Source organism: Nicotiana tabacum, chromosome 4 (genome assembly GCF_000715075.1).
Source record: "Nicotiana tabacum cultivar K326 chromosome 4, ASM71507v2, whole genome shotgun sequence".
Classification (NCBI taxonomy): domain Eukaryota; kingdom Viridiplantae; phylum Streptophyta; class Magnoliopsida; order Solanales; family Solanaceae; genus Nicotiana; species Nicotiana tabacum.
The window spans coordinates 25,328,070-25,390,137 of record NC_134083.1 but is presented as its reverse complement, the minus strand read 5'-3'; the positions used below and the strand labels follow the sequence as shown (position 1 = coordinate 25,390,137).

Sequence of the window (62,068 nt, the reverse complement as noted above, 5' to 3'; positions counted from 1 at the left end):
AAAAAAATTTCGGAGCCAACTTCAAAGGATGGCAGCAAAAGGTGTTCTTTTGGCTTACCATACTTGGTATGCAGAAATTCACTAGTGAAAAACCTCCAGTGCCTGCTGCGGACATGCCGGACAACGAGAAATTCATGATTGTTGAGGCGTGGAAGCAGACAGATTTTCTTTACAAAGGCTATATCTTAAGCGCTTTAGAGGATGACTTGTACAATGTCTACAGTGCGATGAATACTTCGAAAGAATTATGGGACGCACTTGAGAAGAAGTACAAGACTGAAGATGCATGCTTGAAGAAGTTCGTGGTTGCCAAGTTTCTAGACTATAAAATGATAGACAGCAAAACTGTTGGAACCCAAGTTCAAGAGCTTCAACTTATTTTTCATGACCTTATTGCTGAAGGTATGGTCGTGAATGAAGCATTTCAAGTGGCTGCAATGATTGAAAAATTGCCTCCTTCGTGGAGATATTTCAAGAACTATCTTAAGCACAAGCACAAAGAAATGAAGTTGGAAGATCTTGTGATTCGTCTCAAGATTGAGGAAGACAACAAAACAACCGAGAAGAAGTCTCGTGAAAATTCAACAATCATGAGAGTTAATATCGTTGAGGAGACTGCTCCAAAAAGTAAGAAAAGAAAGAGGTCTTCTGGACAGACTAAGGAGCAGAACAAAAAAGAAATTCAAGGGCAGCTGCTACAATTATGGAAAAATCGGTCACAAAGCCCCTGATTGTCGTCTCCCGAAAAAGTATAAGAAGAAGGGACAGGCCAACATAGTGGAGAAGAATGATGACATTGATGATCTGTGTGCAATTCTTTCGGAATGCAACCTAGTTGGAAATCCGAAGGAGTGGTGGATTGACTCTGGAGCCACTCGACATGTTTGTGCTGTCAAGGAAGCATTTGCGACTTACTCTACTGTTGATCCCGAAAAAGAGCTTTCCATGGGAAATACTGCAACAGCCAAGATTGAAGGTTATGGGAAGATATTCCCGAAGATGACTTCTGGCAAGCTGTTAACGCTCAACAACGTTCTTCATGTTCCTACTATTAGGAAGAATTTAGTTTCTACTTCTTTACTTGTTAAGAATGGATTTAAATGTGTATTTGTTTCTGATAAAGTTGTTTTAAGTAAGAATGAAATGTATGTTGGAAAGGGCTACCTCACATAGGGTCTCTTCAAACTAAATGTAATGGTTGTTGAAAGTATGAATAAAATTTCAGCTTCTTCTTATTTATTGGAGTCAAATAATTTATGGCATATTCGTTTAGCACATGTCAATTACAAAATCTTGCAGAAGTTAATTAATTTAGAAGTATTACCTAAATTCGAGTGTAATAAATCAAAATGTTAAATATGTGTTGAGTCTAAGTTTGTAAAATATCCTTATAAGTCTATTGAAAGGAATTCAAATCCTTTAGACTTAATTCATACTGACATTTGTGATATGAAGTCGACACCATCTCGAGGTGAGAAAAAGTATTTTATTACTTTTATTGATGATTGCACTCGATATTGTTATGTTTATTTGCTTAATAGTAAGGATGAAACAATTGAAGCATTTAAGCAATACAAGAATGAAGTGGAGAATCAATTGAATAAAAAGATCAAAATAATTAGAAGTGATAGGGGTGGAGAATATGAATCTCCGTTTGCAGAAATATATTCGGAATATGAAATTATCCATCAAACTATTGCACCTTACACACCTCAATCCAATGGAATTGCGGAAAGGAAAAATCGGACATTAAAGGAAATGATGAATTCTTTATTAATAAGTTCCGGATTACCGCAGAGTTTGTGGGGCGAAGCTATCCTTACAGCTAACTGAATACTCAAAAGAGTACCCCACAGCAAAACGCAATCTATTCCATATAAAAAATAAAAAGGAAGAAAATCCAACTTGAAATATTTCAAATTGTGGGGGTGTCTAGCAAAGGTACAAGTTCATATACCTAAAAGGGTTAAAATCGGACCAAAAAATATTGATTGCATTTTCATTGGATATGCTACAAACAGTTAAGCATGTCGGTTTTTGGTTCATAAATCCGATAATCCCGAAATTCACGTTAATACGGTAATGGAATCAGATAATGCTGAATTTTTTGAAAGCATATATCCGTATAAAACTGAATGTGAGTCGTTAAGTGAAAGACGTAAACGACCTCGGGAAGAACCAAAGGAAAATACTCCAAGTATAGAAGATCCAAGGCGTAGCAAACGTCAAAGAACATCTACTTCCTTTGGACCAGATTTTGTGATATTCTTGCTTGAAAATGAGTCTCAAACTTTTAAAGCAGCTATATCATCTTCTGATTCAACGTTTTGGAAAGAGGCAGTCAATAGTGAGATTCAATCAATTTTGGATAACCATACATGGGAATTGGTAGATCTTCCTCCGGAAAAATAAGCCTTTAGGTTCGAAATGGATCTTTAAACAGAAAGTGAAAGCTGATGGCACTATTGACAAATATAAGGCAAGACTTGTTGTCAAAGGTTATAGACAAAAGGAAGGCCTTGATTACTTTGACACTTACTCGCCAGTAATGAGGATAACATCTATTAGGGTGTTAGCGGCACTAGCGGCCATGTATGGTCTTGAAATCCATCAAAGATGTTAAAACAGCTTTCTTAAATGGAGAATTAGAGGAAGAGATTTACATGGAATAACCTGAGGGTTTTGTGGTTCCTGGTAAAGAAAAAAAAGTATGCAAACTTGTTAAGTCGCTTTATGGACTTAAACAAGCACCCAAACAATGGCATGCCAAATTTGACCAAACAATGTTGGCAAGTGGGTTTAAAATCAACGAATGCGACAAATGTGTTTACATTAAAAACACTCCAGGTCATGAAGTCATTGTTTGTTTATATGTTGATGACATGTTGATAATGAGCAAAAACATGGCAGATATCAATGCTACTAAGCGCATGTTGGCTAGCAAATTCGATATGAAAGACTTAGGAGTTGCTGATGTGATCTTAGGAATCAGAATTCACAAGACTCCACAAGGTCTAGCATTATCACAGTCTCACTACATTGAAAAGTTACTTGACAAGTTTAAGTATTTGGATATCAAAATTGCCAAGACTCCAATTGACGTGAGTTATGCACTTCAAAAGAATGAAGGTGAAAGTGACTCACAACTGGACTAAGCAAGAGTATTGGAAAGTTTAATGTATATCATGACTTGTACGCGACCAGATATAGCATGTGTTATTAGTAATCTGAGTCGGTTTACAACTAATCTCAATCACATACATTGGATGGCAATGAAACGAGTTTTGGGGTATCTCAAACATACCCAAAATTATGCTTTGCATTACAACAAATATCCCTCAGTGATCGAGGGATATACTGATGCAAATTAGATCACTGGATCATCTGAAGTTAAATCCACGAGTGGATATATTTTTACAATTGGGGGTGGAGCAGTGTCTTGAAAATCATTCAAACAAACATGCATCGCCCGTTCTACAATGGAATCTGAATTCATAGCTTTAGATAAGGCCGGTGAAGAAGCTGAATGGCTTCGAAATTTCTTGAAAGATATTCCATTTTGGCCCAAACCTTTCGCACCTATTTGTATACATTGTGATAGTCAAGCGGCAATAGGCAGGGCAGGGAGCGTTATGTATAACAGAAAGTCTCGTCATATACGAAAGAGACACAATACCGTTAGACAACTACTCTATAGTGGTGTTATCACAATTGACTACGTAAAGTCAAGAGATAACGTGTCGGATCCACTTACAAAAGGCCTATCTAGAGAGGCAGTTGAAAGATCATCAAAGGGAATGAGGTTAAGGTCTAGAACAAGTCATCATGGCGGTAACTCTACCTAGCAGACTGGAGATCCCACGAGCTAGGTTCAAAGAGATCAAACAAAGTTATGAATGACAGTTCAACATTGTCAAATAACTCAACCCATTCTCGTGATAAAGACAATGTTCAGAAATCGAGGTAAAGCATTAAGGCTTTTTGATGAGTCAACAAAGCTTAAAGGTTTTTTAATGATTTGCTAAGTCTGGCAGGATATGACCAGATAGTGTGCCTATAGGATTACACGTTTAGAAATCACCTATGTGAGTGTGAAGTGTAAGCCGCTTTAAGGGGAATGAAAGTAAAGGCCCATTCTCTATCCACTCATGAAACCAGGCGGTGTTCATGGCTGAAATGAACACAACCGTGAGAACCATATATGGTTAAGGATTGATTGTGTGATTTATGTTGTCTAGGTATACAACAAAGCTCGACGGTTCAAAGATATCAAATCTACCGATTCGCCGAGTATATCCGATATAAGTTCACTACGGAAAGTTCAAAGGAAAACCTACTTATTCAGATGCAATTAATTCTTGCATGTAAAACACACACGCGTCCGTGCATTCCTTTATTTTATAGCCATTCCCCATTCATGTGGGGGATTGTTGGAATTTTAAGCTTGTGTAGCTTAAAGAGGGTGAATGAGAAATGGAGGAAAAATAAAATATTTGATTTTCCCTCCTTGGCAAAAGGACATTGTCCTATATTGGAGGAAGAAAATGCTTTTGATGGGTATATATATAATTGCTCTTCTTCTAGCTCTTAAAGAGTTGAGAAGAAGGCAAGTTTCGCGCCGTCGTCGTCGTCGTCGCTCGCTCGGCTTCGGTCAAAGATCGATTGTTTGATTAATCTTTTTAGACGAAATTCCTTTCAATTAATTAATTAATTAAATAATTAACGAAAAATTCAATCCGGAATAACCCATGACCCGCGATCCGGTCCCGTTTTCTTTTTCGAATTATTTTAAATCCGTTTTTCCGCAATATTTTTCGGTGAGTTAAATCGTTCTATCCTGAGAGGATATATTTCAGCACCTCGGATACTTGAGGGGAATAATTTCCTTAAGGACACACTGCGTATTCAGTGGACTCGATTTATTCCTATACTGTTTTTCCAGAATTTATTTTGTTAAATAAATATTATTAACTTTCTATTTTATTTATATATTTTACAAAGTTTAATGATTTAATTGTTTATTACAACAATACAGATTTATAACTCTAAATGATACAAACGATGAGTTGTGTGACACCAAATGATACAGACACCCACACTCCAGGACAGAAAGAGAGAAACATATATTGTTGCATTTCCCCGAGAGAAAGAGAGTGGAGAAAGAGAGTAAAAGGGGAGGTGTTGAGCGAGTGAGTTATCTGTGTGTTTGTACTTATAGAGAGAGAGAGAAGCATAATGGAGAAAGCACTGACGAAAGTAGGGAGCTTGAAAAGTAGTACATTCTGGATTTCCAAAAAAGCCAAAGAAGAGATCTCCAACATCTCTCACGACCTCTCCGTATGCTCTCCTCCTTTTTCTGTTTCCATTTAAGGATTTTCTTTTCTTTGTTTCTTGTTATGTGCATTTATGGTTGTCTTCTTCCAGCTAATTATAATTTCTAGCATAACATATGTGAATGTGAAATTTGGTTTGCTCGAAGAATTCTGCGCCAGGAGGCTAGATTAATACCAACAATTGGTGCTAAACATTGTGTGTTGACTTGCCTCTGTTTTTACCAATTTATTTTAATTTTGGGGCTAACATGGAAATTATGTTCCTTATAAATTTAAGATAAACTTCATCAACTGCCCGAGTAAAATTCTGGCCACTCGGTAAAAGGACAAGGAGAAGAGATCAATGCACAGCTGTAGATTGTGGAACTCCCAGTTTTGATCTAGAGATGGGGTCTAGAAAAATAGCCCCCTCCCCACTCCCTTTACATTTTTGTATGAAATCTTACTTGAGATTCACTTGATATTTAAAGTTAATTACTACCTCAATTAAGAAGGGAAGTCGTAAAGTTACTATCATGTGATCAGGAGGTCACGGGTTCGAACCGTGGAAATATAGCCCCTTGCAGAAATGCAGGGTAAGGTTGCGTACAATAGACCCTTGTGGTCTGGCCCTTCCCCCGACTCCGCGCATAGCGGGAGCTTAGTGCACCGGACTGCCCTACTACCTCAATTAAGTTTAAACGTAGTACTAAACCTTAAGCTATTAGGTGCTGCCTTCTGAATTCTGTCATTAGATGTTAAGGTGCTGGAGATTTGTTTCTATTGTTGTCTGTTTGATGATTGTGATTCCCATTGATATTGGTCAGGTCACCATTACGACTGTCCTTTTGAGGATGATGATAGGACGGACAATGATATTTTGAAGTCAATGAGAGGAATAGAAGGAGTGAGCGAACAGTGAGAATAAAAAGAGTTGAAGCAATTAGAAATCGAGATCAATTATGATGACGTGAAAATTTTTAACAACCAATAGGATTTGATGTGTGGAGTTATCCTTTGATTAACAACATTTTATATATGTGGTTTTGCCACCCTTTTTGTCATGAGAAAAGCAGCTATTATGTTCAGCAGTTGGTATGAATTCTCTATTTTGGACTGTGATGCTGAACATATGAACATCTTGTATAAGCTAACACTCCACTTGAGATGTCGTTCCCTTATTCTCTGACCATATCTTCTGAATCGACAGCAGTAAATTCTAAAGAAATGCATCTGTCTCCATTTGTGGAGAGCGAGGCTGAAAATATCAACAATTTCTATAAGTTCATACTTAAGATGCTCTTATTCGCTTGTAATATCTTCTGGATTCACAAAAGAAAATCCTAAAGAAATGTGTCTGTGTAGCAGAAATTGGCAAGGATTTCATCATTGTTTACTTGTCCCTAGACTGCATAAATTTTTATATAACATAAAAGTCTAGTCTGGTCAAATAATAAAAATCGACAACCCTGTAACTTGAGTTTTGGCAATTCAGTTTGTTGTAATTACATATGTAGATAAACTTGTAATGTACCACTTCATCACTCTGCTTGACTTCACATGTTTCAGAATTTGTCGAGCACTGTTGAAGAAAAGGCAAAATGGATTTTCAACAAGCTAAAAGGTATGCATTTACTTCTAAAATCAACTTCTGCATTACTGTCTGCCTATGATTAAATGCATATTCATATATCTTTTTCTTGAGTAAACAGTTTATGTGGTTTTCAAGTTGTTACGTTCATAACTCTTAATTTAACAAGCACATTGGTGTCTTTGGTCCATGTGGATGACAAAGAATGGCGTATTCTGCTAAGAAAAAAAAACTATATTTGTTCCACTAGGAGTAAGCAGGAAAGAGTAGTTGTCACTTCTACTTACAAAAATAAACAGTCACTACTGTTACCTCTTTCTGCTCTATTCGCTCAAATAACTGCATCCCACTTAGTCATCAGTGTGTAGGACAATCTCGTCCCAAAGTAATAGTCTTTGACTGGGTTTAGTGCCAAAATGTTGATTCATTCAAAACAGGAAGTAGCTGTCATGAAATGGCTGCAGCACATTGTTGTTTAAGCTTACTCTGGCTAACTTCTACGCCTTGTGATGTGATTTTAACTTCTAGTCAAATCCTAAGGGATTCTGAGGACTATACAGTTTCCATGTGATGTAGGGCAAATAAAGATTTTGGGGTGACATAAATCACATCCCCATACAATAGCATTGACATCCCCATACTACAGTTGTTATGGTGAACCACGCTCCCAACAGTTGTCCTGTGGAAATTTTAATTTTTATCTCTAGGATGTAAAGTTAGTTCATGCACATTTTCAGTTCATATTCTCTGCAACCTCTAGCCCGCCAATCTGATGCAAATGATTCTGTAATTTGGCTAGGCAAACCTACAAAATCATTGCCAGATCTCCTACGAGAATACAACCTTCCTCCTGGTCTTTTCCCCCAAAACATAACATGCTATGAATTTGACGAGTCAAATGCAAAGCTCATTGTCTACTTGCCATCCGCCTGTGAGGTCTCCTTCAAAGATTCATCTGTTATGCGGTATGCTACTCGTGTCAAAGGAACTCTATCAAGGGGAAAGCTCACTGGAATAGATGGAATGAAGACCAAGGTCTTGGTATGGGTCAAAGTCACGAGTATCAACGTCGAGAGCTACAAATCTGATAAGGTGTGGTTCACTGCTGGAGTGAAGAAATCAAGGTCCAAAGATGCATATGAAATGCCTCGCGATGCTCTTAAAGTTGAGGAATTTTGAGGTTTTGACAAAGAGCAAAAAGTAAAAGAACAATTCAAAGAGGATAAATTTTTGTATTGTGAAGTTGATGATAGACCTGAAAACTGCTGTTCTTATGATTTAAGTCATTGGTATATCCATTTAATAGAGAAAGCAATGTATGTTCATAGTTCTAATTGACATTTTTAGCTTTCTTATTAATTGTTTCCATCCGGCATATTAGATCATAATTTGATGGGTAGTAAAATGATTATCGAGCACAATTGACATTTTGCACTAAGTTTGTGATCCAGGATGCTGTCTTCACTCTTTGAACAATTTACTCTTAGCTCATCCTACAAAGATTTGATGTACAGAACTTTAGTTGAGTTTTAATGTGAAACACGGTAATGTAATGAAATATAAAAGTAATTAAGAGGTCTATTTATTTTTTAAAACTAGAGAAGAGATTAAATAAATGCAATGTTCAATTAGAAAAGTGGTTAGGAAAATGATGCCAGGAGCATCTGTATTTTGCAAAGTGGATAGATCAACTACTACTATTAAAATATTTATTATTATAGGGTGAATGTGTGATTATCAATTTGAAGAAAAATTACTTGTTTTTAATATTATTCAAAAGTAAAAACTACTCACTCGTGAATCGTGATATTACTAATTTATTATGATTAATAAAACTAGATTCTTATCTTATGTGGCAGATCTCAATCGATAAAGTCAGTGTTGTTCTCTGTACAAGGGTGCACCTAAAAAAAGTTGTTAAAGTCATTGAAGCTACTTTTAGGAATTTTCTTTGGTCTAATGAGTTGTCAAAAAAAGCTTGGGATAGGGTCTGTTATCCAAGGTTTTCAGATGGTTTAAATATTCTAGACATTACAGTTTAGAATAAAGCGTCAATTAGTAAAATGTTGTGGAATATTTGTAGGGAAAAAAAAGATAAACTTTGGGTGAAGTGGATTCATTGTTACTATGGGAGAAACAGGAATATGTTTGAAAATGCCCTGAAGCAAGCATCTTGGATTGTTCAAAAGATTTTGAAAGCAACAAAGTACTTCAATGAAGCTTCTCTACAAAGCAATTTTACTTGAAGTTAAGGGTACATTCCATAAAGTAGCATGGAGGAAACATGTGTGTAACAACCAAGGTCTACCTAAATGGATTTTCATGTTGAGATTGGTTGCGGTTGGGAGATTGTATACAAAAGATAGATGGAGTTTTTACATTTCTATACATTATTTGAAACTTTATTACCCTCCCTACTCAAGTTTCAATTTAATTATATATGCATATACAATTTATCAATTATATACATTTTAGGAATTTAATGAGAATCAATTAACTCCTATAATCTCTCGATTTCATATCCCCCCTCCCTCCTACGTTTCTTTTTCCATACCCCCCACGATTCTGTACTATCTCCCTGCATTAACGCCCTCTTCAACTTTTCTTCAAAAATCTTTTATAATCTCTCTCAATTTTTCTGAATTCTCGTTTTAAATCCTACGAAAATAGTAGTTGCTTGTTCGTCGCGGCATTAGTGCCTGTTCTGAAAACTCTCATAATTACTGATGCTGAACGTGTCAATCTCCTTGGCTCTGCTGCAAGGTACATTTGAACTATGTAAGTTTTGATCTCATGTTCTTCATTCTTGAAAGAAAAAAAGTCTATATTTTGTCCTCCGGCCATCAATTTTTGTGCACAGATATGTAAATTCATTCTTTATTCAACTTCACAATTGTTCGCGGGTTGGTAAGAAGTCAAAAATTGGACAAAGAATAAAGAGTGCTCAAATGGTATTTTGAAGGTGTTTGACTATCCACCATTGACAACCATTAAAAAGCTTTGAAGCATTGAATTCGAATTTGGATTTTTAAAAATTATTATTTATTTGGATTGGGTGTTGTTGCAAACAATTGGGAATATTGTTTGGAGTTTATATCTCAATTTTGAGGGTGTTTGGTAAAGATTAGACTTGATTTTGGTTGAATTTCAGAAGAAGAAGAAGAAGAAGAAGAAGAAGAAGACATGACATACAATATACTTACGATATTGTAGTAAAGTTGTAGTATAATTGTATGTAAATTGTATTCTGTCGTAGTTATATATATATATATTTTTTTATTTGAATATTGTATGAAAGTTGAACGATAGTTGTATAATGTATGAATCGTTGTATAAAATTTGTATTTAAGTTATCAATACAATCTTTTTACATAAAGTTATTGATATGTATCAAAATTGTATTAGGAGAGTCAGTTTTGATTGAAATTTTAGAGAGTAAAAAGCACACACCACAGACAAAATATATACAAATCAGATACAAAATATATACAAAGACATATTGTATAAAATTTGTATAAAAATTGTATTTAAGTTGTATGATATTGTAGTTGTATTTAACTGTGTAGAAATAATATATAAAAGTTGTAGATAAGTTGTAAATAAGTTATATAATATATAATTACTATGTATAAATCAAATACAAAATATACAAAAGACATATTGTATAAAAATTGTATAAAAATTATATTTAAGTTGTATGATATTGCAATACCATAGTTGTATATTTTACTATCCTTTCTATCCTCCCCTGCTTCTATGGCAGCTTTCCACTGTTCAGACAAAAACTAAAGAAACGTTTTTGAGAACCTGAATGTATGAGCAAACTTTCAAGATTGCTTAAATGCGGCCCGTCAGATTATACTAACATTTGGCATTAAATGCGGCCAAAAACGAGTAAAGAATTGGGGGTTATGGAAAGTACTCTTTATGGTATTTCTGTTACTCCTACCATATTAATGAGAAAAAAACATTGCTCGCCTTAAAACTGTTCTATCCAGCATGCTATATGACAATGTGAAGGATAGGAAAATATACAACTTCACAGCTCTTTCAATCTGAATCAGAAACTAAAGGATAGTAAAATATAGAACTTTACAACTCTTTCAATCTGTTGTAATTTATACATTGTCTCAATGGGATTTTCTCGTTCCCAGGTTCGAGTGTTAATGGTTCCAATAAAAAGCCATTTCATATTTAGCTGTGAGTTTGTTACAGAAAACAGAAGGAAAATTTTGAAATATATCGATTGTAATACAATTTTTTAAGGATTAAAAAAAAAAGACCGAAACAATTAGCAAACAGAAATTCCTAAATATAAGTTCGATCAGGAGAGTAGAGGGGAGAAAGGAGAGAAAAAAGAAAAATGATATAACTAAATCCATTGATTGAAGACACTAATAATAGATTTAGAGCATTTTAAGGTAGATTGTATATAGTTTGTAGCTAAAATGTGTTTAGGTCGGGTAAATACAAAAATTTGAATATTTTTCATAATAAGGTTTCAAATAGTGTATAGGAACGAAAAAATCTCAAATAATAGATTATTCAAGAAGGGTGTGACTCAAGATCAATTTTGTCCTTTATGTGAGCAAGCCATGAAAGCATGGCCCATTTGTTCTTTACTTGTGAGACCACTGCACTACTCTGGAAGAAGATGCTCAACTGGATAGGTGTCACTAGAAATCCAATGGCCTGGTAAGATAAACTACAGTGGGCGATGCAACATGCTAGTGGGAGCAGTCCAAGAGCTGAGGTATACAGAATGCTACTAGCGCATGTTGTTTACCATGCGTAGATGGAAAGGAATTATAGAGTATTTCAAGACAAATAACAGAGTATTGAGGTAATAAAAAGACAGATAGTTCAAGAAATTCATTTTAGAGGTTCAATAAAGTGAAGATTGCAAAGCGGCTAGAGAGCTTAAACTACTACCCAGCCTAATTACTTCTGGCATTAAGATGATATTTTTGCTATTTTAGTTTCTAAGCTTAGACCGAAGGTTGAGACTTGATGTCCAACATTCAGGATTTGTATAGTGTACATAACTCCAATTTTGATAATAAAACTCTAACTAATTACCAAAAACAAATTATTATGATTAAATAATAAATTAAATTAAAATATATAAAAAACATATGTTATGTGTTTATTAGTTTTGTGAAGGATAATATTTTTAGTTTCGGAATATGGAAAGAAAAATAATTAACAAGGAAGGTAAATGAAGAGTCGGAAAGAGTGACGTGAGCACGTGACAGACGGTGAAAAAGGATAAGGATGGGAAATTAAACTCCAAAATTCTCACCGTTAAAGACTGCGTCACTTGAACGCATCATTCGAAACTCTAAAGACTAGAAAAGCAACCCCTCACTCCTCAGTAGAGCTAAATTTAGGATCCTCTTCTCCTTATTTCTCTCCAGTAAAGTAGATCAAATCAACCATGTCGGACGAAGAGCACCACTTTGAATCAAAGGCCGACGCCGGAGCTTCAAAGACCTATCCTCAGCAGGCTGGTACTATTCGTAAGAATGGTCATATCGTCATCAAAAACCGTCCTTGCAAGGTCTCTTTCTTTTCCTTATAGTTTACTTTTATGCCTGTTCAGTTATTTGGTTATGGTCTTATGAATCCTATTTACTAAAAACTTTCTTTGGTATTTATTTTCTGTTATTGTGATTTTAAGATACAGAAGAAAGATTTGATTTTTTTCCGGTTTGCCGAGAATCTGTATGATATACTGGAAGTCACTATTGTTTTTATTTCCGGTCTAGCTCTGGTCCATTTATCAATTGGATATAGTAGGGTTTCTATCTGGTCCATATTTGATCTTCATGAAATTTTGTTTCCTTTTAGTACTCCCCACAGTTCATTCATGTGTTAAGATCTAGTGAAAATGACAAGGTTGATATGGTCTGACTACTGTATTTCCTCTTCTGTTCTCGGTTAACGGCTGGACAAGTGCCTGAATTGATCTAGTGTGTCTGTGTGTGTATATAAAAACAGAAGCAGATCTATGGATGGTTTTGTGAGCCGTTGTTTTTTGCTCGAACTATTTGTACAATAAACATTCTTGAATGTGTATATAATAAGTGATCCTTATAAAAAAGTAAGATAACACTCGTTCTTAACTGACGTTATATCTGAATCTAAATATATCTCCCATTTTTAACCGAGCTTCGAACTGGCGCCTAGGGGATTTCTCGGTTATCAAAAAATATATGTCCCCATAACAGCCAAAGTCCTAGTAATATAAGTTTGGAGATCCAATCTGGTGTTAAGCTTTTGGATCATGGTTATATATACCCCCTTTTTCCCTATTCTTAGTCATGCTGCATATTCCCTGTTTGCTTCGTAATTGCTAGTACTAATAGGATTGTCGGGTTTGTTGTTGAAGGTAGTTGAAGTTTCCACTTCCAAGACAGGCAAGCACGGTCATGCTAAATGCCATTTTGTGGCGATTGACATTTTCACTGGAAAGAAGCTTGAAGATATTGTTCCCTCTTCTCACAATTGTGATGTAAATAACTGTCTCTGGACATATCATTTCCCTTGCTGCTTTCTTCTTGTTCTTCTACTTAATTTTTACTAATCGACAATATTCTCTTTGCAGGTTCCTCATGTGAATAGGACTGACTATCAGCTTATTGATATCTCTGAGGATGGATTTGTATGTATTTTGTTGTCACTTTTACTCTTTGTTAATTTGATCTCCTTATTGATAACAACCATCTCACTTGCAATATTGTTTCAGGTGAGTCTGTTGACTGAAAATGGTAACACCAAGGATGACTTGAGGCTCCCAACTGACGATAGTCTTCTGTCCCTGGTGAGCAGAATTACAGTTTCTGTTTTGGACATCAATGTTACATTTGCTATCTATTTTTATGTTCGTGAACCCGAAAATTTAAAGTGAATGATACTTGGACACAGGTTATCATTAGTGGAAGAGTAGCATGTACTGATAAGGGCATGGTTAGGAGTAGCCTCTAGATTTAGATTCCACAAGGCGTTAGCAGTTGGTTTGCTTTAATTTTCTTGATTATTTCATGAGCAGTTGATTCCTTTAATGCATAGATACAATATTTGTGCCATAAGTTTGTGTATTTCTTAAGACACTCTTCTGTTAAAAATAATGTTGTTTTCTAAATGATGAGCACAGATCAAAGATGGTTTTGCTGAGGGGAAGGACCTGGTTCTGTCAGTGATGTCTGCCATGGGAGAGGAGCAGATTTGTGGTATCAAGGACATTGGCCCCAAGTAGCTGCAGGAGGTGGTGGTGTATGTTACAAAGTTTCAAAAAAAGCTGTATCAAAGCTATGTAGAAGTACCAAAACTTCTTTACTCTTTTTTTGTTCCAGATAACTGCTATTCAACTGTATGTTATGACTGGATTCTTGTACCCACTGCGCGCTTCCTATTTTCTGATATTGTTGCTACCTGCTAATCTCGTCTGCATGAAAGGCTGTGTTTCTGCATTATAAAGATAGATTTCTGGCTTGATATGCATACGCCCTTTTCCTTGTTTCGTATTATGGCCCCAACTCTTTATAGAGGTAATGTTGGTGGCAAGTTGAATTAAGTTGGTTAAGCATCTGATCTAGGTGTGGCAACAGATGTATCTGTTCTGTTCTCCTCTCTTCCTAATGCAATTTCATCTCCAACTTGAGCAATTAAAGATTGCCCAGCTTTGCAGTTGTTTTGCCTTCTCCAAACACGCATTTTCATTTTAGCAGTTTGTTCTATAGTAAAGGTAGCAGTCTTCTTGGGTGAAAGATTGATATCAGGCCATCTACACAGTTTTGAGTGTATAATCTATCATATTGATTAGTGGTTTACAACCGAGTGCATGTATTAAATTAAATATTAAATGGAGGGGTAATTAAAACGTGACAACACAATAGATTATGTCTTCAACTAAAGTACATGTTGAGAGAATCTTATGTAAAAAGTAAATGAGAACTGTGAATGTGAACTTTAGATGTTGCTGCTAAATTATGAGACTTTTTCCAGGAGGAACGGAACACAAATTGATGAACTCTCCACTCTTTAGCTGTTTCATCATTGAGAGGGAATTGTTTTTCCTTTTCCCTCTGCAATGTGATTGGCTTCCACCCAAAAGTATTTTACAACAAATGTATATTAAACATTAATAATAACATTACAATTGATTAAACTATTGAGAGAAATTAACAATTTATGTCTAAGTGTTAGTTGAAACAGGTAATTTGAAGTTAAGATAGTTATAAAGAAAGTGACCTCCACCCAAAAGTGAGGGAAGCCGTTTTACTCCTACTGTAGAAAAATGTTTTTCATATAAAATAATTGCAATCGTGCCAAACATCATAAGATGATTTTTTTATGAAAACGGATTAATTCCTCATGGGATAAAACAGAGAACTATTCTATAAAAGCGGTGCTTCAATTTATGGAATTTTGACAACTTAAATTGCAGAGTAAATCACAAGCAGACTCTATTTTATTTTTGAGAAAATACGCATAAAAAGAGTGCAAAAATATCATTTTAAAATTCGAGACAATACCTCTATATTTATAGGCAATGAATGGGAGTGTGAAGAGGTGAAACCCAAAAAAATGTCCTTTTCCATTCACACCTAAAAAAAGCCAGCAAAAATATATTTACATAAAATTGGCAGTCTACGGGATTGTCATCCTCCAATGCCGTTGTGGAACTGTTGTTGAAATATTGGGCAAAGACAAGTCAAAAAACCGGATTGCACCACGCATATGCTGAAGATTTCCTTGTATGGCTGATATATTAAACAATTTCCCTAATTCAATTTTTTTCTATTCAAAATGGCATATTATAGTCTCTTTGCTCTATTTCCTTTCTGTCAGTGTGTGTCTAAATTATAAGTTTGTTTTGCTGACTTGAATAATGTAATGGAACGATAAGAACAAACCCAAAAAAACTAATCTAATATAAGAGAAGATGAAAAAATTAATAATGGATTTACGTAAATAAATTTGATCACTAAAAACAAAAAGCACGGCCAATTAAATTACCGAACTAATGCAATTCCCACATCGGATATTATTAGGGAGTTTTGCGGCTTAAAAATGGGTTAGCGTGAGAAGTGTTCGCACCGTGGGTGTGGGGAAGAGATGGTTTGCGACATGTTGTGTCAAACCTTATAAACCTAAATCCAAGCAAGTTTCAAGGCTTACTTGCTATGGCGTTTAGTTTGGCCGGCTATGCCCGTGTATGCACATCTCTAAGTTGAATATCTCCTTGGCCAAGTTTCAAGGCTTACTTGCCAAACACCCCCTTTTTAATTGGATTTTTTTTTTTGGTAACATCAAATTTCATTATTTTCTTAGCATTTCAACAAACAAATGGTTCCCTGTTTTCTTCTGCCAGTTTGCACATAACATACTTTTTATTAGATTTTTACTTAGCATTATTAATTTACTCCAACTAAAGAAATTATCATTTAATTAATTGTCTTTTCATAATTATTTACAAATAGTGATAAATAAATATTCCTTAATCACAAAAATTAAATAGAAAAAAATCCCCATTACCTTTTCGGCCGCATCCCCTCCCCTCTTATATAAACCCTAATCATCACACGCATCTCTCACTTCCCTTCACTCCCTTATTATTCTCCATATTTCGGTGCCTTCTCGAGTACAAGAGCTTCAGCAACAACAATAACCCAGTAGAATCCCATTAATAGGGTCTGGGGAGGGTAGTGTGTACGTAGACCTTACCCCTATCCCAAAGGAGTAGAGAGAATGTTTCCGAAAGACCCTCGGCTCAAGAAACAAAAAGACAAAATGACAAGAGGAGACAACATTAGTATCACCACAACAATCATAGAAAAAATAGGAACAAAATGAAATGCAGAAGAAAGATGCAAAGCAAAAACGATAGCTAGTAAATAGGACATGCACTGAAAAGCGAAGTAGTAAAACACAACATTGTCACTAGCTACCCTAGACAAAAACCCTACGTGGTCAGTCCCACAATGGTACGAAGTAAGTCAAGACTCAACTACATCCTAACCTACAACTCTAATACTCGACCTCCACATCTTCCTATCAAGTGTCATGTCCTTGGAAATCTGGAGCCTCGCCATATCCTGTCTGATCACCTCTCCCCAATACTTCTTAGGCCGCCCTCTACCTCTTCTCGTGCCCTCCACAACCAGCCGCTCACACCTCCGTACCGGAGCATCTAGGCTTCTCCTTTGAACATGTCCGAACCATCTAAGCCTCGCTTCCCGCATCTTGTCATCAATGGGAGCCACGTACACCTTCTCCCGAATAACATCATTCCTAATCTTATCTATCCTAGTGTGCCCACACATCCACCTCAACATCCTCATTTCTGCTACTTTCATCTTCTGGATATGTGAGTTCTTAACGGGCCAACACTCAGCCCCATACAACATGGCTGGTCTAACCACCGCTTTATAGAACTTACCTTTGAGTATTGGTGGCACTCTCTTGTCACACAGGACTCTAGATGCTAACCTCCACTTCATCCATCCTACCCCAATACGGTGTGTGACATCCTCGTCGATCTCCCCTCCCCCCTGGATAACCGAACCAAGGTACTTGAAGCTGCCTCTACTCGGGATAACCTGTGATTCAAGCCTCACATCCACACCCACTTCCCCTGGCTCAGCGTTGAATTTACACTCTAGGTATTCCGTCTTCGTCCTGCTCAACTTGAAACCCTTAGACTCAAGAGCCTGTCTCTAAACCTCTAGCCTCTTGTTAACACCGACTCGCGACTCATCAATCAGAACTATGTCATTGGCAAATAGCATGCTCCATGGCACCTCCCCTTGAATATGGTGTGTTAACGCGTCGATCACGAGGGCGAATAAGAACGGACTGAGCGCAGAACCTTGTTGTAACCCCATTACAACCGAAAACTGCTCAGAGTCGCCTCATACTGTCCTAACCCGAGTCTTAGCCCCATCATACATGTCCTTAATCGCCATAATGTAGGGAACCGATATACCTTTTGCCTCCAGGCATCTCCAGAGAACTTCTCTAGAAATCTTGTCATACGCTTTCTCTAGGTCAATAAAGACCATGTGCAGATCCTTCTTCCTCTCTCTGTACAGTTCCACCAACCTCCTAACAAGGTATATAGCTTCTGTAGTCGAACGACCCGGCATGAACCCAAACTGGTGGTCGGATACAGACATTGTCATCCTTACCCTCACTTCAACCACCATCTCCCACACTTTTATGGTATGACTCAGTAATTTGATACCCCTATAATTGTTACAACTCTGGATATCACCTTTGTTCTTATACAATGGGACCACCATACTCCACCTTCACTCATCCGACATCCTGTTCGCCTTAAAAATAACATTAAACAACCTAGTCAACCACTCCAAACCTGCTCTCCCCACACACTTCCAAAATTTCACCAGAATTTCGTCTGGCCCGGTCGCCCCTACTCATCTTACGCATAGCTCCCACGACCTCATCAACCTCGATACACCTGCAGTACCCAAAGTCACGGTGACTCTCGGAATGCTCCGATTCGCCTAGCACAATATCCTGATCCCCTTCTTCATTCAGAAGTTTATAAAAGTAAGTCTGCCATCTCCTCTTAATCTGGGCATCTTCCATTAATACTCTACCATCTTCGTCCTTGATGCATCTCACTTGGTCCAAATCCCGAGCCTTCCTCTCTCTCAACTTGGCCAGCAGGAATAACTTCTTCTCCCCGCCTTTTTTCCCCAGTTCCTCGTACATACGACCATATACAGCAGTCTTAGCCTCTGTGACCGCCAGCTTAGCCTCCTTCCTAGTTGTCTTATACCTCTCCATGCATGCTCGCCTCTCCTTCTCATCTATGCTCCCCACTAACTTCAGGTACGCCACCTTCTTAGTTTCCACTTTACCTTGAACCACTTCATTCCACCACCAGTCTCCTTTGTGCCCACTAGAGATGCCCGTCGAGACTCCTAACACCTCTCTCGCAACCTCCCTAATACAGTCTGTTGTCGCTGACTACATAGTGCTCGCGTCACCGCTGCTCTTCCAAGCTCCTATAGCCGACAACCGCCCTTCCAACTCTTGGTCTTTATCCTAGTTAAGGCTCCCCACCTGATTCTCGGACTTCCTCGAGTAGACTTTTTCCTCCTCTTTAACATAATACCAACGTCCATCACCAAGAGCCTATGTTGCGTCGCGAGTATCTCACCCGGAATCACCTTGCAATCCTTGCACATTCCTCTGTCACCTCTCCTAAGGAGAAGATAGTCAATTTGAGTCTTCGCCGCCGCATTTTGAAAAGTAACCAAATGCCTCTCCCTCTTTGGAAAGCTAGAGTTCACAATCACCAACCCAAAAGCCTTAGCGAAGTCCAACAACGATGTACCTCCTCCGTTCCTCTCCCCAAAACCTAAGCCTCCATGCACCTGCAGTCGACCCAATATGCCCATTGAAATCCCCTCTTATGAATAGCTTCTAAGTAGGCAGAACCTGGCGCACAATCTTATCTAACCCCTCCCAGAAGCGTCGTTTAACCTCTTTATCTAGGCCCACATGTGGCGCATAGGCGCTAACGATATTTAGGGTGCACTCTCCAACCACCAACTTAATAATCATCAATCTATCATTCACTCGTCTAACCTCGACCACAGACTCTCTAAGTTCCCTATCCACCAAGATGCCCACTCCATTCTTACCTTTCTGGACTCCTGAGTACCAAAGTTTATACCCGTCCGCGTCCTTCGCCCTCGACCCTACCCACCTAGTCTCTTGGACACACGCTATATTGATCCTCCTTTTCTGGAGGATCTTCGCCAACTCTATAGACTTACCCGTCAATGTACCTACGTTTCATGACCCAATTCTCAACCTACAGATACCCTTGTTCCCTTTAGCTCCCTTGCCTCCCGCCCCACCCCCTAACCCCTGCCCTACCTCCCGCGCCACCCCCCGTTTCCCCCGAGGATATGACCTCACTCGACCATCCCAGACCACAGCCACTATACCTATGGCAGAGTAAGGGGAATCACTATCACGCACAATATAACATACCAAACCAGAAGAAGACAAGTTGCAACTACAGGCACACTAATACGGTGAATAAAATAATACGAACTAAGTTGACAATAATTTAACTAACACAACAAAGGAAAATTAGAAAACGGGAGGTACCAACTCACACGAGTCTAATATTAAAAAATAGTAAATTTTAAGCAAGAACAATAGAACCTGAAATCACAACGAGTGCTGAGAAAGGTGTTGTCCACAGCAGCTATGTTTTGGAAGTTCTCGCCTGCTTCGCCGAGGCTCACTGGAAAATAGTCTCCGCCGCCGCTAGGCTAGGCCAGTGCGCTAGAAAATAGGGGAACGAGGTGGAAGAGACGAGGTATAAGGGAGAGAAAGAAGGGAGAAAAAGGAAAGGGAAGAGGGAGGGGAGATCTGGGGAGCAAAAAGGGGGACAAGAAAACAAGAAAGAAAGGGAGGGGGAAAGGGAAGTAACGGGAAGAAGGAGAAAGCAGGAGAGAGAGAGAGAGAGAGAGAGAGGAAAAGAAGACAAGGGGTGGGGTGGGATGGGGGTCGGGGGTCTTACCTGGTCCGCTGGAGGTCCGGTGATTTAGAGTGAAAGAGATGTGTGAATACAGAAAGAGAAAGAGAAAGACAAGAGCTTCAACAATATATAAAAGTTCTTGAAGAAGGAATCAACGACAAGAGGGAGTTGCTCAGATGGTTATCACCCTTCACCTACAACCCCATGGTCGTGGGTTTGAGTCACCAAATGAACAATAGCTCCAACAAAAGGGGGATCAAAGGAGAATCAAAGGGAAGAGGAATCTAAAATAAAAAGAAGGATTCTACAATAATTCTAGCAAAAGAGCATTATTAAGACAATTGAATGGGATTGTTATATAAATAGTCGACTAGATTCAATATTTACTTTTTTTGCCGGTATACATAGATTATATATATATACACACACATCATTCCTCTATTTTTAGTTTGAGAGATTAGGTGGGAAACCATTTAAGTTAATTCTGTTAGTATTATGTATTCGAAAATATATTCAAAAATTAAAAAAAAACAATATAAAACCAGAATGTAGAAGAATAAAATTGTTCCGAGTCCACTGAATTCACATTATTTTCTTAAGGAACTTAATCCCCTCCTTAGTACCCGAGGTTTAGGATTATTTCTTCTCAGGATAGAACAGATTACCAACACTGGTGTAGCGGTACTTCAAACCCCAGTGACAACGAATGCAAAGAACAATAGTAAATCATACTTACACTACTTTCTTTTCTGTTAAAACAATGCAGAAAGAAGAAGGAGAAATCGAAATTTTCGTAAGAAAAATCTGAGGGAGAGTTTATGTATTTATAGCCAAAAAACGTTGGATTATACTGAAGAGTTACAACTCTTCATGTAAGGTTGCAATTAAAATGACCATTTATGCAAACCGACAAATTCAAATTATAACGGGAAAATTAAAACGGAGGAAAATTGAATTACCGTTATAGAAACGGTCTAATTTGGATTAATTAATATTGCGTTAATATTAACAAATAAATTTGGTCCAAAAAATTAATCAATCAATCAAATCCGAGTGACGACGGCGCGAGGCTTGCCTTCTTCTCAACTCTTTAAGAGCTAGAAGAAATACAATTGTATATATACCCATCAAAACTCTCTTCCTCCTCCAATATGGGACAATGTCCCTTTGTCAAAGAGGAAAATTCAAAAAAATTTATTTTTCCTCCATTTCCCATTCACTCTATTTTAAGCTCTAAGAAGCTTAAACCCAACAAATTCTTCTAAGTGAAATCCCTTAATTGAAAGCGTTAATCCCTTAATTAAAGGCGTTTAACTTAATATCTTACTTGAGTATATATAAATTGTAAAAGAAATTCAATTAGTTTTGGTAATTAGCAAATTTTAGTAAAATCAGATAAAATAATTTGTAATTTCATATTTATAATTTAATATATATATATATATATATATATATATATATATATATATATATATATATATATATATATATAAACTAAACGTCCAGATTGACACGATAATAAACTAATATAATAGTGTGGAAGAGCTGGTTGTTCATGAAAAATGAATCAAACCGATTAAAAAATTCAATATTTTTTTTGTTTGATTTCGTTTTGATTTTTAATTTTGACTAGCAAGATTTGATTTGGTTTTGATTTTACGCAAAAAATAACAGACAAAAATTAAACCAAACCGACTATAGAACTACCTATTTAAAAATTATAATTACACATGTATATGTATATTTTCTATATAAAAATTTAAAATTTTACGATACATATCAATCGTTCTACTTTTGGTTTGTAGTCTAGTTCTTTGTTTTTATATTAATCTAGTATAAATACAACACTGAGTTGGTTGCCTACTCCATTTGAATGAAGTTTGATTTGAAATTTCCTCAAACTATTACTCATTTTGGTTCCAAATATTAATCGTTTTGGCAAACTGGATTTATTTCAAAGTATTTGATGTTTGAAGAAAATAGGAAGCATTTATTCTTCATCCTTTTCAATCTAGATAACATATTTCATTTATCGAGAGTCAATGATAATATTCTATAATTACGTATTTTAGTCGCTTATTACACTCTAATTTACTGCACTTTAATTGAGTTTGAGCTTTAATCGCTAGTGTTTTGCACTAATTGTGTGTTTTATGCCTTGTAGGAGTGATTTCGAGCTATGTAGATGTTATGGAATGAATTTAAGTGATTTGGAGCTTTGAAATCTGAGTAAAAGTCCAAGGAATTAATCCGGGATCGTGTTCGGGGATCAACGGATGACAGTTTAGAACGAACGAAGAATCGAGTAGGTATATTGTGCATTGTCTAGTAAAATGCACATAACTTTTCGCTCCGAACTTCATTTGGGATCCACAATATATGGTTAGAAAGCTAGTTCAAAGGGCTACAACTGTCATGTTTTATATTTTTCTAACTTCCAAACAGAACAGGGTAAAACATTCACGGCAAGTGCGCGGCCGCACACTGGCTGCGCATGTGAGGCAGAAACTGGCCAAAATGTGCGGTCGATGCACGGTTGATGCGCGGCCGCGCACGTTCTGTCCGGAAAAAGTGTCCTTTTTCGCGTAAGAGAAGGTATAATTGTTTGGGCCCGACCCTACTTGGTATATATAGCTAATTTGTTATCTAGGGTTTTGATGGAACCTCTTGGAGGATGAATTCTTGTTATATTTTTAATATAATTTAACCCTTGAATTTGTCTATTTGTTCAACTACGTGCTTATTTCAATTGATTGAATGGCCATCGATTGACTGTGCCTATTTATTATGTGTTGCTTAAGAAAGGATACATATTTAGGTGGTTGTTGAACAACATCACTCCTAACGTATGTGAGAAATCAATACAGCGGGTTTAAAGGTAGGTTTAGAAATAACAAAGCCTTGACGTGGTCATAATGAGCGGTTAGATAAAGCCAACTAGCATAGTTCGAGAGAATATGTCTAGTAAGTTGTTGTAGTTGCTCGAGAGAGAATTACGGTATCTAAAGTGCTCACGATCAGTAGAGAATACATAGGCGAAATTGTAGGGAACATAGCGGGAAGAATTCCAACATTTGGGGAAATCATAACTCTAGACCTCCTAAATTTAATCACCAACCCTTAGTATCTTTAGTTGTTAATTTACTGCTTTAGTTTCTTAGTTAATTAGTTAGATATAAGAATTTTAATATTTATAACTTAGAAATCTATTCGAGCTTGTCTTCTTAGCGATATTGAACAATTATGGCGAAACTTTAGTTCTCTGTGAGATTCGACTCCGGACTCTTAGACCTGATTATATTTGTAGCGACTGCTTATTCTTTTTAGGATTAGAGTTGGGCGTGATCAAATTTTGGCACCGTTGACGGGGAACTAACGGTGTAGCTGTAGGTGTACATATTTCTAGGTTGTAAGTTTGAACTTTTATTTTTATTTTCTTGTATTTGATTATTTTTTAAATTTTTTTTTTTTACTTGAGAGACATGGAATCTTGGAATTATGAGAGTTTTGATGTTGGTAATTCTACTTTTGATACTCCTTATGCATATTTTGGAGAAAACCACCCATTGAAAAAATATCAAAATATTTCCGAGAGCGAGTTATGTGCACCAACTCAATCTTATGTGTGGAATATGTGTGATATGTGTGGTGGTCAAGATGGTCACTTTCATGGTTATGCTTATATGTCTTATTCTTCCCCAACCCCTTACTTTGATGGTTCGTCATTTTCTTATGAAGTTAATAGGAACAAAAAACCCAGGAAAGCTGACCTGAAGGAGATCAAAGATATGTTAAAGTGCCTTCTGGAACAAAATTATGAGAAACAACTGCAGATAGAAAGGCAAGAGGCAACTATTCGCAACTTGGAGGCTCAAGTGAGTCAAGTGGTTGAAGCTTTTAATGCTCAGCAAGGCAATTTTGTGGATAGTAGCCAAAAGGAGCATGTATTAGATGCAGAAAGCGAGGTGCTAACAGAGGAGATCAGAGTAGAACACCAACAATCAATAGAACTAGATTTTGAGGATGTCGATGTTGTAGAAGAGCTACTAGAGCCAACCAAGGACTTTGATGATACATATTTAGCTGACTCTAGTGTCATTGGTGTTGAGGATGTAGACAGTCTCAATGTCCATGTAGGTGTTGAGGATGTAGACAGTCTCAATGTCCATGTAGTTGAGCGCATTGGTCCACACTCCAAGTATTTTTTTCACATTGTGTTTGGATGATGATATAGAAATAGAGTCATCCGAGCCACTTGAGGAGTCAAGGAATGAAGAACAAGGTGCCTACATTCTGGAATTTTTCTTGCCAGAAAGTCAGAATTACACACCTCACTAAAGGCCAAGAAGTGCAGAATACTACATTATTTTCTTGGGCCAGTTAGATTCGTTCCACCACCCCAGGAGCATAATCATTAGCTTGAATCAAAACTTGGGGTTCAATTCATAAGCTCGAGGTGGAGGCAAAAAGTAGTTCATGTCGTGCCGCGACGTTAAATCAAGCGCTTGTTGGGAGGCAACCCAGCTTTACTTTTTTTATTATTATTATTGTATTATTCTTGTAGTGTCGATTTTTGATTTGTTTTAGGAGCATGGAAAGCAAAGCCATTGGAAGGATGCAACAGCAAACCAGATGGTTGGAACTAAGTGTGAGGTACCCGCACGAAGGACCAGACCTGGGAGAAGTCTGAGTACCCCATGAGATGCTAGTGCTTCGGCTTTTGGCATACCAGGGAGTTTCTTTTACCCTCTTGTATGTATGGGTGTGCATTGGGGATAATGCACAATTTTAAGTGTGGGATGAGGAGATTGTCTGGGTGACTTTCAATGCTATTTTAGTTGTGTTAGTTTAATTGAATAAATTTTTTTTTACAAAAATAGAAAAGATTGGACTTTTCCCGACGATGAATCTATTAGACAATTTTCTTGAGGGATTTAAGTCGAAAAGAAAAAGACAAAAAGATTTTCTTTTGTTAGGTAGTGTAGCAATTCCCCCTTGGTTTTTTTTGTGCCGCGGTTCTTTTTCAAGAGTTTTGTTTGAAACGGGTGTAGTTAGTTTTATTTTTTTAGGAATAGGAGCCATTGTGTTGTGTTTTGAATTGAAGCAATATCTCTTGACTTTGTTATGCCTTGAGAATAGTGAGTACTTTGGGTGTGACGCTTAGGCTCAGTTTTTTACTCTTGTATAAGTACCTTAAATTATATATTTTAAATTTGCTTAACTGCTTTGACTATAGTGTCTTGATGAATCCAATCCTGAGTGAGTTATGTGCCATGTGTGTGTGAGGTTTGGGTGTTATTTTGTACATTGCATTTGATGCCTAGAACTTGCCTCGTATGTTTGCAAAGCGAAATAGTAGATTTGTTCAGTCTTGGAAGTGATATAGGCGTTTCTTTGTTGAGCCAGATATGTATATTTTACCCGCCTAATTGTTATGTATCGTAGTTAACCCCTTTGAGCCTGTAATCCTGTATCTTTGGCAACCACATTACAAGCCTTACCCATTTGTTTGAATTAACCATCTATTTGAACCTTCTAACCTCTCATGAGTACTTGAATTGTTATGAACTGTGTAAAAGTTAAAGTGTGGGGTGGTTGGTTTGGCTTTTGAGTGGAAATAATGAAATAAGGAGAAATGTGCACTGTTTTGAAAAAGTAAGAGCCACTTGAATTGAAAAAGAAAGAAAAGGAAAAAATAGTTTTATTGTTGTGAAAAAAATATTCCTTGATAAGTGGTGACTCTTGATGTAATTGTACTTAAAGAAGTATGGGGTAATATACATTGATGTGAAGGTGGAGTTTGGTTTGACATAAGTATGGGGTTTGAATGTTAAAGTATATGTATTAAAGTGCTTAGGGAGGTGTAGTCACTTTTATATCTAAATGTATCCTACCCGTCCCGCAGCCTACATTACAACCAAATAAAGTCCTACTTGATCCGAGTCTGAATGAGCTCGATTAGTAGAGTAGTACACTACGGACAAGCCTATGGTGCATCTTTTGTGGCATATGAATGTTATTTCTGAGAGTGAGTGAATTATTTCTATCTTGAGTTCCTAAGTGTTCTTAAATTTTATTGTGTGGAACTACTCTCTTTTGTTGTGTGAGGGCACTTGATTATGTCAGTGACCTCTATGTTAGAGTAAGTGGGTGAGTTGTGAATAATGCATGGTACTTGTAAGTCAAATCTTGAGGTGAAGATGTTACGCTTTTATGCTTATACTTGGTGTGATGAATTAGGAGAATTGTTTAAAAATGTCGTATATATATGAAGAGTAGTTTGATTACTCGAGGACGAGCAATGGTTTAAGTGTAGGGTGTTGATGATAGGCTATAATTACGTATTTTAGTCGCTTATTACACTCTAATTTACTGCACTTTAATTGAGTTTGAGCTTTGATCGCTACTGTTTTGCACTAATTGTGTGTTTTATGCCTTGTAGGAGTGATTCCGAGCTATGTAGATGTTATAGAATGAATTTAAGTGATTTGGAGCTTTAAAATCTGAGTAAAAGCCTAAGGAATTAATCCGGGATCGTGTTTGGGGATCAACGGATGACAGTTTAGAACGAACGAAGAATCGAGTAGGCATATTGTACACTGTCTAGTAAATTGCACATAACTTTTCGCTCACAACTCCATTTGGGCTCCACAATATATGGTTGGAAAGCTAGTTCAAAGGCTACAACTTTCATGTTTTACGTTTTTCCAAATTCCAAACACAACAGGGTGTCACGCCCCTTTTCTACTCCCAAAAAGATATTGTATGTTATTGATTGTGGGTTAAAGAATTTTTTCAATTAAAGTGACAAACTTGAGTAGGGATTATTTTATTGTTCAGAGTCACCACTTGAAATTAATTTTTGGGTATTCCAAGTCAACTTTTATTTAAATCCCTAGTCAAAGGAAGGTTTGACTCTATTATTATTGGTCTGCAAAAATAAAGTTGAGGTAAGAAATTCTGTTGACCGGGGAGAAGGCGTAAGGCATGCCCCGAGTCCCGTAGTTCTAGCACGGTCGCTTTATTGACTTAAAACTTGGCTTGAATTAATTTTGGACAAACTATAATTTATATGATTTTCATGTTTTACTTATCCGTTTTTATCTCTTGATTACTAGAATTATTAAACAAAATAATTTGGATAATATTACGTTGTCATAACTACGCTACGCAAGCGAATGCGTGATCAAATAACAAAATTAATTAACTTATCATAATTGCGCCTCGCTAGCGAATCTGAAATCATGACAATCAATTATTTGTAGTACTTTTGAGAAATTACTACATTTGAGAAAACTTAATTTTCTGAAAATTATTAAAAGTCAACTATGGCGCCACGCAAGCGAATCCACGAATTTAGCAAAGAATTAACTAAAACTAATGGGTATGGTATGAGGTTATTGAACTAATTTATTGAATATTAAACATCACGCTACGCAAGCGATTCCGTGAAGTTGAAGCACGCCTACTAATTGCCTAGCGTTTAAATCAATTACTAAGGCGATTAAATTGTAAAGTTATTTTAATAAAAAAAAAAATCTGATTTATTGAGATTAATTGACTAATAAAATATAAATAAAAATTGGGCCAACTTGTTATTTTAAAGAGTGGGCAGCCATCCAGCAACTTTTGGGAAGAAATGGGCAAATGAACTTTAAAGGCATTGGGCCTGCTAGGTGTTATATTCTTCTTGGGCTTAGCTGAAATTATTATGTGAATGAGCCTAACAAGTATTAGGAAATCTGGCCCAAAGTCCAATTAAAATAAAATTCAGCCCAAGATCAATTCATTAAAAATTTTAAAGGTACAAAAAAAAAATTAACTTGGATACAATCCAATTTAGACCCAATCCTCCTGTAATGAACTCGTTCCTTGGAGCAGAGAAAGACATTTGTAGGGAAGAAAACATATTTCCTAAGTATTGAATTCTTTGAGAAATCCATTAAACTTCTAAACTAGGAAAAGATTATTTTAAAACTTTTGGTCAATGTTTTGCACCGAAACTAATTTGCTGCAAAATATTTCTAAAAAAACTTACTTTGGCTAGATTATGCTTATTGGCAAATAAAATTAGGTCTTTTCTTTTTGCAAAAATAACCAACCTTGTTTCCGATTATTTTATTCTTTTTTCGACATCTTAAAGAAGATAACAGATCCAAAAGGGGAAGTAAGTTAAACCTTTCATCTGACTACTACACACTTTGAACGCATGGCACTTGGAGAATATAATAGCCTATAGAAGGAACTTGATAATACTAAGTTTAACACTTCAAAATACATTACTATTGCCATCTTCATATATTTGGCCGTATTTAAAAAATATTACATAACACAAACACATCACTTAAAGAACATGAAAACCCTTCTTGGATTAACGAAGTATTTTTCTCATTAATACAAGGTTATAGTGAATTTATTACGCATGCTTACATACAAACTATACAAGAAACAGAATATTGTTAAGTTTATAATAAATTGAAAAGAACTCAAATAGCTTCATTTCTATTCATTGTTGACCCCAAAAAATTACAGTACCATATGAGGGAATACCTGGATAACAAAAAAGCAAAAGATCAGTGATGAATGAATAGAAATTCCAGCAACAGTAACAACAGCCATTCAGTGTGAGAAACAGCGCAGAAAATCCCGTGAAGACACTTGAAACTAGTAACTAACAATCTCAAAACTTAGCCAAACGATTGCTTTATTTTCTTAATGATTTTGCACTGTATGAGTCACTCACAAAGCTCACAAATTTCAACTTACTAAAATATTCAGCTGCTGATTTTTTGTTCAAAGATATGTGTGTTCAAACAACTCTAAAGATGTGTCCCAGTGTAAGATAGAGTGTGAGCCCCTTTTATAGGAGAAGAGCATCCCTTTAAATAGGCAAATAAATCAGATTTTTTGGACAGATTTTGGTTCACTAAAAGTCTATCCAAAAGACTGACTTTGTGTGCTAAACACTATTCAAAAGCTGTCAAAAAGTATTGTATTTGTCACCACCCAATGACTTTTGAGTTTTGTACTCTAAAGTCTTTGCACAGTAAAAACAACCAAATTTGTACTATTCCATCTTTAATTTCAGCTTTATCAACACAAAATTCAAATACTCAAATCCAATAAAAACAAATTCACTAAGCACTTGAAACTTTTATCATAAACTATCACGACTAAGCGAATAGCTATTTCAAAACTAATGAATAAACTAATTATCAGTGATTAATAACTATGAATGACTAAGCTAACATAGATTAAACACAACTAATAATAAAAATATAAATAATATAAATAATAATAATAAAAATAAATAAATAAATAAAATCATAAATTATGCTAGACATAAACTAAATACAATACAATTAGAAAAAATAGACAAAGGAAATGAGAATAGGGGTATACCAAAGAGGGCGTTCGGGGTGGTCGCCGGAATTTGGCCGAATTTTTAGTTGCTAGATTTTCGGGATGGAATTGACATCAATAGGTAGGTCTTGATGAGCTATATCCGTTAGTGTAGGTATTGTGGGGTGGTAGTGGCCGGAACTTCAAGATTTTGGAAAAAAAGTGGCGGCTAAAGTTTCCTAGATCTAAAATTCAAGGAGTTTGAAGTGGTTTTGAAGGATTTGGTTTGGAGATATGGAAAGAGGAGGTTGTGGAGATTACATGGTGTGAGTTTGGCCGCCGCCGGTGGGCGATTTCTGGCGGGCGGCAGCGGTGGTGGGGGGCGGATATGGGAGAGAGAAGAGAGAGAGAAGAGAGAGGAAGAAGAAAAGAATTATGGGGGAAATGAGGGAATTTTTCATATTTTTGAGGTTTTAAATACCTCTTGAGAGATCAAATATAGACCATTAGATCAAGGGATGATCAATGGGTGAGATTTGATCTTGAGTCACTTAATGAAACGACGTAGTTTTGAGGCAAAACTATGCCGTTTCAGACCCTTTCAAGGGCAGCCCCTTATCTTGCACTTTTGGCCACTTTCTCTTTCAAATTTAGCCCAATTTCTTCCTTAATCCTACTTATTAAACTAAATTTACACAAATAAATAAATTAATTAAGTAACATATTCAAATGATCAATTAACTAGATTAATTCACCAATTGAATAGTTAGTTAATTCCTAAAATGCACAAATGAAGAAAGAACTATTTTTTGGTATTTTTATTATAGGAAATATGCAATCAAAGACACAAAAATTGGGAAAAATAATTAAAGTAGCAAAACATTAATGACTTTAGGAGGTGTTAAAACAGTGCAAAAATTAGGTATTCACAGCTACCCCTCTTTGCTCGAGAACATGAAGAGTTTTTGTGCAAAGAAAAATGAATGTCATGGCTAATTCTTGCTCACATATCACTCCAATGAAAGCATTTTTTGAAAAATGGTGATCGAACCCTGCTTCCGAGGTTGCCTACATATCCTTATTTAGAGGAATCAAGTCAATGTAGTTCTGGGAAATTTCGGTGGTTGGGACTACCGAACACTAGATTTAAGACTGTTGTTATTGTTGTTGTTGTTACTGTTACTGTTACTTGCTACTTACATCAAAAGGAAAAGAGAAGAGAACTACATATGTCTGCAAACTAAGAGTTACAAAATTCCTAATCTATGTGTCTTGTGGAGTCAAATCTTGATTCTTGACCCGCTCACTTGTGTTGGCCTTAGACTGGATCTTGATACTCTTTGAAGAAAAGATTATGGCTTATTCTCGGTCACTCGCCTTCCTGATTCGAAATTGAGAAGATGAATCTTGAGATGATGGGTCGGTGACACATTTTCAAAATTAACTCCAACTATCTTGTGATCGAAAGATTTCTTTCTTCTGATGAGAAACTGAAACCGCAAGCTTTAATCATCACAACATGTGCTCTATGGAAGGGCCTGCAAATGCATCAAAAACAAATAAAACGAACAAAATTTTCTACCCCAGTTTGGCATTGAGAAAATTTTGCGAGTTATTGGGTAAAGCTGCAGATCAGCTTATTTTATTTGAAAGATGCAAAAATGAAACTAAAGGCTCCAAAAAGGATGTTCTTATCTTAGGTATAAAATTGATATAACTTGGACTTAGGAGGTGCGTGTCCTATGGGTAGTATTGGAATGACTGTGAAATTAAAGGACTCGAATTAGGAATTGTGTCTCCTTGAAATAATGACTCATATTAGGGAGTGCATCTCCTATTAGAATGAACACAGTTGACTCAAGCTAGGAAGTGTGTCTCATACGAGTGAGGTTGAAGGACTTGGACTAGGAAGTGCGTCTTCTAGGATTGGTGGTTTGGATTAGGAAGTGTGTCTCCAATTGGAATGACTCAAGCTAGGAAGTGTGTCTCCTACGAGTGAGGTTGAAAGACTTGGACTGGAAAGTGCATCTCCTAGGATTGGTAGTTTGGATTAGGAAGTGTGTCTCCAATTGGAATGACTCAAACTAGGAAGTGTGTCTCCTACGAATGAGGTTGAAGGCTTGTACTGGGAAGTGCGTCTCCTAAGGTTAATGGTTAAGATTAGGAAGTGCGCCTCCTATTGGAATGGCTCAAAACTAGGAAGTGTGTCTCCTATAAATGAGGTTGAAAGGTTTGGACTAGGAAGTGCGTCTCCTAGGATTGATAGTTCTGATTAGGAAGTGCGTCTCCTATTGGAATGGCTCAAACTAGGAAGTGCATCTCCTACGAATGAGGTTGCAAGGTTTGGACTAGGAAGTGCGTCTCCTAGGATTAGTGGTTTGGATTAGGAGGTGTGTCTCTTATTGGAATGACTCAAACTAGGAAGTGTGTCTCCTACGAATGAGGTTGAAGGACTTGGACTCAGAAGTGCGTCTCCTAGGATTGGTGGTTTGGATTAGGAAGTGCGTCTCCTATTTGAATGACTCAAACTAGGAAGTGTGTCTCCTACAAATGAGGTTGAAAGACTCGGCCTAGGAAGTGCGTCTCCTAGGATTAATAGTTCATATTAGGAAGTATGTCTCCTATTGGAATGACTCAAACTAGGAAGTGTGTCTCTTACGAGTGAGGTTGAAAGACTTGGACTAGGAAGTGCTTCTCCTAGGATTGGTGGTACAGATTAGGAAGTGCGTCTCCTATTGGAATCACTCAAACTAGGAAATGCGTCTCCTACGAGTGAGGTTGAAAGACTTGGAGGGAATGTAACCGGGGGTTGGCGCCCTGTATCACTGAGAAAGAATGTAACCAGGGGTTGGCGCCCTGTATCACTAAGAAAGAATATAACCAGGGGTTGGCGCCCTGTATCACTAAGGGGGAATATAATCAAGGGTTGGCTCCCAAACTAGGAAGTACGTCTCCTACGAGTGAGATTGAATTGCTTGGACTAGGAAGTGTGTCTCCTAGGATTGATAGTCCTGATCAGGAAGTGCGTCTCCTATTGGAATAACTCAAACTAGGAAGTGTGTCTCCTACGGATGAGGTTGAAGGACTTAGAGGGAATGTAACCAGGGGTTGGCACCCTGTATCACTGAGAAAGAATGTAACCAGGGGTTGGCGCCTTGTATCACTGAGAAAGAATATAACTAGGGGTTGGCGCCCTGTATCACTAAGAAAGAATGTAACCAGAGGTTGGCTCCCTGTATCACTAAGGGGGTATATAATCAAGGGTTGGCGCCCAAACTTAGAAGTGCATCTCCTACGAGTGAGGTTGAATGGCTTGGACTAGGAAGTGCATCTCCTAGGATTGATAGTCCTAATCAGGAAGTGCGTCTCCTATTAGAATAACTCAAACTAGGAAGTGTGTCTCCAACGGATGAGGTTGAAAGGTTTGGACTAGGAAGTGCGTCTCCTAGGCATGATAGTTGATATTAAGAAGTGCGTATCCTATTGGAATAGCTCAAACTAGGAAGTGTGTCTCCTACGAGTGAGGTTGAATGGTTTGGACTAGGAAGTGCGTCTCCTAGGATTGATGGTTAAGATTAGGAAGTACGTCTCCTATTGAAATAAACTCAAACTAGGAAGTGTGTCTCCTACGAGTGAGGTTGAAATACTTTGAGGGAATGTAACCAGGGGTTGGCGCCCTGTATCACTGAGAAAGAATGTAACCAGGGGTTGGCGTCATGTATCACTAAGGGGGAATATAATCAGGGGTTGGTGCCATGTATCAGTGAGAAGGAATATAACCGAGGGTTAGCACCATGTATGACTGCGATAGAATATGGCCAGGAGTTGGTACCATGTATTACTGAGAGGGATGTAATCAGGGGTTAGTACCCTATATTACCGAAGAGGAATATACCAGGGATTGGTACCCTGTATTACTGAAGAAAAATGCAACCAGGGGTTGGTACCCTATTTTACCGAAAGAAATGTAACTAGGGGTTGGTACCATATATTACTGAAAGAAGTGTAACCAGGGGTTGGCACCTTGTATTACTGAAATGAAGTAACCAAGGGTTGGTGCCATGTATTACTGAGGAGAATGTAACCCGGGTTTGGTACCCTGTTTTACCGAAAGAAATGTAACCAGGGTTTGGTACCCTATATTACTGAAAGGAGTGTAACCAGGGGTTGGCACCCTGTATTACTGAAATGAAACCAAGGGTTGATGCCCTGTATTACTGAGGAGAATGTAATCAGGGGTTGGAACCATGTATTACTTAAATGAGTGTAACAAGGGGTTGGCACCCTGTATTACTGAAAGAAGTGTAACCAGGGGTTGGCATCCTGTATTACTAGGAAGAAATGTAACCAGGGGTTGGTACCCTGTATTACTGAAAGGAAATAACTAAAGTATAAGATATCTTGTATGAAAATAGAACCTTAAAAGATTAGTGTACCTTATGTTGTAAAATATAGCTAGGAATTGGTGTACCCTATACTGAACATGCGACTAGGGAATGGTGTGCCCTATATTAAAATGAGACCTCAACAAAGGACATATGTACCTTATGCTGGAAAATGCAGTGGTTGATAATGTAATTATGGGCATGCATAGAAAGCAAAAGTAGAGTCTTTGAAGAACTTACCTTTGGTGACATTAGTACTTTGAGAACTTCATTTCTACGCTACTTTGTTTCTTGCTTCAAACAAAGAAAGATTTGTGAGTTTAACAGTGGTGGTCGGTTTGTGGCCTTGATGCCCTGAGTAGTTTGAATTTGCGGCCACCTTGCTGAAGAAGAACTGATTCTTTCAGCGCGATACCAAGTTGCTCGGATACTCTGTATTGCTTTCTGGAAATCATGGCTTTCCATCGTTGCCCCCGACTATTTTCGTACCCAAATGTCTAAGGTGATGTTGAACGTTGTCTATAAAGCAAGCCTTCACTTTAGAGGTTTTTTCCTTTAAAAATCAAACTTGATTATTTTGCACCCGATATCAGTTTGTGTCTGTGGTGCTATCAGCTTTGCCAATGAAGAAAGTCTTGCTTAGTGACCTTTTCGATTTCTTCGAAACACTTTGTTCGGTTTATCAGAGGAAATCAGAGTTGGATAGAACTCGTTTTGCATAGTTAGAAAGCTAGTAACAGATTTTGCAATCATTTCTCTTTTGTTTTTACAAAAACTGACTCAAAATCATAATGCAAATGAATAAAATGACGCGATGTGAAAATGAGAAAGAATAGTATTTAATTGAAAATGTAACTTTACGAGGAGAGAAACATAGAATGGGCTCTTTTGAATATGGTAGCCAAACTTTAATGATCATGACATGCATTTTGGATTGAGCGGTCAAATCTATCCAGCCAATCTACCCTTTCTACTTGTTGTTCCCTTCCGTCTTTGAAGTTGGCCTCTTTGTGCTAATCATTTGCATAAAATCATAGCTCACCTTTGATCGGTAGTGCCCCGGAAGGATTTCACCAACCGATCTCTCTCATTTATTTATCTCTACTTACCATCACCTTACAGTGCCCATGAGGGTTTTCACTAGTAAGACTCTCTCATTTTTTTTCTTTTTTTTTTCTTTCTTGTGTGAGCAACTTGACATTGTTCTATGTCATGTGACAACTGTTGCTTATTACGTGCTTCGCTTGGCATTCTTAGAGATTAATTGAGAGGTCTTTATTTGGATGGCTTTTGGATAGGGTTAGAAAGAAAGGGTTGCATGAAGGCTCAAAATAGACTCAAGATGATGGGGTTGTATACTTACAACTCTTGGAATCGACTCTTCAAAAAAACATAAAAAAAAAAAAAAAAAAAACTCCTACCCCAGTTTCAGATACTGAGGAATTTTTATTTTTGATTTGGTTGGACTTAACCCTAGTATAGAGCTGCCTACGTATCCTTTAAAGGAATCAAGTCAAACGTAGTTCAAACTAACACGAAAGATTTCTTTGTTGTTTTTTCTTTTCTTTTTTTAATTTTTCTTTTCTCTTTTCCTTGTCTTCTCTTCTCTTTTTTTTAAACAACAAATTGACCTAGCTCCTATTTTCTGGTGGCATGTTTTTTTTTCTTTTTTTTTTTTTAGCTTTGACTCTACAGTTAATTCCAAAAGAGGGGGATCAAAGAAAATAAATCAGGCTCAAAAGGTGTGACAAAGGGTATAAAGTTTTTAGGTAGCAGAAAAATAGCCTCCCAGCCTCAAGAATGCCAAACATACTATCTCTTCTCAGGTTCGGCATTGATAGACATGACTGTCTTCTTGGTTTTGCCAGTTGTATAGCTCTGTAGTCAATATCTTGTTCGCAACAAATGACCTTTGACAAATTGGAGCCAAATTTTCTTGGTTTTTGCCTTGATGTGAAATGATACATTTCAGTATCAACTAATCTATTTTAAATTCAATAGAATGCACCTTCTTTGGAGATTTGGGTCATCTTCCCTGATATGATTAGATTATGGCAGGTCGTGGCCAAAGAGCCTTTCATCGATTAGTCCAACTAGGCTTCAAAACTTTCAATTATCTTTAAGCCGGTATTCATGATAGGTTTGAGATAAACATCTTTAACCTTTACGGATATGACAATATTGGTTCCATGTGACACAGGCTTATCATCAAAGTTCTTCAACCTCTTATTTATCCTTCGAGTATTTTTTCTCGATTCAATTCAAGATTAGACAGGCTTTCTAAAATCTAGCCGAAAACTCCGCATGAAAAGAACTATATATACAAAAGAACCATACACAATGGATTAAAATGAGACAAAGCGAAAAGTTGTATTTTATTGATTAAAGGATAGAGAGGTTAGATGAGAGGACAATCAAACAACACCTAGATCACAACCTCGAAATAATTCGGATGATAGAAATTATGACAAAATAAGTTACCAAGACTCCTTCCCGGCAAGGTGGGGAGTGGCTTTCCAATTATCAAGCTCAACATCTTATCTACGAATTTGCGCATCAGCATCAAACAGGACCTTCAACAATTTTGATTGCCTTGCATTCAACGGACAAGTTCTTGACATTTTTTACCAAACCGTACCCATATTCTTTATCATTGTAAATCATATGAACAGTGTGTGCTTGATCATGACGTTTAGGATGCCGTTATCTTGAACCACGATCATTCCTTCTTGAATCATCATTTTTATTTCCTTTTTCAAAGCCCGACAATCCTCAATGTTATGTCCCTGGACATTAGAATGGTACATGCACCGTACATCAGGGTCAAAAATCCTTTTGCATATGGATCAGGAACATACCCTTGAAGCGGCTCAATCATACCACAACGTTTTAGCCTTTCAAACAAACTTATGTAGGATTCTACGATTGGCGTGAAATTGTCCCTCTGATTATGTTCCCTTTCATAGTCTTGTTTTGGACGAGGATTGTAGGGTGATTAAGAGTTCTGTTGTCACGGACGAAGGTATGTTAAAGTCGGGGCTCGCATATGTTGGCGATTGGATGGCCTGGCATAAGACTGAGCATTGAATATTGCATACTGTGGAGCAACTGAGTATAGTGGATCCGGGGGTTGAGATGTTCCCCTTTGGCCTCTTTTTGCCCGTGATGCCATCATGGCCTCCTCATCTTTATTCTTTTGGTTAACAAGGTTGTCCGGCCTATTCTGGATTTCTTGGGTGGCTGCTTTGAGAGCTGCTTGAATTATAATTCGGCCAGTATTGAGGCCATTCTCGACCATTTCTCCTATCTTGATTGCATCAGCAAAAGGTCTGCCCATTGCGGACATCATATTTTAAAAATAATCAGGATCCTGAGCCTAAAAGAAGACAATGATTAACTCATGGTCATCTATGGGTGGATTAACTCTAGATGCTTGCTCTCTTCACCTAACGACATGCTCCCTGAAGCTTTCAGTCGGCCTTTTCTTCATATTGGACAGGGAATTGCGATCTGACGCAATGTCAATGTTGTACTGAAATTGTTTGATGAAGGCTTGGGCCATGTCATCCCAAATGTGCTAGTGAGAGACATCTTGGTCAATGAACCATTCGGAGGCTACCCCCATAAGGCTCTCCCTGAAATAAGCCATCAACAACTCTTTTTTTCCTCCCGCACCCCTCAGCTGGTTGCAGTACTTTTTCAAGTGGGCGATAGGGTCACCGTGTCCATCATATTTCTCAAATTTTGGGGTCTTGAACCCTGGTGGAAAATGGATGTGAGGAAACAAGCATAAATTACTGAATGAGACACTTTTATGACCACCTAGTCCTTGTATATTCTTTATGTACTGCTCAAGACTTTTCATTTTCCTGACCATCTCATATGGCTCTCCTGTCTTGAGAGCCTTTTCATTTTCTGTAGGTGACTCATACTGTAGGGTCTGATTGTGTGGAGTCGAAACCTTAAAAGCCATATTTGGAGAGTAGCACTGGCCATCATAAGCATGATATAATGGCTCGATGTTTGGCCTCATCACAGGTTTGGTGGCGGGATTGTATACACTGGCGCGCCAGACATAACGAGAGGGGTGTTCCTAACCGGTGTGGCAGGAGGTCGCACATTGAAAGTACCAGGGGCAGCAGGGAAATTGTAATTTGGCACATACCCCGAAGATAGAATGTGATCACTCGTTGTGGGGAGCGGTGGTTGAGTATCCTGGGATACGGTGTAAGTTCCCTCTAAGGGACCCTTAGACGGAGGCTGACCAGAGACCCAAGCCTGATACACATCAGACAGTTGCCGTTTAAATCTTCTTACTTCCTCCGACTCTTGCTCAACTGATTGACCCTGAGGGTCATCACTAACCACATCGATTTCATCATTGTTAGCTATTGTGACCTTCCTCTTAGATCAGGTAAAGTAATGATGTGTTGCTAGTTTTACCACAAACCAACCACCTTGAACTTACTAGATAAGAGACAACAAACGTGTTAGGGTTAAGCATTTTACAGATATGAATCACACGTAATATGCCATGATCCTAACAATATCACCACTTCTAACATGCTTTTGGAAGGCTTCATGTTTCATTCCGGCTTATAAAGTTGCTGTATATTATTTTCTCTCTTTCTTCTCTTCTTCTTCTTCTTCTTCTTCTTCTTCTTCTTCTTCTTCTTCTTCTTCTTCTTCTTCTTTTTTTAACACTTTTTTATCTTCATCCCTTTATTGTGGAATTATTTAGAAATATTTCGATCGAACCTTTTGGGAGTTTCCTACGTATCATGTAGCCACATGAATCAGATCATTATGTAGTTCAGGGACATGGGGATTTGTTTTTTTTTTGTTTATTTTACAAAACAAAGTTTTCCTCTTTTTTTTAATGTACAAAAAACATCTTTTTGTTTCATTTTCGAATTTTTCTAAACAAAATCTTTTTCATTGATTTTCGAATTTTTCTTCTCTTTTTTTTTCTTTTTGATACAAGACAAAGGAAAATTACATAAAGATAAAACCTAAAAGACAAATATTTAAATAAGACCACACTCGACTCAAACTAACTTTTTTTTTAAAATACAAGGCAAAACAACAAGACTCAAAACACCAAAAGACTCTTACAGTTTCGATGACTACAAATGAACAATCAAAGTGGACTGCCAACTAAAAGAAGACTCTAATTTCTGCTAGAGAATCCACCGTCATCATTGTAGTCAAAGTGCTTATTCCCGCGGCTGACCTCCCATATCATGGTATATGCGTTTCAAGTCTGTGGTAATGTGGCATGCGAAGTTGGAAGCTACCGTAGCAAATTTCTCTCGGGTCAAACCCTGACAAGTCACACACCCTCGAGCGGTATAAGTAGCCACTTCATAGACCTTCCTTCTAACATGCTCTTGGCTCTGACTTAAAAACTGGATCTGTTGCTCATGGTTATTGGCTATGTCCGATATATCCGCCTCGCATTGTAATGCTAGATTCAGCTGGTTCTGGACCTTTGCTAGCTCATTCTCTACCTGGTTCTTACCTGATTCTGCAGCCCTAGCCCGAGCCCTTAGATCATGGATGATAAGGCTATAATTCATTTCTTCGGGCTTTGGAATGGCTGCATGTTGCTGAGCAGCAACCCTTATTCTCGCTTGCCGAAGTTGTGCTTGAAGCGCTTGAACCTCATGTGTTAGTCTGATTTTCTCCTCTTCAAACTCAATGCACTGCAAATCCATATTCACTTTGGCGATACTTATATCCCTACGTAGAGCCCGGATGATGGATTCATAATCTCTTGTTATTTCTTCCTTGACATGCCCTACTCTTGTTCTGATTTCAGTCTCACATTTTGTTGTGCTCTTCAGAACTGTCTCTTGCCTCGATCCAAAAGCATCTTGGTCATAGAACCACTCAAAATATGCCGGGTCTAACTCTCCTCGATCCTGATCTTCCACCATAGTGTGAAATTCAAGCACCTTAATTTCATCCCAAACCTGTTGAGCATAAGCCTCACGAACGGGATCCTCTGATGTTACCTCCCACGTGAATCTTTGCATGTGTTCCACTGTAGGCACTACCTGTTTTCGACCTAACTGGCATAGGGCTCTCATAGGCACATACGGTTGAAAACCCCGAAGACCCATCAAAATCAAAAATGAATGGTGGTAAGACCTGTATATGACTTCTTTTGGTGAGAACCAGTGGTAGTTCCATGTAATTTTAGTAGCGGACAACTTTTGAAGATGCCCTCTCCATGCTTCGACTCCCTTGGGGAAGCTACTATCTTCAGTAAAATCTTCAAACTCATCTCCAAGCTCATTGTGTCTCCAATGAACACTAAAATTTTCCTGTGTGGGATGACTGAGAAGGTGCTCTAAAAACCATATTTGGAGTATGATGTTACAGCCCTCAAAGAAATCCTTTCCTTCTCGACACTTGGTCAAGGCACAGTAAATATCAAACAATACTATAGGAATGATAGTGACGTCCTTTCTATGCAATAAAGTGGTGACTATGCCAGATAATCGAATATCAATATTTCTGTCATGCCTCGGGAAAACCATTGTCCCTAGAAATGCCACTAGGAATGCTTTCCGCCCATGGCTTTGCCAAGCTTTGTATCCAATTTTATTATCAAGCTCCTTTCCGTGCTTTGAAAATCCACCTGGACACCCATACCTGACGTACAAGAAATCCAATCGGACGTGCCTTCGTTCCACACTTGCTATTTTATTTTGGCTGATTGTCATATGCTCAAGGAACTCACTGCCAATGACATCCCTTGGGGCCAAGGGTCTCTTCTTCTGAAGCTCATCACCTAACATTGTGTATCCAGCTATCTCCTCCAAAGTGGGAGTCATTTCAAAACCATTAAAATGGAATACGTTGTAATTAGGATCCTAGAAATGCACCAATGCCTCGATTAATTCCCTCCTTGGGTTGATCTCCATAATGTTCATAAAGTGACCCAGATGGTCCTTTATCTTTTCCTGCTCACAAATTCCCATATGTTCCCACTATTGTCTCAACAACCGGGGTGTTTTATGCACAAGCCAAATCTGTGAGGGCTCGTCATCTTTCGGTCTTTTGTTAGATCTTCTTTTTATTGCATCCATATCGCTCCTAAGTAGTAGAACATGAGGTTAGGACCGATGCAAGCTTAAATAATACAAAAATCTCTGATACCTTGGGGTTTGACTCATGAAAGTTAGAAATGGCAATGTGGGACTCAAGTAACTAACCCTAACCGTGTTTTGAAGTAAGGGTTTACTGAAATTGAGCGGACACTCTCATTGGGAGATGATACAATTTCGAAAGATCAGTCAATTGTGACCATAATGGTAGGACTTGACCGATTTAGACGGGGCACCGAACCATAAAAGGGTTGCCTAGGTATCTTGCATAGGGTCAGGAATCGAGTGCGCGTAGTTCGTACAAGAGACAAAACTGGACTACAAACTACAAAGCCTTCTTACGAAAACGAACCTTTCGCACTTCCAAACATAGGGACAAAATGATAAAAAGTCGAAAAATAAATAAAATGGCTATTTCTACGAAAACGGATCATCGATACTCCCGAGAGAGGCTTAAAGGTTGTCTCGAAAAATTCTACGACCATAGGGACAAAACAATAAAAGGTAGACAAAAATAAAGAAAATGGCTATTTTTTCAAAAATGGCCCTTCGGTACTTCCGTTGAAGGTTTTAAGGGTGTCTCGGTTAAACGGCCAGACACGAGGGCCAAACAGTAAAAGGTGACCAAAAATAGCAAATTTATTTTTTGAAAATTTTATGCACATGCGTAACTTTTATGCTTTTTATTTTTTGAAAAATGTGGGTTGAACCCGATGGAGGTTGCCTACGTATCTCACATCCGGTGAGAATCAAACCCGCATAGTTCGATGATAAAATTTCCAATGAAACTAACTATATTTTCTCTCTTTATGAAAAATTAATCATGGACACCAAACGCACCAAATCACTTCGGTTTTTTTTTTTTTAATTTTTAAAAGAACGAACATTTGTATAGAAATCGGGAGCATATTTTATTTTATTTTATTTTTCTCTGCTTATTCAACTAATCCACCCTAAAGCTGGTCAACATACAAGCCTCCCAAATAAAGTAACATGTAGCACATAAGTGAACATTATGATCTCAAAGAGGATACCTGTCTTATACGGACCCGACTCCTGTGTTGAGTTTCACTAAGTCAAATGCACTGATGTAAATAAAGTGAACCTACTAGGGATATCCGGCATGAGGTATGTTCTTCTAGGTTTAAATCCTGATGGAAAAGGTATCTAGACTGGCTTACTCGGGCGGACAAATCGAGCCGAGGAGCGTCAAGCGTCACCAGTAGTAGAACAACACTGGCTAGCTAACGGCTCTCTCGCCTAAGCATGTGTGACTAAATCTTTCACCAGAAATTGGTAGGCTAACTGGCTCTATCTCAAGACAGAAATTTTATGATGCTGGTAGAAAAACACAACATAAATAACTATAAGAAGACTCAGAGGGGTGCGAGAGAGGATACAATTTATATGTACAGTTCAACAATATCAAAACGGTAAAAAGTGGACAAGTAACACATTAGGCCCAAATAAATCACAATATATACAAAAATTAATAAAGTCAAATGAATTCAATGTACAAGCTCGAATTCTGAATATTCCCCAGCAGAGTCGCCAGAGCTGCCACACCCCTTTTCTACCCCCCAAAAAAGATAATATATGTTATTGATTGTGGCTTAAAGAGTTTTTTCAATTAAAGTGACAAACTTGAGTAGAGTTTATTTTATTGTTCAGAGTCGCCACTTGAAATTAATTTTTGAGTGTTCCAAGTCACCTTTTATTTGAATCCCTAATCAAAGGAAGGTTTGACTCTATTATTATTGGTCTGCAAAAACAAAGTTGAGGTAAGAAATTTTATTGACCGGGGAGAAGGTGTAAGGCATTCCCCGAGTCCCGTAGTTCTAGCACGGTCGCTTTATTGACTTAAAACTTGGCTTGAATTAATTTTGGACAAACTGTGATTTATATGATTTTCATGTTTTACTTATCCGCTTTTATCTCTTGATTATTAGAATTATTAAACAAAATGATTTGGATAATATTGCATTGTCATAACCACGCTACGCAAGCGAATGCGTGATCGAATAACAAAATTAATTAACTTATCATAATTGTGCCTCGCTAGCGAATCTGAAATCATGACAATCAATTATTTGTAGTACTTTTGAGAAATTACTACATTTGAGAAAACGTAATTTTCAGAAAATTATTAAAAAGTCACCTATGGCACTACGCAAGCGAATCCGCGAATTTAGCAAAGGATTAACTAAAACTAATGGGTATGGTATGAGATTATTGAACTAATTTATTAAATGTTAAACATCACATTACACAAGCGATTCCATGAAGTTGAAGCGCGCCTACTAATTGCCTAGCGTTTAAATCAATTACTAAGGTGATTAAGTTGTAAAGTTATTTTAATAAAAGAAAATTCTGATTTATTGAGATTAATTGACTAAGAAAATAAAAATAAAAATTGGGTCAACTTGTTATTTTAAAGAGTGGGCAGCCATCCAGCAACTTTTGGGAAGAAATGGGCAAATGAACTTTAAAGGCATTGGGCCTGCTAGGTGTTATATTCTTCTTGGGCTTAGCTGAAATTATTATGTGAATGAGTCTGACAAGCATTAGGAAATCTGGCCCAAAGTCCAATTAAAACAAGATTCAGCCCAAGATCAATTCATTAAAAATTTTAAAGGTACAAAAAAAAGATTAACTTGGATACAATCCAATTTAGACCCAATCCTCCTGTAATGAACTCGTTTCTTGGAGCAGAGAAAGACATTTGTAGGGAAGAAAATATATTTCCTAAGTATTGAATTCTTTAAGAAACCCATTAAGCTTCTAAGCTAGGAAAAGATTATTTTAAAACTTTTGGTTAATGATTTGCACCGAAACTAACCTGCTGCAAAATATTCCTAAAAAAATTTACTTTGGCTAGCTTATGCTTATTGACAAATAAAATTAGGTCTTTTCTTTTTGCAAAAATAACCAACTTTGTTCCCGATTATTTTATTCTTTTTTCGACATCTTAAAGAAGATAACAGATCCAAAAGGGGAAGTAAGTTAAACCTTTCATCTGACTACTACACACTTTGAATGCATGGTACTTGGAGAATATAATAGCCTATAGAAGGAACTTGATACTACTAAGTTTAACATGTGCAATATATCATACAAAAATAATAAAAATAAATAGCAGTGGTAAAAACAATAATCATCTAGTGATAAAAACAGCAAAACAGAAAGAACACCATTAATATTGCACAAACGAATAATGAACACAAGTACAACCAATTAATCAAGTCCTTCAAAATATACATCTTTTATCAATAAGTTTTTCAAATAAAAACTTTTAGAATGTAATCCTTTAAATTAAATATATCTCAAATATACTTCCTCCAAATAAATATCTTACGAATATAATTCTTTCAAATGCATTACTATTGCCATGTTCATATATGTGGCCTTATTTAAAAAATATTGCATAACACAAACACATTACTTAAAGAACATGAAAGCCCTCCTTGGATTAACGAAGCATCTTCTCATTAATACAAGGTTATAGTGAATTTATTACGCATGCTTACATACAAAACTATACAAGAAATAGAATGTTGTTAAGCTTATAATAAATTGAAAAGAACTCAAATAGCTTCATTTCCATTCATTGTTGACCCCAAAAAATTACAGTACCATATGAGGGAATACCTGGATAACAGAAAAACAAAGATCAGTGATGAATGAACAGAAATTCTAGCAACAGTAACAACAGCCAATCAGTGTGAGAAACAGCGCAGAAAATCCCGCGAAGACACTTGAAACTAGTAACTAACAATCTCAGAACTTAGCCAAACGATTGCTTTATTTTCTTAATGATTTTGCACTCTATGAGTCACTCACAAAGCTCACAAATTTTAACTTACTAAAATATTCAGTTGCTGATCTTTTGTTCAAAGATATGTGTGTTCAAACAACTCTAAATATGTGTCCCGGTATAAGATAGAGTGTGAGCCCCTTTTGCAGGAGAAGAGCAGACCTTTAAATAGGCAAATAAATAAGATTTTTTGAACAGATTTTGGTTCACCAAAATTCTATCCAAAAGACTGACTTTGTGTGTGATCACGCCCAACTATGCCTGTAAGAAGGACTAAGCGGTCACTGCAAATATAACCCGATTCAAGTCCGGAGTCGAATCCCACAGGGAACTAACCTATTTACTACAACCTTAAATAATGCTAATGATAAGCTCAGACAACTTTCAGATGCAATAGTTTTATGAATAATCAGTGGAATTTATTTAGCCAAGGAAAAATGACAATAAAATTAGCAATAATCAAGATTAAAATTGAATTCAAGGGTAAAATGATCTAGGGCTATTGATTTCCCAATTGCCGGATTAATTCTCAACTCTTTAGCTATAATCTCGTCGTAATACTCTATGAGGATTATGAGTTCCGGGCTACCGTAATTACCTTTCGATCAATTACGATAATTTACTAGAAGCATTCTCTCGAACTACTCTAGTTAACAATTTATGCAACTCAGAATCATCCCACCAAAGCTTCGTTATTTCTAACCCCACTTTTAAATTCAAGTAATTAATCTCTTAACTTCCCCCAAAGTGGTGTTGTTCAACAATAATCTAACCAAGTGTTCTTTCTCAAGCAACACAAGGTGAATAGACACGATTAATCGAGGGCCCTTTCAATTAACCACAATACAATACGTAATTGAACAATCATAGAACAAACACGGCTCAATTATAACAAAATAGAGTCAAGACTTCATCTAGTAATTGGTTCTATCAACCCTAGATAACAGATTTAGCTACTCATGCTAATGGAAAACAAATCACTAAAATAATTCATAATCAACAAATAGAAGTATCAAGAAGAAGATGAAAACTCTTAGGAATTTATCCGTCTCCTCCTCCTCGTTCTTGCCTCAAAAACATCTTCTAAAAGCAGCTCTCTCCCACTTCTGGGCGAGTTTAGGTTTCATATAGGTTTAGGTTAGTCGCCTAGGAAATTTCATAATTAACCCTGCGTGTTTGGCTTTCGTCTGCCCGTCCGCGGTCGTGGATCCGGCTGCGGATTTGGACTGCCTCACTGCCTTGAGTTCGCGGCCCACTCCGCAGCCGCGCACCTGGAGGGTTGTTTCGCTTGCTTTTCTCGCTCCTTTTTTATCGGGCTAACCTTCGATTGCCCTTTCACATTCTATGTTGACACCAAAACACTCGTTAGCTCCCTCCTAGCTCGGAGTAGCTCCTGCAAAGCATCGAATTCTTAATTAGAGCATTTTGTTATCTTTTAGCATTCAAATATCAATAAAGTGCGGCTAAATTAGAGTGTAAGTAGTGTCTAAATTTCATGAATATAGCCTACTATCAACACCCCACACTTAAACCATTGCTCGTCCCCGAGCAATCAAACCACACTCTAAGAGGCTTCACTGAGCGACTTCCCTACTCGTCACACCAAGAATATTTCATATAAATTGAGTACATTAGTGCAACATCTACACCTCAAGAGTTGACTCCCTCTAGCCATGCAATGTTCCTAACTGGCTTACTTACTCTATATCAAAGGTCCAGACTTACCTCTCCTTCATGAATCAAGTGCTTGCTCACAACAAAAGAGACTCATTTCAAAATCAGTAAAATTCACACACATTGAGGAACTTTAAAAGGAACAGAATTCACTCACCCTCAGAAATGACATTCTTGTGCCACAGAAAACGCACTATAGGCTTGTCCGTAGTATACGACTCTACTAATTGAGCTCACTCAGTCTATAATCAAGTAGGACTTTATTTGGATGTAATATAGGTTGTAGGTTGGGTAGGATATATTTGGATATATAATAGTGACTATACTTCCCTAAGCACTTTAATACATTTATTTTACAATCAAGTCCACACCTAAGTTAAACCAATATTTTCATTTTTTTTAACACCACATATACTACCCCACACTTCTTCTTTGAGTACAATCACCTTAAAAGCCACCAAAGATTTATTACCAATCAACATGATACACTATTAACAATGTTCTTCTCTTCTTTTTTTTTTTCCAAGTGGCCTTTTCCAACAAGATTTACCTTTCTCCTTATTTCTTAGTTCCACTCAAAAGCTCCATTAACTACCCCACACATTATCCTTTGTAAATTCATAGTATTTCCAGTGCTTACGAGAGGTAAAGGATTCAAAAAGATGGTCAATTCAAACAAGGGATAGGGCTTGTAATGTGGTTGCCAAGGAAACAGGATTACAGGCTCAACGGAATTAACTATGGTACATAGCAAATAGGTGGGTGGAGTATGTATAAATATGGTTCAACAAAGAAATGCATATATCACTTCCCAGACTAAACAAGACTACCATTTCGCTTTGCAGACACACAGGGCAAGTTCTAGGCGTTAAATGTCGTGCACATAATATAACAAGCCTCCCACACACATGGCACATGACTCATTCCAGATTAGATCATCAAACACTCAGATCAGGGTATTTCAGCCAAATTAAGAACATACATTTTAAGGCCTTCTTACAAGAGTCAACAAATGAGCCTAAGCGTCATACTAAAGTAACCGCTATATTCAAGGCATTACGAAATCAAACAAGGCTTCCTATTTTAATTCTGCCCATAGCCCATAAGTTCCTAACTAAAATAATAATAAAAAGCTAACTACATCCAGTTCAAACAAAACCATTGGAAAAGAACCGTAGTTTGAAGAAAAACCAAGGGGGAATTGATACACTACTACAAAAGAAAATCTCTTCTTTTCCACTTTAGTCCCTCAAGAAACCCGTCGAATGATATCTATCGTTGGGCCAAGTCGAAATTGATTTATACAAATAAACTACGAAACTATTTACATACAACAAAGTATCCCCCACCCCACATTTAAAAAGATGGCATGTCCCCATGTCATACAAAGTAAAGTAATGTGAGGTAAAGGAACTTCCTTGGTGGATCAGTCTTGATCGGAAACAGTGCCAGGGTCGAGATGACATGCTCTCCCTAGCGAACGCAGCCAGCCCATGATTTTCTTTTCTGACTTTGCATTTTAGGTTGCCAAAGCATCAACTCTGGTCCCCAATTCTGTGACGGAAATGCGCAGTCCTGCCATGTCTTATTCTAGGGTTGTCATTCGCGTGCTCCGTCTGACCTGGCATGGTCCTTCAGCCACTGCAGCTTGTTCCAGTAGGGGTGAGGCAGGTTCAACCTCCTCCTGCCCTTCATCGCCCTCTTCCTACGCATTAGAATCGTCACTATGAGCTGCTCTTAGTGCCACCGGGTCTTTCCCGATGGTCACTTTGTCTACCCGAAACTTTGCTTCTTTCTTTACCATGCTATCTGCATTTGGGTTCTCATGCGCCCTTGCTACCCAGCATAATCTAGTGATCAGAAAGGGGAAAAAGAACCCATACCTCTTCTGTGTTGAACGGACGAACATCTCAGACTGAAGAACCTTGGCCACATCGAAGTCGTGGCCATTCACGAAGCACCATATCAAGGCTACTCTCGGACCATTTACCTCCGTGGTGTTGTGGGACGACAGTAAGCAACTGTTGATGATGTACAACCAGCATTTTCCTTCAAAAGTGAGTGAGGAAGAGTGTAGCTTCGATCCCGGCACAACCCACACTACCTCTTTGTATGGTGCACAGATAGTTCTGAAAAGCCTGTTCCGTGTGATGGGTTCTCTCCTGTAAGTATCATAGAAATATTCCTCCCCATTGAATTCAGGCAATCGATACACTCTCCTGATGGCTTCTAACGAGGCATCCACCCTCGTGTGTCACACAGTGCATATTCTATCTTCATGATCGGGGCAGTTGGCATAGAACTCCCGAACAAGCATCAAGTTACCCTCCTCCGACTCTTCGAAAAAACTGTCCAATCTGCGCCTGATCAACTCCCGATACATATAATGGCATTCATCCTGGAGGGATGCCCGGTCAATACCCCTTTTCGGTACAAGTTTTTTAGTGGCCTTCAAACTGAAATAGTCTTGGGCAGCTTTGGAGACAAACCTGGTACGATCAAACTGAGCGGCACTGGTCTGTGCCCGTCCCCGAGATGAGCCTCCATGACCACTTGATGAGGCCCTGGTAGTGCATCTCTTCCTTGAGGGTTGCATTTTACCTACACAATAAATACTACTATCAGTGGATAGAGAAATATGTGTCCCAATGGCGGTTACTCAGACTTCACTCGCACAATTGGTCACAATTTATCTTCAATACTCATTAAGGCAAATCAACAAATAGGTAGTGTGCATATGTACCCCAAGTCACCCAAAGATCCAATCAAACCTAACAATGGCTTCCTCCAAATCATTCAATTCAAATAGCCTCCATATACCACATATAAACCACAATCCAAATCCCAAATAAAAGTACCTATGATTTTACTACCCTATACAGAAAAGGAAAATAAAATTAAAAAAAATACTAAGAAAAAGGAATAAAATCATGTACTTACTTGGAGATCTTGAGAAGAACGGAGGTTGGAGATCGGTTGAGTGGAGAAGAGAAGGAAGGAGAAGAGTCTTGTATTAAAAGGAAAATATGGGGGAAAGGAAGGGTTTGGGTTCTTGAGGTTAGGGAGGGAAAAAGAGAAGTGGGGGTGGGGGGAGTGAGGGGTTTGGGTTCTTGATGTTAGGAAGGGAAGAAGAGAAGTGGGGGGGGGGGATGAGGGGTTTGGGTTCTTAGAGTTAGGAAGGGAAGTGGGGTGGGGGGGGGGAATGAGGGGTTTGGGTTCTTAGAGTTAGGAAGGGAAGAAGAGAAGTGGGGAAATGGGGGGTTTGGGTTAAGGAAAATAAGGGGGTGGGGGATTAAAATAAAAAAAACTTACCTGGACAAGCCCGGGCTTCTGCGCCCCAATATGCAGTCCAATCCGCGGCCGCGGATTCTGGGCAGAGAGGGTTCCAAAATCTGCGGCCCAATCCGTGGTCCAATCCGCGGCCGCTGACGGGGGGCAGAACACAGGCCTAAATCCGCGGTCCAATCCGCGGCCGCGGATCTCCATCTCCAGCTAATATTTGTGTTTGCCGCATTGTTTTACCTAGTCTTGGGTTAATTTCGACCCCCGAATCCTTCCGATGTGCATGATCTTTACCCTGCACATAGTAGGTCGGTCAAAGTCATTCAAAATCAATTACAACAAACAAATTAAGAAAAATAATGGGTTGCCTCCCAAAAAGTGCCTAAGTTAACGTCGCGGCACAATAATTTACAACAAACCATGGGTTGCCTCCCAGGAAGAGCCTAATTTAACGTCGTGTCATGATGCAGACTTTCATTATCACTCATCGTTTGTGTACTGGGGCTCTTCCAAAGTTATCAGCACTCTATCCCCTTTCTCTTCGACCATTCCAAGGTAATGTTTCAACCATTGCCCATTTACCATGAACACTTGCACTACTCTGAAGGGTCCTGACCATCTGGACTTCAACTTACTCGGAAACAACCTCAATCTCGAGTTGTATAACAACACTAGATCTCCGAGCATTAAGTTCCGATCTAAGATGTGCTTATCATGGATCATTTTCATCTTTTCTTTGTATAATCTGGCATTTTCAAAAGCATGGAACCTGAATTCCTTGAGCTCAGTAACTCAGTGACTCTGCTGGTGCCTGCGGTCTCTATATCCGGATTCAGCTACCGCAGTGCCCAAAGTACTTTATGTTCGAGCTCTACCGGAAGGTGGAATGCCTTTTCAAACACCAACTTGTACGGTGACATACCAATTGGAGTTTTGAATGCTGTGCGGTATGCCCATAATGCATCATCCAGCTTCTTCGCCCAATCAGTCTTTGTTGCATTCACTGTCTTTGTCAGGACACTTTTAATTTCTCTATTGGACACTTCAACTTGCCCGCTCGTCTGTGGGTGGTACAGTGTGGCTACTTTGTGGCAAACTCTATACTTTTCCAACAGACGTGCGAATGCTCTATTGCAAAAATGGGTTCCACCATCACTGATTATAGCTCTCGGGGTGCCAAAACGTGTGAAGATGTTTTTATTTAGGAAACTTGTTACCCATTTTGCATCATTGGTTGGGAGAGCCATTGCTTCGACCCACTTGGAGACATAGTCAACCGCTACCAATATATATTTGTTACCATACGAGCTGACGAACGGCCCCATAAAGTCAATCCCCCACATGTCAAAAACCTCCAACTCTTGAATTGTTGTTATCGGCATCTTGTGACGGTGAGATATGTTGCCTGTCCTTTGGCATTCATCGCAACTTTTGACCCAAGCATGGGCATCCTTGAACAGGGTAGGCCAATACAATCCCGATTCCAACACTTTTGCTGCTGTCCGAATTCCTCCAAAGTGTCCACCATATGGTGAAGCATGGCAAGCCTACAAAACAGAAGGTTGATCTTTCTCGGGGATACACCTCCGGATCATGTTATCTACACATATTTTAAACAATAGAGGTTTGTCCCAATAAAAGGCTCGACAGTCGCGGAAGAACTTTTTCTTTTGAATTGAGGAGAGTTCATAAGGTACAATACCGCTTGCTAAATAGTTAGCAATATCAGCATACCAGGGCGTCTCCTCCATTGTCACTGCAAGTAACTGTTCATCCGGGAATGTCTCTGTTATGTCTTTAACCTCCATTCTCTTTTCAGCTCCTTCCAATCTTGAGAGGTGGTCTGCCACTTGATTGTCCGTCCCCTTTCTGTCACGGATTTCCAGATCGAATTCTTGTAGCAAAAGAACCCAGCGAATCAAGCATGGCTTTGACTCCTTCTTTGCTATCAAGTACCTAATTGCTGCATGGTCAGTATAAATAATAACTTTTGAACCAATTAAGTACGACCTGAATTTGTCGAAGGCAAACACTACAACCAACATTTCCTTTTCTGTTACGGTGTAATTGAGCTGTGCACCGTTGAGCGTCCTGCTTGCATAGTAAATTGGGTGCATCATCTTGTCTTTTCGCTGCCCCAAGACTGCTCCTATAGCATAATCACTGGCGTCGCACATGAGCTCGAATGGTTGCTCCCAGTTGGGTGCAACAATGATGGGTGCAGTTATCAGTCTCTTTTTCAGCTCCTCAAATGCCAACCTGCAATCATTAGAAAACACAAAGGGCTTATCCTTTTCAAGAAGTTTACATAAAGGGTTAGCAATTTTGAAAAAATCTTTTATGAATCGCCTGTAGAACCCGGCGTGCCCAAGGAAACTTCTCACTGCCTTGACAGAAGTGGGCGATGGCAATTTCTCAATCATATCAACTTTAGCATGGTCGGCCTCAATTCCCTTACTGGACACTCGATGCCCCAAAACTATTCCTTCTTGTACCATAAAATGGCATTTTTCCCAATTTAGCACCAAATTTGTCTCCACACATCTTTTGAGCACTCTTCTTAAATTGTAAAGACAATCTTCTAATGAACCCCCCACCACGGAGAAATCATCCATAAAAACCTCCATAATATCCTCCACCATGTCAGTGAAAATGGCTAACATGCACCGCTGGAATGTAGCTGGTGCATTGCAAAGTCCAAAGGGCATTCTCCGAAAGGCAAAGATGCCATATGGACAAGTGAAGGATGTTTTCTCTTTGTCTTCAGGGGCTATTGATATCTGGTTATACCCCGAATATCCATCCAAGAAATAGAAGTGGGACCGCCCAGCTAACCTGTCCAATATTTGGTCAATGAAAGGCAATGGGAAATGGTCCTTTCGAGTGGCTATGTTCAGTTTTCGATAGTCCATACAAATCCTCCACCCCGTGACTGTACGAGTCGAGATCAACTCGTTATTCTCATTTTGTACGACCGTTATTCCTCCCTTTTTCGGCACACATTGGACAGGACTGACCCATAGGCTATCAGAGATGGGGAAGATAATACCCGCATCCAGCCACTTGATCACTTCCTTCTTTACTACTTCCTTCATATTTGGGTTCAGACATCGTTGATGTTCCCTGGAAGGTTTGTGCCCCTCTTCCAGAAGAATCTTGTGCATGCAAAAGACTGGGCTGATACCCTTTATGTCTGCCATGGTCCAACCAATGGCAGTCTTACATTCTTGAAATACCTTCAATAGTTTCTCTACATGCACAGCTAGCAAACCAGATGATATAATAATAGGCAAAGTAGAATTAGGCCACAAGAAAGCGTACCTGAGGTGGGCTGGAAGCGGTTTCAGGTCCAGCTGTGGTGGCTTCTTTATTGATGGTTTTGCAGGTGGTGTTGCTCTCTCTTCTAAGCGTAGGGGCTCGAACTGAGGTTCCCTTTTCCATAATCCTTGACCTTCGAGAGCCATGACCCACTCTGCCAACTCTTTACCGTCCATCTCTTCCAAATTCATCAAGTAGGCTTCTAGTGGATCCTTGACATTAAGGGTCTCATCCTCTTCTTGCAGTATCACATATACGGCCTCCACTAATGAGCAGTTTGCAAATTTACTGGGTCTCCTCATGGATTATTGAAAGTTGAATATTATTTTTTCATTGTTCAACCTCATTTTCAACTCTCCAGTCTCACAATCAATTAATGCTCTCCCAGTGGCTAAGAATGGCCTTCCCAGAATGATGTGTATCTCTTCATCCATCTGACAATCAAGAATAACAAAGTTTGCAGGAAATACAAATTTCCCCACTTTCACAAGCACATCATCAAGAATTCCTGTCGGTCTTTTGACTATGCGATCAGCCAGTTGCAGTAACATTGAGGTCGGTCTAGCTTTGCCAATGCCCAATTTTGTATAGATTGCCAAGGGCATCAAGTTTATGCTGGCTCCCAAGTCACACAATGCTTTAGCAACAACATAACTCCCAATAGTGCAATGGGATAGTGAAGCTACCTGGATCAGACACCTTTTGGGCCATAGGTTTTGTCACTACCGCGTTGCAGGTCTGTGTAAGAGTTATAGTGGACATGTCCTGGAAGTCAAATTTCCGCGACATCAGGTCCTTCATCATTTTTGCATACCCTGGCATTTCCCTCAAAGCATCCATCAGTGGAATATTCAATTGAATTTGTCGAAGCATTTCCATGAATTTCCTCTATTGATCATCTTTCTTTTGTTTTGCCAATCTCTGAGGGAATGGTGCAGGAATCAATCTTTGTCCATTACTTGATGTCTTTTCTTTGTTGGAAGCTTCTGGCACAAGAGGTGCCACCTGTTCTGAGACTTGTTCACCGTCCTTCTCCTTACCCTTGTCAACCTGTGCTTGTTCAATTACAACCTCAGTGAGCTCTTCTGACTCATCTATCTCTAATGTAACTGGAGTAGTTTTCGTAGTCTCTCTCCTAAATTGAGAAAATTCTTGCTCTCTGTCTAAATCTCTTCCATTCCTGAGACTCACTGCCATTATCTGATTTGGGTTCTGTTCCTTTAAGTTAATATTTTTATCTGCAGGCAATGTTCCTTGGAGGCGATTGTTCAAGGCCATAGATAGTTGTTCCAGTTGAGTTTCAATGCCTTTGATTGCTGAATCATGTGCTGCTAACTTTTCTTGCATCTTACCATTTGTTCCAATGAGTTGTTGCAGCATACCCCTGACTTCTACCATATTGTTGTCCTGTTGTTGATGAGGTGGTTGGTAGGCCAACTGTTGCTGGTGCTGCTGATTATAGCCCTGCTGCCTTTGATAAGGCACAACTTGACCTTGTGGTCGTGCGCCTCCAGAATTGGGGTTGTGTTGTGGCAGGTTGGGTCTGTACTGCTGGTTTGGTGCTGGTCCCCATTGTTGCCCACCTTGCCTCTGACCTCCAAAATTATTGACATAATTCATGTCTTCTCTGAAGCCCTGATTGTTATTCTCTCCACTCCACGAGCACACATATGACTGGTTTATACAAGGAGTACACAATCCTCCATTTGTTGTATCAATAATGTGCACTTGCTTTGTACCCATCTCATCAATTTTCTTTGTCAGTATGCTCATCTGAGTCATGAGAGTGGCTATGTTCTCTGCATGGGAATTGTTTGGGTCAAGAGCAACAGAATGCACTATTGGTGTAAGTGTCGTACCTCTAGCCATCCAGCCTGAATTTTGAGCCATCTTGTCAAGAAGAATCTTGCACTCTGTGAATGTCTTGCTCAAAAATGCACCCCCAGCTGAAGCGTCTACATTAGCCTTCAAACTATCTGCTAAACCCATGTAGAATCTTTGTTCCAGCATCTGATCTGGAATGCCATGGTGTGGACACTTTACTAGCATACCCTTGAACCTCTCCCAGGTTTCTTGCAAGGACTCAGTTGGTTTTTGCCTGAACTGCAATATCTCATCAATCTGCCTTGCAGTCTTTTTGGGAGGATAAAATTTGTTTAAGAAATGTTTGACTAATCTTCCTAAGTGGCAATGGAGTTTATTGGGAGTGAATTCAGTCAAGTTTGAGCCTCTCCAGTTACAGAGAATGGAAACAGTAATAGCTTGATGGCTTCAGGAGTCACATTCGGTTGTCTTTGGGTCACACATATTGATAGAAAGTTCTTCAGATGTTGTTGTGGGTCTTCAATGTATGACCCGGAGAACAGTCCCTTATTTTGCAATAGATGCAGCATGTTGTTGGTGATCTGGAATGTCTCTGCTTGTATCTGAGGTACAGCAATGGCGGTGGCTAAGTTATCAGCAGTTGGTTGTGCCCAATCATATAGAGCAGCTTCTGGCACAAGAGGTGCCACCACTCCATTGTTTGGGTCAACCCGATTATTCCGATTGTTTTTGTTGACATCGTCCACGTTGTCCATTTCAATTTTGAGTGTGTGTTTTTGTTGTAACTGTTTGTTCTTCTTATTGGCTCGATTTAATGCCCTGAATGATTTCTCGGGGTCTGAAAGTCCTTCAAAAAGTTTACCAGCCCTCGAAGAGCTTCTAGGCATACACCTGAGTCACACGAGAATTCAAACGTGAGAATTTCAATAAAAAAAAATTAAACACCGTAAGAAATTGATCCAAACTAAGAATCCTAGCAATTCTTCAAAGTTGTAATAAATAACACCGTTAGTTCCCCGGCAACGGCGCAAAATTTGATCACGCCCAACTATGCCTTGTAAGAAGGACTAAGCGATCACTGCAAATATAACCCGGTTCAAGTCCGGAGTCGAATCCCAAAGGGAACTAACCTATTTACTACAACCTTAAATAATGCTAATGATAAGCTCAGACAACTTCCAGATGCAATAATTTTATGAATAATCAGTGGAATTTATTTAGCCAAGGAAAAATGACAATAAAATTAGCAATAATCAAGACTAAAATTGAATTCAAGGGTAAAAGGATCTAGAGCTATTGATTTTCCCAATTGCCGGATTAATTCTCAACTCTTTAGCTATAATCTCGATGTAATACTCTATGAGGATTATGAGTTCCGGGCTACCGTAATTACCTTTCGATCAATTACGATAACTTACTGGAAGCATTCTCTCGAACTACTCTAGTTAGCAATTTATGCAACTCAGAATCATCCCACCAAAGTTTCGTTATTTTTAACCCCCACTTTAAAATTCAAGTAATTAATCTCTTAACTTCCCCCAAAGTGTTATTGTTCAACAACAATCTAACCAAGTGTTCTTTCTCAAGCAACACAAGGTGAATAGACACGATTAATCGAGGGCCCTTTCAATTAACCACAATACAATACGTAATTGAACAATCATAGAACAAACACGGCTCAATTATAACAAAATAGAGTCAAGACTTCATCCAACAATTGGTTCCATCAACCCTAGATAACAGATTTAGCTACTCATGCTAATGGAAAACAAATCACTAAAATAATTCATAATCAACAAATAGAAGTATCAAGAAGAAGATGAAAACTCTTAGGAATTTATCCGTCTCCTCCTCCTCGTTCTTGCCTCAAAAAAATCTTCTAAAAATATCTCTATCCTACTTCTGGACGAGTTTAGGTTTCATATAGGTTTAGGTTAGTCTCCTAAAAAATTACATAATTAACCCTGCGTGTTTGGCTTTCGTCCGCGGCCGCGGATCCGACCGCGGATTTGGACTGCCTCACTGCCTTGAGTCCGCGGCCCACTCCGTGGCCGCGCACCTGGAGGGGTCGTTTCGCTTGCTTTTCTCGCTCCTTTTTGACCGGGCTAACCTTCGATTGCCCTTTCACATTCCATGTTGACTCCAAAATACTCGTTAGCTCCCTCCTAACTCTGAGTAGCTCCTGCAAAGTATCAAATTCTTAATTAGAGCATTTTGTTATCTTTTAGCATTCAAATATCAATAAAGTGCGGCTAAATTAGAGTGTAAGTAGTGTTTAAATTGCATAAATATAACCTACTATCAGTGTGCTAAACACTGTTCAAAAGCTGTCAAAAAGTATTGTATTTGTCACCACACAATGACTTTTGAGTTTTGTACTCCAAAGTCTTTGCACAGTAAAAACAACCAAATTTGTACTATTCCTTCTTTAATTTCAGCTTTATCAACACAAAATTCAAATACTCAAATTCAATAAAAACAAATTCACTAAGCACTTGAAACTTTTATCATAAACTATCACGACTAAGCGAATAGTTATTTCAAAACTAATGAATAAACTAATTATCAGTGATTAATAACTATGAACGACTAAGCTAACATAGATTAAACACAACTAATACTAAAAAAAATAATATAAATAATAAAAATAAAAATAAATAAATAAAAAATTATAAATTATAAATTATGCTAGACATAAACTAAATACAATACAATTAGAAAAAATAGACAAAGGAAACGAGAATAGGGGTATACCAAACGAGGGCGTTCGGGGTGGTCGCCGGAATTTGGCCGAATTTTTAGTTGCCAGATTTTCGGGATGGAATTGGCATCAATAGGTAGGTCTTGATGAGCTATATCCATTAATGTAGGTATTGTGGGGTGGTAGTGGCCGGTAACTTCAAGATTTTAGGCAAAAAAGTGGCGGCTAAAGTTTTCTAGATCTAAAATTCAAGGAGTTTGAAGAGGTTTTGAAGGATTTGGTTTGGAAATATGGAAAGAGGAGGTTGTGGAGATTGCATGGTGTGAATTTGGGGGTGTTTGGAGGTTGGCCGCCGCCGGTGGGCGATTTCCGGCGGGTGGCAGCGGTGGTGGGGGCGGATATGAGAGAGAGAGAGAGAGAGAGAGAGAGAGAGAGAGAGAGAGAGAGAGAGAGAGAGAGAGAGAGAGAGAGAGAGAGAGAGAGAGAGAGAGAGAGAGAGAGGAAAAATAAAGTTGGGAAATGAGAGAATTTTTCAGATTTTTGAGGCTTTAAATACCTCTTGAGAGATCAAATATGGACCATTAGATCAAGGGGTGATCAATGGGTGAGATTTGATCTTGGGTCACTTAATGAAACGACGTAGCTTTGAGGCAAAACTACGTCGTTTCAGACACTTTCAAGGGCAGCCCCTTATCTTGCACTTTTGGCCACTTTCTCTTTCAAATTTAGCCCAATTTCTTCCTTAATCCTATTTGTTAAACTAAATTTACACAAACGAATAAATTAATTAAGTAATATATTCAAATGATCAATTAACTAGATTAATTCACCAATTGAATAGTTAGTTAATTCCTAAAATGCACAAATAAAGAAAGAACTATCTTTTGGTATTTTTATGATAGGAAATATGCAATCAAAGACACAAAAATTGGGAAAAATAATTAAAGTAACAAAACATTAATGACTTTAGGAGGTGTTAAAACAGTGCAAAAATTAGGTATTCACACAGGGTGAAAAGTGCGCGGTCGATGCGCGGTTGATGCGCGTTCTGTCCGGGAAAAGTGTCCTTTTTCGCGTAGGAGAAGATATAATTGTTTGGGCCCGACCCTACTTGGTATATATACATGAAAAATAGTATTTTGAGGACTTTTGACACGCTTTGGACCTAAGGAGGCAGAGACACAATAGGAGCAAGGCGGGGAATTCTTCTACGAGTTTTTCACTTCCTTCTTCCTATTTCCATTATTGGTTATAAATTCTAGTATTGTAGTTATGCATACTATTATGATTAGCTAATTTGTTATCTAGGATTTTAATGGAACCTCTTGGAGGATGAATTCTGGTTATATTTTAATATAATTTAACTCTTGAATTTGTCTATTTGTTCAACTACGTGCTTATTTCAGTTGATTGAATGGCCATCGATTGACTGTGCCTATTTATTATGTGTTGCTTGAGAAAGGATACATATTTAGGTGGTTGTTGAACAACGTCACTCCTAACGTATGTGAGAAATCAATACATCGGGTTTAAAGGTAGGTTTAGAAATAACAAAGCCTTGACGTGGTCATAATGAGCGGTTAGATAAAGCCAACTAGCGTAGTTCGAGAGAATATGTCTAGTAAATTGTTGTAGTTTCTCGAGAGAGAATTACGGCACCTAAAGTGCTCACGATCAGTAGAGAATACATAGGCGAAATTGTAGGGAACATAGCGGGAAGGATTCCAACATTTGGGAAAATCATAACTCTAGACCTCCTAAATTTAATCACCAACCCTTAGTATCTTTAGTTGTTAATTTAATGATTTAGTTTCTTAGTTAATTAGTTAGATATAATAATCTTAATCTTTATAACTTAAAAATTTATTCGAGCTTGTCTTCTCATTGATATTGAACAATTATGGCGAAACCTTAGTTCTCTGTGGGATTCGACTCCGGACTCTTAGATCGGATTATATTTGCAGCGAACGCTTATCCTTTTTAGGACTAGAGTTGGACGTGATCAGTCAACCTATGTGAAATTTGACCAATATTTTAGAATGTATTTTTTTTTATCATATTGACATGAGAAAAATTAAAACTTATAGTACTTTTCGTATAGTTTTTAGTATCAAAATTTTAATTTTAAAATATTAAGTTGAACTAATTTAATTTAGTTTTAAAATTTAGTTAAATTGACTTTCGTTAAACGAAATAAGTCTATAAAACTGAAATAGAGAGAGTATTATATTTTCCAAATTCACCCTTCATACACCAAGCAGTAGAATGTTAATTAAATGAGATGTTTAAGAAAGATAAAAGGTACTTAGTAGTTTAAACGAATATTCTTATGATTAAATTATTCATGTCTTTAGTGGAATGTTAATTAAACGAACTTTTTGGTGTTGCTGCTAAATTATGAGAGATTCTCAACAAGAAACTTAGCCATAAGATATAGTAATAGATGTAATTTATAGTAATAATTTCTAGCTTTGCACCGAAAATTTGCAAAGGAGAAAGACACAGTGAGTAGAATTGATCAAGTGCTCTAATAAGATAAGAGTCTCGATTTCGAATGGGAGGCAGAATCATTAACATTATGCTAACTAGAAAGAAAAGTGGTTTCACTATCATATCATATGAAGACCATAATAGGGTTGCTACAATTTTGAGAAATTGCACACAATTCTTGGTTCATTTGGTAATAAAACCATCGTATCTATCCTACAGTCGAGTCGAGGTGTGCAGAAACTTTTTTTTTCTTTTTCTTGTAGTTAATTTTATCAATAATAAAATTCTCAAGTGTTTCTTACGTCATGTAAAAAATAAAAAGTTGCAAAAATAAGAAATACTAGAATCAACTTAGAACTAGTAGTATGTTCTAAGTTGATTTTTACAAACTGGATATCTAAGGTGTGCGCAAGCTGATCTGGGTTTCGAACAACTTTTTTTCATAATAGCGTCAAAATCAAAATTTCATCAATTTTCGCTAGTGATTGCCCGAGTTGGTGTGGTGATCTACAGTTAAAATAAAAATTCAACTCTCCTATTACCCATATTTTAAAAATTCTTGTGTGTGTTTTGAATGGAATGGATACGTTGCTACTGTATTTTATAGCCATAGAGAAGTTATATGAACACTCTGGAAAAAAATTCAAAATATATAACAGTTTATTTTATTTTTGGTGGCATTCAGGATATTATATAGTATAATTCTACAAGCCCATTTATTATTTTGGTAGGGATAATGATTTTATTTATATGAGTAGTTGTCAAAATTAATAGTAAAACTTATTGTACAAATGAGCTCTGTATACAGTTTCTTCTTGCAGTCTAATTTATGTAGGTTTTTGAAAGCAACTTGCAGACCTGAGGTACGACGACACGTACTATTTGAGTACACCAATTAATTTTGTCAGTTATGGAAAGTTAGGTTTTGGAATTAATTTGGAAATTTATGGTATTGTTAGGTTTTTTAGGGCAAACTGGTTTTACAAAGGCTCGTTATTTAATTAATATGGTCCTTTTTGTTTTACCATGATAAGATGCCTTTAGATGATTAATAAAAATGGTCCATTTGAGACATTTACTCTCAGTAATTCATTACATCATCCCTCTACTACTACTTTTTTTTTCTTTTTTTTGCTTTTCGAATGAACGTATTACCCTATATTTGTCCATTAACCAGGAAAACAAAATTTAGCTTCTTCAATATTCGGAAAACGAAAAACATAAAAAGAATCAGGCAATCGCATTTTAGAAAACTTTGAGAATTGTAATTGGCTATGAACCATTTAAATAAGTTAACTACACTTCAATCCTAGTAAATAAACTGCTTATTTAAACTTAAAAATTACTCCCTCCGGTTAACAATAAGTGATTTTTTTACTATTTCATACAGATTAAGAAACCCGCCTTTTAACATTAATTAGCAATGAAATTGACCATATTAATATTTACAATCTCTTCACATAAATACTCCTAACACGTACTCCAACACTATTTACCCCAAGGGCAATGTAGAAAAAATAATAATTAATTCATTCTTAAAATCTGATAAGATTTTTTTGAACCACAAAAAAAGACCAAAAAATCAATCATGGACAAGAGGAAGTAATTATTTAACTAACTTTTGGTGATACCCAAGAAAAAATCTAGAATAGAGGCTCCAGTTGCAGGAGGGACATTTGTGGGTTTTTT

General features: G+C 37.8%; 2 protein-coding genes and 1 non-coding gene across 3 annotated transcripts; all 3 read left to right on the top strand.

The window, feature by feature from the left end:
- Positions 1-5,097: 5,097 nt before the first annotated feature.
- Positions 5,098-8,262, top strand: LOC107823127 (uncharacterized protein At5g01610). Its single transcript, XM_016649718.2, has 3 exons — positions 5,098-5,337; positions 6,882-6,936; positions 7,703-8,262. Exons 1-3 carry the CDS (start codon positions 5,236-5,238, stop codon positions 8,080-8,082), a joined length of 537 nt encoding a protein of 178 aa, XP_016505204.1. The 5' UTR covers positions 5,098-5,235; the 3' UTR covers positions 8,083-8,262.
- A 3,945-nt stretch (positions 8,263-12,207) lies between these two features.
- On the top strand, positions 12,208-14,400 carry LOC107823125 (eukaryotic translation initiation factor 5A-1). Its single transcript, XM_016649717.2, has 5 exons — positions 12,208-12,463; positions 13,295-13,417; positions 13,511-13,567; positions 13,652-13,726; positions 14,060-14,400. Exons 1-5 carry the CDS (start codon positions 12,341-12,343, stop codon positions 14,159-14,161), a joined length of 480 nt encoding a protein of 159 aa, XP_016505203.1. The 5' UTR covers positions 12,208-12,340; the 3' UTR covers positions 14,162-14,400.
- A 40,984-nt stretch (positions 14,401-55,384) lies between these two features.
- On the top strand, positions 55,385-55,491 carry LOC142180471 (small nucleolar RNA R71). The gene has a single exon (XR_012709094.1). It is a non-coding gene; the product is annotated as a small nucleolar RNA R71 (small nucleolar RNA).
- Positions 55,492-62,068: the final 6,577 nt, after the last annotated feature.

What these genes read in the sequence shown, in the direction of transcription:
- LOC107823127 (XM_016649718.2), top strand. Translation starts at nt 5,236, where the DNA reads ATGGAGAAAGCACTGACGAAAGTAGGGAGCTTGAAAAGTAGTACATTC. An exon ending in ACATCTCTCACGACCTCTCC is followed by an intron (nt 5,338 to 6,881) that starts GTATGCTCTCCT and finishes CACATGTTTCAG; the next exon opens with AATTTGTCGAGCACTGTTGA. An exon ending in GATTTTCAACAAGCTAAAAG is followed by an intron (nt 6,937 to 7,702) that starts GTATGCATTTAC and finishes TAATTTGGCTAG; the next exon opens with GCAAACCTACAAAATCATTG.
- LOC107823125 (XM_016649717.2), top strand. Translation starts at nt 12,341, where the DNA reads ATGTCGGACGAAGAGCACCACTTTGAATCAAAGGCCGACGCCGGAGCT. An exon ending in CCTCTTCTCACAATTGTGAT is followed by an intron (nt 13,418 to 13,510) that starts GTAAATAACTGT and finishes TTCTCTTTGCAG; the next exon opens with GTTCCTCATGTGAATAGGAC. An exon ending in ATATCTCTGAGGATGGATTT is followed by an intron (nt 13,568 to 13,651) that starts GTATGTATTTTG and finishes ATATTGTTTCAG; the next exon opens with GTGAGTCTGTTGACTGAAAA.